The 70,596-nt window shown below is 41.0% G+C and overlaps 7 protein-coding genes across 7 annotated transcripts in view; 4 read left to right on the top strand and 3 right to left on the bottom strand.

Moving 5' to 3' along the window:
* The window catches only part of mcm6l (MCM6 minichromosome maintenance deficient 6, like), a gene marked incomplete at its 5' end in the record, with an annotated part of 15,749 nt that extends 13,033 nt beyond the window's left edge, over positions 1–2,716 (bottom strand). Inside the window, 2 exons of the mRNA XM_084056842.1 lie at positions 1,123–1,308; positions 2,700–2,716. Coding sequence (XP_083912968.1) covers positions 1,123–1,308; positions 2,700–2,716 — 203 coding nt within the window. The remainder of the gene's footprint in view (positions 1–1,122; positions 1,309–2,699) is intronic.
* Positions 2,717–5,489: 2,773 nt separating this feature from the next.
* cUnh5orf22 (chromosome Un C5orf22 homolog) lies at positions 5,490–17,105 on the top strand. The gene is made up of 10 exons (XM_084056495.1): positions 5,490–5,680; positions 6,399–6,544; positions 7,838–7,987; positions 8,558–8,691; positions 9,291–9,685; positions 9,941–10,003; positions 10,275–10,396; positions 11,161–11,227; positions 14,755–14,894; positions 15,521–17,105. The coding sequence occupies exons 1-10, from the start codon at positions 5,612–5,614 to the stop codon at positions 15,675–15,677; spliced, it is 1,443 nt and encodes a 480-aa protein (XP_083912621.1). The 5' UTR covers positions 5,490–5,611; the 3' UTR covers positions 15,678–17,105.
* On the top strand, positions 12,870–14,551 carry LOC311044733 (rab5 GDP/GTP exchange factor-like; the record flags this gene model as incomplete). The annotated part of the gene is made up of 1 exon (XM_084056494.1): positions 12,870–14,551. The coding sequence occupies one exon, from the start codon at positions 12,870–12,872 to the stop codon at positions 14,352–14,354; it is 1,485 nt and encodes a 494-aa protein (XP_083912620.1). The 3' UTR covers positions 14,355–14,551.
* A 135-nt stretch (positions 17,106–17,240) lies between the features above and the next one.
* On the bottom strand, positions 17,241–23,908 carry LOC311044735 (retinol dehydrogenase 10-B-like). Its single transcript, XM_084056496.1, has 6 exons — positions 23,531–23,908; positions 21,251–21,483; positions 20,625–20,723; positions 20,023–20,168; positions 18,448–18,579; positions 17,241–17,434 (listed from the first exon to the last, which is right to left on the bottom strand). Exons 1-6 carry the CDS (start codon positions 23,799–23,801, stop codon positions 17,311–17,313), a joined length of 1,005 nt encoding a protein of 334 aa, XP_083912622.1. The 5' UTR covers positions 23,802–23,908; the 3' UTR covers positions 17,241–17,310.
* Positions 23,909–26,755: 2,847 nt separating this feature from the next.
* Positions 26,756–46,938, top strand: LOC311046164 (cullin-1). Its single transcript, XM_084058332.1, has 23 exons — positions 26,756–26,948; positions 29,494–29,752; positions 29,975–30,024; positions 30,590–30,767; positions 31,338–31,505; positions 31,655–31,705; positions 31,909–31,999; positions 32,340–32,503; positions 32,624–32,786; positions 33,152–33,282; positions 33,383–33,490; positions 33,882–33,988; positions 34,324–34,372; positions 34,780–34,911; positions 35,159–35,276; positions 35,605–35,681; positions 36,004–36,135; positions 38,813–38,905; positions 39,340–39,387; positions 41,362–41,444; positions 42,525–42,630; positions 42,755–42,868; positions 45,482–46,938. The coding sequence occupies exons 2-23, from the start codon at positions 29,663–29,665 to the stop codon at positions 45,560–45,562; spliced, it is 2,334 nt and encodes a 777-aa protein (XP_083914458.1). The 5' UTR covers positions 26,756–26,948; positions 29,494–29,662; the 3' UTR covers positions 45,563–46,938.
* A 3,319-nt stretch (positions 46,939–50,257) lies between these two features.
* Positions 50,258–65,111, top strand: gad3 (glutamate decarboxylase 3). Its single transcript, XM_084058173.1, has 16 exons — positions 50,258–50,396; positions 50,920–51,078; positions 52,233–52,339; positions 53,620–53,755; positions 53,976–54,066; positions 54,594–54,706; positions 55,154–55,269; positions 56,491–56,570; positions 56,958–57,012; positions 57,428–57,544; positions 58,814–58,878; positions 59,762–59,840; positions 60,787–60,936; positions 61,106–61,213; positions 62,392–62,481; positions 64,055–65,111. The coding sequence occupies exons 1-16, from the start codon at positions 50,375–50,377 to the stop codon at positions 64,226–64,228; spliced, it is 1,662 nt and encodes a 553-aa protein (XP_083914299.1). The 5' UTR covers positions 50,258–50,374; the 3' UTR covers positions 64,229–65,111.
* A 149-nt stretch (positions 65,112–65,260) lies between these two features.
* On the bottom strand, positions 65,261–66,703 carry rnf152 (ring finger protein 152). The gene has a single exon (XM_084058174.1). The coding sequence runs from the start codon at positions 66,675–66,677 to the stop codon at positions 65,469–65,471; it is 1,209 nt and encodes a 402-aa protein (XP_083914300.1). The 5' UTR covers positions 66,678–66,703; the 3' UTR covers positions 65,261–65,468.
* Between the last annotated feature and the right edge of the window lie 3,893 nt (positions 66,704–70,596).

Here is a 70,596-nt window from a genome sequence, read left to right as displayed (position 1 = left end):
CATTTCCAAACTATTTATATCAATTAATTTAAGCCTAGAATCAAGCCATCCAGGGCAGGCCAGGGTCCTGGTGAATCATGACCATAAAACATTTTTTTCTGTGATTTTATTTTATATTTAATTATATGATATACTATATTTACCCTTTGTTTTGCCGTTTTCAAAAAAGTTTTCACAGAATCAAACGTTTTATGGTCATGATTCACCAGGACCCTGGATGGCTTGATTCTAGGCTTAAAATAATTGATATAAATATTTTTGGAAATGTCAATGGGAGAAATGCATTGACTATTTTGGAGTATACTATAAAAACTGGTCAAACATGGGCCAAATTGTCAAATATAAGAAAGAGGCAATTTGAAAACAGCAGATCTACAAGCTCACAAGGCCTTGTGAGCTTGTAGAGCGGTTATTTTCACTATTGGGACGAGCTCAGTTTTTTCGATTCTATAGATTAAAAATGAAAATAAATCTGTCATGACTCTGAGGCTATAGCTATAATCATGATGTTATGCAGTGGTGGAAAGTAACTAAGTACTCAAGTACAAATTGGAGGTATGTTTTTACTTTACTGGAGTATTTCCAATTTTCTATAATTTAACTTCTACTCCACTACACATCTCAAAGGCAAATATTGCACTTTTACTCCACTATACTTACATCGTAGATTTTGATTATTATTACAAAGCCACTTCAGACCTATATACTTTGGTAATTTGAAAATAGCCAATCTACAAGCTCACAACACATAGCTGCATTTTCAAAAGATTTGAATACATTTTACACATTTGAAAACTTGTGAAATGGGACCTTCTGCATGAGTACATTTTGGATACCGAACTTGCACTTGTAACAGACTATTTCTACAATAGGGTATTGATACTTTTACTTAAAGTCAAATATTTGAGTACTTCTTCCATCACTGATGTTACGTGTAGTTAACCCATTAAGACCTGGAACGCATCTATGTCACTTTAGATTTCTTTGGCTATTCAAAAATAGCAGATATATAAGCTCATAGCGCGGCACTGAGCTTGTAGATCTGCTATTTTTGAAAAAACTGTTAGGATGTTGAAAACATTTTTAAGAATCGCCTCAGGTCAAGACTGCATGTGCTCTTACTCCTCCAGGAACTCCAGGAATAGTTTCTGGCATTTCTCCGCCAGGTCGTCTTTCACTTGGACTCCTCCGGCGGCTGCATTCCCTGCGGTCAGCGCAGGCTCCATGGTCAGACAGCGGGTCAGTGAGTCAGTGGAGAAGGAGAGGGTCAGTGAGTAAGTGGAGAAGAAGGAGAAGGAGAAGAAGCTTCTGAGGGACCGTCGGACCTCATGCGCAAAGACACACAGCTGTGCAATGCCCTCTACTAATGAGCTGGAGAGGCGTTGCAGCTACACCGAAATTGGTGAATCCTGTGACACTAGTGGTCGCTGTTTTGCACAAATAAATAAATGAAGAAAAAAAACGGTACACACACACACACACACACACACACACACACACACACACACACACACACACACACACACACACACACACACACACACACACACACACACATGCGCGCGCGCGCGCGCACACACGCACACTCATTTAAAACAAGCCATTGTGCTTTTATGAGCGATCCAGTTTAGAGGTAGCCTGGTTCAGCTCCGTTCCGTGAGCAGAAATTGGACTTCCGGTTTTCGAGCTAGCAGAAATAAGGTTTCCGGCTGCCTTCAAAATAAGATTGTGAATTTTTTATGTTTTTTAAAAGACACAAATCTATTTTTAAGATACATTTATGATGTATGCCTTTTGTGTGTGTGTGTGTGTGTGTGTGTGTGTGTGTGTGTGTGTGTGTGTGTGTGTGTGTGTGTGTGTGTGTGTGTGTGTGTGTGTGTGTGTGTGTGTGTGTGTGTGTGTGTGAACTTCTCCATAACTGAGCGCCCCTAAACTTGATAGAAAATGGATACAGACCAGTACAGAATGTTGGTGAACATTTGAGAGATAATTTGTAAAAAAAGGAAAGTGGCATGCCGCCCAGTGCGGCCTGAGGTAAGAAAAGTGCCATTTTCAGACAATACTGGACACTGGACAGGAGACGGCTGTTGGCGCCAGCACTTTTGACATACGCACACGTTCAGGGAGACCCCCTCTACAACGCCACACTCTCCGCTAAGCCAGACAGGTGTATTTGGAAAAGTGGCGGGCCGTCCAGTGAGGTCAGGGGTCAGAAAAGGTCAATTTTCAGTGCATAGACTTCAAAAATTGGGCGCTGGACACGAGACAGCTATTTGCGGGGGCACGTGTGACATACGCACACGTTCAGGGAGACCCCCTCTACAACGCCACACTCTCCGCTAAGCCAGACAGGTGTATTTGGAAAAGTGGCGGGCCGTCCAGTGAGGTCAGGGGTCAGAAAAGGTCCATTTTCAGTGCATAGACTTCACAAATTGGGCGCTGGACACGAGACAGATATTTGCGGGGGCACGTGTGACATACGCACGCGTTCAGGGAGACCCCCTCTACAACGCCACACTCTCCGCTAAGCCAGACAGGTGTATTTGGAAAAGTGGCGGGCCGTCCAGTGAGGTCAGGGGTCAGAAAACAGCCATTTTCAGTGCACAGACTCCACAAATTGGACGCTGGACATGAGACAGCTATTTGCCGTGGCACTTACTATTACTTACTTACAATTATAACAATCTGTTCTTGCTTACAATTGACCGCTGATCATTCAGGCTACAGTCACAATTTAACACAAAAAAATGTAGATTAATATCACAGACTGAGGTTACCTGTTGTTGTCATGTCACTGTGACGCAGTGTTAATTTTGACAGCAAATCTTTATTTAGTTTTAGTCATAGTCTTTTGAATAACATTTAATTTAGTTTTAGTCATATTTTATTCACCTGAAATGTTTGTTTTAGTGTAGTTTTAGTCGACTAAATATAATACGATTTTAGTCGACCTCAATGTACAGTTGATTTTGTCGTCAAAAATGTATTTTGGGGCCTTGATCGCGTCGTAATGCTACATTTTACACTTGGTTGCATGCTGAAATTAGCCAATCTACTGCTGTGACTTCACTTATCAAATTAAATAAAATATCTTTTAAAAAGTTCTATTGATGTCACCTCCTTATGACTCCATAATAAATCAAACCTACTCATTGGCTTTTTGGAAGAGGATGCAAGTCCCAGGAAGTGCCACAGAATCTCATCAGGAAGTTTTAAAGCATCTTCTGTGTATACAGTACTGTTGCGTTGACCAGTTATTGATAGATATGTGTGGATACTCCCACAAAACAGACATGGCTATGGACAAGCCTTGCTTCTACTTCAGTTTCCCAGTTTGACATCAGTATAAAATTTCAATACCATTAATAAAGGCACACACCAACATCTCGTTCTGTCTCTCTCTCCGTTCCTGAGATATGACTGATGTAACATTGACTGTGACCATGAATGTGACCTTTTTTATAGGGCAGCCTAGAGATCATTTCTACCAAGTTCCATGAAAATCTGCAACTCTCTTCTACACTATTATTTTGTGTTATTGTGCTTGTCATAAATAGAAACAATTGCTGGCTGTATAGGCTATTAAACTCTGACTCAGGTAACAGTCTTGCTCACTCAGAGTCAAAGTCAAATGACGGTGATAGGTATTACTATATAAACTAATGTGAGAACTGCAGTATATTTAACACAACCCCAATTTGACTCCAGTAAACAACACTGTCATTTAACATTAAAGGGATAGTTCACCCCCAAAAGGACTTTTTTTCTATTGATTACACACCCCATGGTGACTTGAATTCATGGAGATTTTTTTAGTTTTTGTCGCATTCCTAAGCCAATATTATGATGACCGGCGGCAGCTAATGGCGTCTTCTACCATTAGCATCTTTACGCCGGTTATCAAATTGGCTTAGGAATGCAACAAAAACAAAAAAAATCTACATGAATTCAAGGCTTTATGGGGTGTGTAATTGATAGAAAATAAGTCATTTTTTGGGTGAACTATCCCTTTACAATAGTGTATACGTTTTGTAAGTGACTATAGCAGAACCCGACAATTTTTAACATTCACAATTATAAAGAATATAAATAATAACACAACCAATGTCTTTTTAAAATTATAGATAACAGAAATAAAATTAAAGTACAGATGGAATGGCATGTATGATAAACCTCTTAAAACATGTATGATAATCTGTAGCAGCAGTGCCAAATGTGCAAAAAATAGAAGACAGCAACGCATTGCAGGCTTGCAGGCATATGCAAAGGCTAAAATGTAATTAGATACCATGTTATGTAGACAGATGCCAGGCCACTGTTGACCTGGCATCCTATAGTTTGAATAGTTTCAATGTAGAGATTATAGATTTTTTGGGGGGATAGGGAGCTGTTAGACTGATGATTCTTGGTTTACATATGATCCTAGATTACTATTTCTATGCATTTGATGTATTACCTTGCTTACTGTAAATCGCTCTGGATTAAGAGCGTCTGCTAAATGCCTAAATGCCTAAATTGTAAATCACATTGTAAGCTTGTATATCGCCTATTTTAACTATTTTAAAATAGTCCCAGTCCCACACGTACAGTCCCAGTCGGCAAAGTGTCACCTGGTACTACCAGGTGACTAATTGACACTTATTTGCACAATGTGCACTGACAAGTGATTCTGACATATATATCTGCATGCAAATCGTCTATTTTCACTATTTCAAAAATGTTTTAGAGGGGGTCTGAAAATGGTTGTTTTCTGACCCCTGACCTCACTGGACGGCCCGCCGGAGAGTGTGGCGTTGTAGTGTGGCGTTGTAGAGGGGGTCTCCCCGAACGCGTGAGTATGTCACAAGTGTTGGCACACGTGTCCGTCTCCGGTCCAGTGTCCAATTTGTATAGGCTATGCACTGTAAACGGCACTTTTCTGACCTCTGACCTCACTGGACGGTCCGCCACACTTTTTTTTACACCTGTGCCGCTTAGCGGAGAGTGTGGCGTTGTAGAGGGGGTCTCCCCGAACGCGTGAATATGTCACAAGTGTTGGCACACGTGTCCGTCTCCGGTCCAGTGTCCAATTTCTATAGGCTATGCACTCCTTTGAACAGCATTTATCCATTTAGATACATTTTTTATCTTTTAAAAAACGTTTTTGTTACATAGAAACATAATATGTGTTGTATAGCTTCGTTTAAATGCTTAATTTATAGTTTTAATGTGCAAATGAACCGTTTTTCAATGGTTTTCAATGGTTTCTTTTTACTCTAGAGGGTACTCTTATTCTGAAGAGATCGTCAACCGGAAGTCTTATTTCTGCTCCGTTATTTCTGCTCACGGAACACAGCTCACACACACACACACACACACACACACACACACACACACACACACACACACACACACACACACACACACACACACACACACACACGTTTATCCCATGTATGACCGATTGGTGGCGATATGCACCTATACAGTACTAGCACACACCATTATGAAGCAGAAGAAGTGTTGTTAGCGTTAGCTGCTAAAAGCTATCTATAGCTTCAGCCTGTGTTTCATTGTATCTCTTAGTCAGTAATATATTCATTATCAACGGAACCTAACGTTTGTTCCCAAAATGAATGTCGCCCCGTTGAAGAGGGTCTACCCAGAGTTACCCGTGTGGATTGTTGAAGACCACCACGACGTGAGTGATCATATAATATTGTTATTATTATTATTTCGCTACTAGGAGGCGTGTGTGAGTGTGTGTGTGTGTGTGTGTGTGTGTGTGTATAGAGCGGTGGGAATCTGAAGTGTGCTCGCTCCATCCCCTCTTTACTCTGGTATCTCGAAGTGTTCTTGGGCAAGGCACTGAACCGCTAACTGGCTGGTGCCTAATTGTCTGTCTGACTGTCCATTGTTGTGTGAACTGTGTGTGTGTGTGTGTGTGTGTGTGTGTGTGTGTGTGTGTGTGTGTGTGAGAGAGAGAGAGAGAATGAATGAATGTAGGCAGTGATGGAAGAAGTACTTGCATGTTTACTTAAGTAAAACATATCAATACTGCAATGTGGAAATACCCAGTTACAAGTGAAGTTCCAGTATTCAAAATGTACTTGAGTAAAAGTACAAAAGTATTGGTATGAAAATATACTTAAAGTACCAAAAGCAAAAGTACTCATTTTACAGAATGTCCCATTTCACAAGTAAAAAAAAAATCTTTAGAAAATATTGAATATTGGAAATACTGAAGAACGTAAAAAATACCTCAGAATTGTACAGTACTTGAGTAAATAAATGTACTTAGTTACTTTACACCACTGAATGTAGGTGGATGTGTGGATGCACTGTCTGCAAAACTTTACTCAACATTTATGAAATGTAACATGTATATAATCATGTCTCTGGTTCTGCTACTTTATCAGGTGGTAAGTCATATCTATCGTGCCATAGCTTCCAGACATCTCCCATTGAAAAACATTACAATGGTTCATTTGGACTCCCACCCTGATCTCCTGATCCCTGTCAACATGCCAGCGGACACTGTCTTTGATAAGGACGCCTTACTCAGGTACCAATCACCATTTATTTAGTTTTTACTTTACAGTGCAGTAGAGATGGACCTTTTCTCTTTTACCCTTTAAATAACTACTATGGTTTATTATCAGCATATGAGTGGCAGGTTGGCCTTGATGAAGGGCAGCCCACCTGTGAGTTTAGGCTAAAGGCTTTAGGCTGCTTATTTGTTTCCGAGCACTGACATGCATTCCAGCTGTGAAACTGGTGACTGGTACCACATCTACGGTGCCCAGCTGCCCACCAACTCTAGAACGTGCACTGAACCCCATAAATTCCCCAGGCTGCACTGCAGCTGACCCTGTGCCCTGACCTCTCTGATGAAATTAGGGGTGTCACGTAAATTGACCAAAATCGTAAAAAAAATGATCAATCAACATGGGCAAACATCTGAATAGAGACCTTAGAATCTAAAGTCAAAGTGATATCATGAGCTTGAATGGCACCTGCAGTTTGAGGTGAAGAGTGCACACTGCAATAAAAACAGAGCATGGCAGATGTGTTCTTTATCTTTACTTTAATAGCTTGCATTTCCTCACCTGCAGAAAGTCATTTATAATTGCCTAATTTTATTTTTGTGTGATATTAAAACGTTTAAGATGAAAATAGAATTGAATGTTGACCTTAAAATTTCAAATGAATTGAATCGTGTATTTGGAGAACCGTGACATCTATAGATGAAATGCACACTGTATGTGTTTGTGATAAAAAGCATATCGTATGGGACAGTCAATTTTTAAGAGGATTTTACTGTGGATTTTACTGTGTGCAGAGCACATCATCCCAATTTTAGTCTCCCTTTATTGGTTACCTGTCAGTTTTAGAAGTAACTTATGTCAGGATTTGACTATTTAAAGCGCATCTTGATCCTTCCCCGGCCTTCGTACATCACAGACCTTTTAACCCATTATGAGCCAGAACACTACCTAAGATTCTCGGTCATGGCCCTTCTGGCCATTCCAAAGTCTAGCAGCCCTTTGCCAATGGCTTTCTAGACATGCCCATGGATAATACGCTAGCCAACTCGGTATCCTCTTTAAAACATTTTCTGATCTATTTTACTTACTTTATTATTAATACATTATTATTATTATTATCCACTTTATTACTATTTTACAGCATTTTATGTGTATTGTGTTCTTTGTTTCTGGTATTCTCTTGTTCATTTAAATCAAATTCTATTGCTTGTTTAATTATGTTGTTTATATGAAGTATTTGCAACTGTCGGGATATGTTGGATGAGATGGTCTATACTCCCTGATAGCCACTGCATTGTTTATGTTTTCAGTGAGTTGAGTATAGAGAACTGGATAATGCCCATGGTATATGCCGACCATGTATCGTCTGTAGCCTGGCTACATCCATACTGGGCCCAGCAGATAAGGGAAGGAGAGCACAGAATGGCCATAGGTAAAGACTCATCCACCAACACTCTCAGGTAACGCACACACGCACACACTTATAGACTCTTATCAAGAAGATTGCCTAGCAAGCATTACTTTTATCATCAGTAATACTTTGGAGTCATAGGCTACAAGAAAGTTCTGATGAAAGAATAAAATACAATGCTATTTGGCTATAACCCCACACTTCCCATTAATAAGCCATTCTAAATCTAAAATTAGCCGACACAAATGTAGAAATAAAAATCACACCCTGTGTGAAGGTAGCGGCGCCTTTGATACATTTTGTCATCGATATGTGTTTATAATGTGTTTATAGTCACGTGTCACGTGAAGCTTGACCAATCACTTTGTTGACGTACCTGACCAATCAGAACGTTGACGTACGCACATGGACAAAGTCAGGTATAGAGCAGGATCCGCTCCCTCTAGCGCCGCTAAAAACAAAAATAATTACAAATATGTTGTATATTTCACCATTGTTGTTGATGCAGCTGTTGCCATTGTATCCCGCTGCTTGCCATGACTGCTATTGATATTATCTTCAAGGATAATAAATAGTATTATTAGTATTAATCCTCCCCCCTCTCCCTCCGCTTCTGCAGGGTGACCAGTACAGATGACTACTTCCTCAGTGATGGTCTGTATGTTCCAGAAGAACAACTGGAGAATGCTAAACGACTCCGTCTGGATGTGGTCAAAGTCAACCCTGTGAAACCAAACCACAGGAAATACACAGGTACCTACTGTACATAGACTATAGCAGTGTTTCTCAACTAGTGGATCCGGGCCTAAGGTTTAAGGTTAAGGTTTTCTTTATTCTTTGTGAGTTGTTTTCTTTTTGTGTAATGTTTCATATAATCCCATATGGGATTATAGGCCAAAATGGTGTCATGACACGAAAATAAAAATTCATGACACGAAAATACAAATCATTCATTGATACTCGATTGCAGTTTACAAGACTGAAATACTTGAATATTTATAGTGTCCCTGAATAAAATGAAAAGAGAGAGGATATATAGCAAAACAATGATGGTTAAAAAAAAAAAATATATATATATATCTGTATCTTTTAATTGTTTAAGTGGTTCACAACAGGGTCCTGGTCAATGGACAACAACAAAGGAATACTTTTATTTTATATATTCAGCTCTGACTTGAGCACTTGGCTCTAAACCAATGAGCATGCAGTATATATATATTAATTGATGAAATGAAAGTCTGTTTTAGCGAGGCTTTTTTGTTTTTATCATGCACATAAGGCAAGTTAAAAACAACAACTGAAGCTTGTCCAGCCTAACATTTCTCTATTGTGTTGTTTTTACCTTCTTTTAGAGAGGAAGATTGACAGGGAAATGTGGAAGTGTGGATCTAAGAAACCCAGGACAGAGTTCCAGGGGACTGGGGAAGGAAGCCACCCTGAGCCCTTCTTTAGCACCATGCCCGGAGGAAGTGGAAGCAACACTTGCACAGACAGGCAAGAGCCAACAGAGGGCACTATAGCTACAGAGTCCAACAGCAACAGCCATAACACAACAGAAGTGCAAGAACAGCTTCGTAAACCAACAGACTTGGAAGGTGATGATGATGGTGAAGTTGATGATGAAGGCTCAATCAGTTATGCTGTAAACAAGTTATTGTCAATTGTCAAAGAGTCAGAGCCATACATCTTGGACATCGACTTGGATTTCTTCTCCTGTAAGAATCCCTTCAAGGAGTTATACACACAGGTACACCTCTCTATATTCTGTCTGATTTAAGCACATTTCAGGGACCTTCAAGCCACACTAAATGATTGTTCTTGCACCTCACAGCTTCAGTAAAGCACCATCCATTTCATACTAGCTCTCCTACATAGGACACAGTTTGCAGTGTACTTTATTCCTTTAACTTGGGTGGCTGTGACAATTATTATAATAATAATTATTATTATTATACTGCACATTGCATTGACTTGAGGTTTCAATGATGGTTGTGCTTTCCAGGAAGAATACACCATTCTTCAACAGCTCTACAACTTTCGAAGACCCAGCTCAAACGCTGCGGAGGTGAGAGGTTCAGTACAGTGATAAACACACATGACATTCTTCTCTGTGATTGTGAGGTGATGCAATGTATTGGAGGCATAGCCTGACCGGGCACCAAAGTGTCACAACAATCACATTAAATCATTTTAATAATTTTCTGAATGTGAATTAATGTAATCACTGGGTGTCTGCAGAAGTATACACACTTAAATCCTCAGTGTTCATTTTATTTATAAATTTGTACAATGAGGATTTCACAGTATAGTAATGCATAATTGTGTGTTTGGACCAGGAGGAGCTTAGTGAGTGTGTGTATCATCGTACACATCAGTTGGAGGACCTAGAGGCAGCGTTTGCTGATCTCATAGAGGATGATGGCGAGGAGACCATCGCACGCTGGGCCAGCAACCCTGGGTAACGTATGTGTGTAGTACTGTGTACTGGTTCTGCTAGACTAAAACAGGCAAGACTTTTGCACACTTACAAAGCGATCGGTGCGTAAGAAAATACCAAGGGCCGATCATAGTAAAAGAAAAAAATGCCCGTCAACACACGAACACTCAACTTGCCCCAAAACCTGCCACAGATTGTTGATCAGAGCTCTGGCTATTATTTAGGCTTCTTTCCCGCCTTCAATGTATTTACATATTGTACGCACACAGCAGCTTTCCTTCTTTCTGGCCGCAGCATCTTTTTTTTTAACTAGTGGTTTGGGCCGCGAAGCGGCCCAAACCACTAGTTGAGTTTTAATGGGAAACAACGTTGTTAGGTTATCTTAGATAACCTTCATCAGGTTATCTAAGATAGCCAGAACCTTTGCATTTACGCTTCTATCTTCTACGCTGGACTGGAATGAAATAGTATCACATGAAATACTGAATGAAGAACTCTACAATTAAAGAGTATGATTTATTATTTCAAAAGCCTATCTGGTAGAAGGGATCTCGATTGCAGAGTTGCACATTGTGTGTGTGTGTGTGTGTGTGTGTGTGTGTGTGTGTGTGTGTGTGTGTGTGTGTGTGTGTGTGTGTGTGTGTGTGTGTGTGTGTGTGTGTGTGTGTGTGTGTGTGTGTGTGTGTGTGTGTGTGTGTGTGTGTGTGTGTGTGTGTGTGTGTGTGTTCTTTTAGTTGTTGTAGAGAGTGTTTTTGTAGTATCTCACTATGATTTCCATATTTCAGGATGACTTCCCTGACCCACCTGGTATCAAGTCTGAAGAGGAGAAACCAATCACCTGACTATGAAATGGTAATAATATTTATTAATGAATTATAGCTTTACGGGTTCATTGGTATAGGCAACAGGCATTACACAACACCTTACTCACACCACACATTGTTATATTATTCAAACACAGAGGCACCCAACCCTTAATATTTACAACTGTACACATACATTATACAAGAAGTGCCACGTTATTAGCTTGGCTGGCATTGCCAGGCTATTTATCTTACAAATGTATCGCGAAGTGACACATCTATCAGCGCGTTAAGCTTTCGTTATGTTAAGTTTATTTATTTGATATGGACATCACAATTACATTCGACAAAACCAGATGCATTGTTTACAGTGTATATAGCATGAGTGCTAATTTTCAACACCTGTCCACAGGAAGCTTTTCTAAAATACAGTAATACCAATCTAAAACCCAATCAGGTACAAAAAAATTATAATATATATATATATACATACATATATACATACATACACATACATACATACAATACATACATACATACATACATACATACATACATACATACATACATACATACATACATACATACATACATATATACATACATACATACATACATACATCTGTGCAGTTTTACATGATAAGTCCCTTCTAATATGACAAAAACAGTTTAAGTTCGGTTTAACCTTCTTGCATATATGCTTTACCTGTCTGTCGAATTTTTAATTTTTATCCAAAATAATTCCCAAATATTTGATTTCACTCATTTGAGTAATAATTTAATTTTGGATTTGTACCTCAAAAGCATCTGTAACAGGCCTGTTACTTATTGAGATGCACATTGAGACATTTTCTTGACATTTCGTTAGGATCGCTCCTTCCCTCCCTCTCTCCATCCCTCCCACTCCCAATGCCTGTATCCCTCTCTCTCTGTCTGATTCTCTCGCTGATCAAGCTTTGGTCTGACATCACCCACAACAGAAACCGTTACCTATCAACGGCGATTTGCGCTGACGGCCTATCAGCCGTTGATTAACACCGCTGATATGCGCTGTCAGTACTGTGACGTCAGACATGTCCATATACTGTATGGCCATAATCTGTCCAGACAGACTCGCAGACAGACAGACAACTTGAACATAGTGGAATAGAGATATGAATGTGTCAGCATTTTGTCTGAGGCATTTACCGTTGATCTTTTTTTTAAGTGGAGCCACAATAGGGGTCGCCAAAAAGACTACGAAAATGAATGTTATACAGTAGGACTTTAATATTTAACTTTTTAAAACAAACATTTTACTCTGGAAGTCAATGGAGAGTCGGCTTGATCTGAAACCTTGCCTAAATATGGAGATGCCTGACGTCATAGAACTTTATGTCGTAGATAACTGCCATAGGGTTTTGTAAATATATGTTCTCCATAATGAATGCATGCACAATGTCAGTAAGCTATTAGCCAGTGATAGTTCTCCTTTGATCTATTAATATTTCTAGTTGCTACATAACTGTACAATACGGAGCCCATATTGACACTAACCCCAAATGTTATCTGGCATTAACTGGTTAGCATAAGTAACGTTAACTGCCCCGGCCCCTGAGCGGGAGAAACGGTACAGTTAGCTGACATTGTGGAGAGCCCAATGTGTGAGAAACACATTTTGCAGCACAAGTCTAGAATATCCGTAAGGTATAATGAGCCAGCTGTCAGAACGCCGTGGCTTCCATCTGGACCAGTCGGACCTATTGTGCAAGAAGGGATGCGGTTTCTTTGGCAACACAGCCTGGCATGGGCTGTGCTCAAAGTGCTGGCGAGAGGAAAATCAGCAGGACCGACAGAAACAGATTCAAGAAGACTGGACACTGGCTGAAAGATTGCAGAAGGAGGAAGAGGCCTATACCAACAGACACCAAAGAGCACAGTCAACCATTACGCCATTCAGAAATGTAGACAAAAGACAAACCAAGGAGGAGTCCAAAGTAAATGCAGTCATAAGGTTTTTTACATCTTACACAAGATCGCCACCTAAAAGAGACCCACACCCTGTGGAAGTTCAGTCCTGGCCCTCTATAGATACAGACCACGTCACTCAGGAATTCATTGACTTTCTCAAACCTCTGAAGCCAGGTAGGGAGATCTTCAAACAGTGCTTGGCCTTCACTGAGAGTATGGTCTACAAGAGGGATCTGGGTGCTGATGAGTTATCAGAATGTGTCCAGGACTTTTATCAGAACCTCTCAGAATGTCTTCAGGCGCAGTTTGATGGTCCGTCGGATCACATACAGAGCATTATGGATAAAGCAGAGAAGTATATGATGATTTGTCTGTATGAGGAAGTCTTCTGTCCTGACACTACAGATGACGAGAAGAACGACTTGACCATTCAGAAGAGAATTAGGGCCTTGAACTGGGTCACCATTGAGATGCTGTGTGTTCCTGTGGATGAGGACATCCCAGAGGTGTCAGATAGTGTAGTCGAGGCCATCATAGATGTCAATGAGATAGACTCAAAGCGTGTACCTAAGGACAAGCTAGCATGTATCACTCGCTGCAGCAAGCACATCTTGAAAGCCATCAAGTCCACCAAAAAAGAGGCAGCGTCTGCAGATGACTTCCTCCCCACGCTCATCTACATTGTGCTGAAGGCAAATCCTCCACGACTTCATTCCAACCTCCAGTACATCACCCGCTTCTGCAACCCCAGCAGGCTCCTGACTGGGGAAGATGGTTACTACTTCACAAACTTGTGCTGTGCAGTGGCCTTCATTGAGAAGATGGATGGTCAGTCTCTGAACCTGAGCTCGGAGGATTTTGAGCTCTATATAACTGGCCAGGCATCTCCACAGCGGCCACAGGCTTCAGAGACTTCCTTTGCTCCCTCAGGCAGCACAGCCCTGAGCAAGGTACATGAGCGACTAGACCTGCTGACAGAGCTGGGGGTGCGACAGGAGCAGGTCATGGAGGGGGCTCACAAGCTGGAGAGCGATCTCATTGACTGGACTGACGTAGTGGAGCACGAGGTGAAGGAACTTATGCAGAGGTTTTCGTTGGAGACGCAAGATCCTGTCACGGCACCCGGGACATCGGATGCAGGATCAGCAATTGACTCTGATGTTGCAGAGAATGTGGGAAGCGATCTCCTTCCACCACCACTTCAACCGCAGGTGTTTGCTGGGTGATGCGCGTAAGAGGAAAACCTATCTGAACACTGTACTGTACTATGACGTCAGGCATTTCCATATTTGGGCAAAGTTTCAGCCCCATTTGGAATTGTGGGCTTCTATACACCTTTTTGAAATGTTTTATACTTTTGTATAGGGAGAATGTTCATTTTCTTGCACATTTTCTACAGTCCTGCTACTTCTACATGCTTCAACTTACACACTCTATTTAAACTAGAAAATGTTCAGCTATTGTTCAACTGGATTTGACGCCAGCCAGTGTTTAGATTTAAAGTGATTTTTTTGTTAAATAGCGCTATATTCTGATGTTCAGTAACACTATAGAGCTTAAACTAACAAAAAACTCTAATAAAGAAATATAACTTACACCAACTTTAACGTTTAAATGTCTCTTAAGGTGCATCAGGCAGGTTTGACATGTGACTACTCAGAGCTGCCCCATCACATCAGCACTGACGAGGAGATAGAAAGGCTCATCTTGGCTGTCCAGCTCATCCTAAAGGCCCTGCCCAAACCTACCATGGTCACCATGTCCAGGTAACTAAAAACACACTAAGAAGTTTTTTTCTGTACGTATTACAACAAAATAAAACAACCTCATAATTAGAATTTAAAAATGGGCTTTATTATGAAATGGCTTGCTTTGCCTAGCCAGATGCTAGTTTTGTCATTATTTTCCATAATGACATACATAACACGTTTTCTCTAAATGGCCTTAGTGAAGCCAACGGTTATATATTGGTTGTCTTATGTCTCAATTAATTGAATACGTTATCCTTTTAGTATCATTGTATAACAGTACCACTGTACCTTTTGCAAACTGTTAATAAAGTATTCAATCAAACAATTAGCTATTTTTGGTGCACAACACTGTGATAGGATGGAGCATAATGTAGGTAAAAGTGAACAATGTGTGCATGTGGCTTGGTAACTACTAGGTTATTTTTATATCAAGAGGCATCTTTCAATTGTTGCTTATTTCAGATTGGAACACTGCTTTATTTGGTATAATTGTTTACACGGTCGTCGGCGGTCAGAGTTAAATGAACACTGAGGATTTTACTGTGTAGGTAGAAGTTGGAGTACTTTAGTCAACATTTCTCATATGTGTTCCTTGACCTTATCAACAGCTTATCAACTGTGTGTGTGTGTGTGGTTTTCAGGTCCAGTCTAGATGAGTACTGTCCAGCAGAGCAGGTCAACTATATCCAAGACAGAGTGTTGGCTACGCTAGAGAGCCTGTTTGGAACGCTGAACTTAAACAGAGACTACGACCACACCCCTACACAACCACATGACAGCCTACCTCAGGCCTCCTAGTCCAACTCACACTCATACATACACATCCATAAATATGGAGGTGGTGGAACGATTGGATGTGTTTGGATAGAACACACAAACATACACAAAAGCATCCTTACATGCATGGGTATGTGCAGCCCAAGTACATAAATGCACCCATTAAGTACTGCCGATTGAGATGGAATTTAATAAAACAAATGAAATTTGAAAAAGCCTCATCCTACATCTACACAGTATACTGTATTAGTGCATTAGTGGCAGTCATTGTATTAGCCCCCATGGTTGGGTTTTGTTAACACAAAAGGTTATAGTGTCAGCCAGGCTTGGGTACAAACACATTATAGTTTGCACAATATTGAAATGTATTTATGTGGTTTAAGGTATTTGTCTACAAGTTTATATTTGGTGATTGGATTGTATCAGATCAAAATAAACCACTTGTGCTCCCACTTCTGGTGGCTAGTTCCAACTGGTGGCTAGTTAGGCCCTGTATGGTTGGTATTCAGCTCCAAGGTATGCATTACAGGCTGGCTGAGAAACAAAAATAATTAAGTGATCACAATATAAACATCTTTTAAGTCTTAAAAGGTATTTTAAAACATTTTATTTAAGTTGTCAGAACAGAATACAGTAGTACTGTTGATCCCATTCTCAAGTAGGAAACACTTGAAGGACTCTTGCTTAACCACTTAACGAAAATAGCACATCACATTGTGAGCTTTAAATCTGCTATTTTCACCAAATATTCACCAATTATGACCCAGAATTGGGATGCTATAGGTCATATGGTTAACTTGCCAGTCTTTAGAAAAGAGACGTGAACGAGTATTTCATATGTAATGTCTTAAATGCAATCCTGTTTTGTCCAGGTGTGTGTGTGTGTGTGTGTGTGTGTGTGTGTGTGTGTGTGTGTGTGTGTGTGTGTGTGTGTGTGTGTGTGTGTGTGTGTGTGTGTGTGTGTGTGTGTGTGTGTGTGTGTGTGTGTGTGTGTGTGTGTGTGATCTTCAAAGCCTTTTTGTTAACACATCCTAGGAATGTTGATCTAGTAAGTGTCTAGTACAGTGTCAATAAATATAACTTCACAAGAGAGAAGGAACGTGACTCAAACATTTTTCCATTGAAAATGTGATATGTCGTATTACAGATTTTCGCCAAAGCATAAATTAGGCTTCAGAGTTCAGACACACAATCCTATCTGCAGTGTCAGCAATTATCTTTATGGAAGTTATTCAGCTAACTGAAATGATCCAGATATCCCGATATGTCACCAACCCAATGCTCTCAATGTGAAAGTCAAGTAATGTGCATTTTTTTATATAGCACATTTTCATACTAGGTAAACTCAAATGTGCTTCACATTTAAAAACAAAAACAAATCATTGTACAAAAACATAAGAATTACAGCCACTCTCCCCATCCACCCATAACAAAATGCAGCTTCCCTGACACACCAGGATGTCATGCAAACAGATTTCATTAACAAATTGACCACTTCAATAAACATTATGTACTGTACTTACGAATAGTGAAAATTGTCAATCTACAAGCTCACCACATGCCACAGTGCAAAGTATTGTGAGCACAATTTGTACCTATAATGACGTGATGCCCAACATAGAGACACCAGCCAGGTTGAAAGTCATTAAACCCGCTAGTCTTCCAGCCGGGATTCGTTGTTGTTGGTCATTTCCCCCTGGTGCTGAAGGAAAGGGTGCATGCACTTTTCTGCACCCAGGAAACGATACATGCAGACAACAGCATCAAAAGGTAAAACACTGAAACACAACCAGGAACAAAAAAGAGAATGAGATTTAGGACTGCAGAATCAACATTACTTGTAAAAAATATACTTTCTCTATGGCTACTGAATTAAAAAAAAACGATATATGAAATATATCATATGAAATGATTATATTTATGTAAGATGAAAATTGAGGGCACTTCTTTCTGTCGTGGCATATTTTCCATGGATTGTTTGAAAGCCAATTTTTCTGTTCTTGGCAGAGCACCCAATCAGATGTTACTAGGAAACACACCTGCCACATTGAGATGCCTCCTAATCTTTATGAAGCCTAATTTATCTAGCCGCTTTGTTGCTTGACGGTGTCGCTGGCCCCAAAAAACTGACGTTCGGTGAGCACTGCCGTTGTGTGACAAATTATAAATTAGGCTGAAAAAAACATATGAAGAAAAATATACACTTTTAAAAAGAAGGCAGAGAAAACAGGATGGGCAATGCCACATTGAAGAGCTGCCACAGCATCTTAAAGAGCTTTATAAACCCTATGTACTTTGTTGACCAGGGTCCCCCAGGGGTATTTGGCCCACTAATCTTTTCCATCTACACAAATCTCTTTGCCAAATATATCAGATTTACAAGCTGTTTTCGCAAATGTTCACCCCAGAATAGAGACGCTAGGATACTGTGTACAGGCATAAGCTAAACAGTTTGAAAACCCTCTCCATCTGGTAATATTGGGTTGCAAGTAAAAATGCCAAGAAATTAGCAAAACTGTATAACCGATGGCACGGTTCTTGGGGAGCTCATCTAGGTGTCATGTGCATTTTCCTAGCATGACTGAGGAACTTCTGTACCTTCAGTGCGAGAGTGGATTTAGTCATGATTGTACAGGGCGCACTGAAAATGAGTAAACCATAAGCCATGGAATTTTCATCAACTCAGCCATAATTCAAAGAGATTTAGAACTTCAATCAAGACACTGCTGTCTTACTCTTCCCAACAAGAAAATGAAAGGAAGAACCCTGGTATGTGTAGTTGTGTACTCACGCCTTCAGGAAGTTGACCATGTACATGCTCCGCGGTGTGCAAATCATGGGTTCCTCTGTCAGAATGGCCCTCATGGCTCTCTGTACACATTCCTCTGGTCTCATTGTGGCTAGCAGAGGGGATATCTCCTTCCTGAAAAAGATCATCCTTTACAAATTAGCTCGATGAGGATGATGGCATTAATAAATAGAGCTGCAAGCAGCAATTACGGCGGTCAAGCACTGAAGGGACACATATGTATAAGTACACATTCTTTATGAGAGAGACATTCTGAGAATTGATATATGATATCAATGGGTCAATCTGTGATTTCCCCATTTGGCTATATGCAAAATAGTCTCGCGTAGCCAGACCCCACAGAAAATGAAAAACAGCGACCTCTGCTTTTCTGATATTCTGTGGGGTCTGGCAGGAGTATAATGTTAGACTAGAGCGCAGGGAAACACCGGTTTCATGTCTGCCTATAGCGCATCACTTCCGGTTGGTGCGACCATGTTTTCATTCCCACTAACAATATTTCTACACGGAACACTAACACCACTTCTCCCAGAGAACATGGATGGTTTTGGTTATAAGCCCACTTGTTTCTATGATGAAAGAGTAATTTAAAATGTGAATATCTTTCCGTGGTTTTGTCCGCTCCGAGGACGCTATTGTTAAATTAGTTTCGGCTAGTTTCGAGGGGGGGAGGGTGGATCATGGTGGATGGACACGTGAATCCCGCCCACTACATTTGATTGGGTAAAGCGCGGCCCACTTCCTGATCTGAAGGCACGCCCACTTTTAGCCAATGCGCACTGGTTAGGACGAACCGCTCCGACAGATTCCACCGCAGGTCGGAATCTGTTCTTGAGAGATTATATGCAAAATGAGTATAGTCAAAATTCGAATGATGTTAGCTAAATACAAATGCTTTTGTTAAACTCGCATGCGGATGGCAGAGACATTGATTAAACAACACATCAAGTAAAGACACTAGGATAGGCACAAGAATTGTTTTTGTGTGTAACTGTGTATGTGTCAGAGACATACAGAAACATTAAATCAATAAATACATTCATACAATATCAGCATACAAGACAAGTAAAATAGCAAAGAACAACATGGGTACTGGAACAACTCAGATGTATCAAGTCATGTATAATGACCATAACATGAACCACATGGCTGTTAAGTAAGTAGTAGGTAGGAAAGCAATACACAGTGTTGCGAAACTGTCAGGTGAGCAGGTTCCAACTTATCATAAATCTACTCAGCTGTACTTTGAAACAAGAGCTGTTACTGATGATGTCATGAGTAAAGACCAGATACAGTGTAGGCCTAACTTATGACTATTACATTTATGGAGGTCAAATAGTTGGACGGGCTATTTTCCAGTCTGTACTGGCAGTGTGTGTGCTGTAAAGTTGTATGATGATGTGTACTTGAAATTATTGTAATTTTAAATACTGTTGTATGTTGTTTTGAGAGAATTGTGCCAGAAATGTTCATTACATTTAATTTACTTTTGTCTTTACTTTTTGTGCACACTAATTTAACCTTTCAATTACTTCTATTCAGTATTCACCTACCTACCTATTTTGGCATCTACTGAACATGTTTTTGTCAACCAGAGAGGGGCAAACCAGTGTCATCTTGATGCCGTCCTTCTCCGCTGCTTTCAGCTCATGACTTAGAGACTCGTGGAAGCTCACAGCTCCACATTTGCTGGCACAGTAGTCCTGCAACACACAGCAGGTTATTGATCAGATGCAGATGCTCTTTGTTTTTAAAGCATGCCTACTGTAGACACTTCAGAAAAAGTGACAACAAATTAGTAATGGTACAGAAAAGTCCAAAAGGTGAAATCAAACCCACAATGCTCAATGCTGTGAGAACATAATTATGAGCCAACGTATAGTTATATTGTTATAACACATTTCACACACATTTGTGAACTGCATTGCATGTGCCACAGACTTCATGCTCCACTTTGTACTGTGAAAATCTGGTAATTCTACAATTGTAGTCACTAAAACAATAAGCAATATAATGAATATATAAAATGTAAGCATAATTAGTTGGTAATTCCCAAAAGAAAATTATTACCCATTGAATTCACGTGCACACTTTCGAAAATGGGTTACTAATAAATAGCTACAAAGACGATTAAATTGGGAGTTGTGTGACATTCTGACCTCAATCCCTGCCATAGAGAAGAGTCCCTTTGTACTGGTCACTGTCACCATGTGTCCATGGTTCAATTCCATCATTCTGGGCAGGAATGCCTTGCACGTCTGCAGAGGCAAGAAATGAAGAATGCTTGGTTAGTATGGCATTCTGCTCAATTTAGCTGTACAAAATAATGCAATGCGAGACCACAGTACTGCTTTCAGAAGCTTTGTTCGCCAGGTACAAATAAATGTACAGAGAATCTCTTGGTTCAGTTGTCAACATGAAATTATGAATAGATAATAATATATTCAACAAAGAGGAAGCAAGAGAAAAAAGCTAAAAGCTATACAATATTCTAGAATATACCTGATTTTGTAGCAGAATTACACTTCTCATTTAGAGTACTTTGTAATAACTGACATTTATGGGGAATAATATTTGTTATTTGACAAATTGGTTACTTGTGTTGTCTTAATGACACATCCCTCTGTCCTCACTCAATTTTGAAGAACTCCTGTATTTTACCGTCTAGAAGCATGCCATGCATAGTAGGTGGGCTTGCAATGAGCTCATTTTACTCTGTAGGAAGTTAATTCTTCTACAAATACAAGAGACCCTGAAATAGCATTTCCCTTTAATCTCAACTCACCCAAAACAGAGCATGGCAGTTCACCATCAAGGTGCGCTCGATTAGATGGTCAGGGCACTCTAACAAATGGCGCCCTGACACCACCCCTGCATTATTGATGAGAATGTCCACATCTCCCACTTCACGCTGCACTTTCTTTGCCATCAGGTACACCTGCTCCCGCTTGCCCACATCACACACATAGGTGTGTACCTCCGGCTGAAACAAATGGCCATCTTCTGCACTTAGGGAATCTGCAAATAAGGACAACCGTATGCTTACAAGACAACCCATGATGTAGCCACTGATATAAAGAAATATACAAGAATAGTATTTTAATCAACTATGTTGGAAGGACCAATTTAGCCATGATGTGACACCAGTTGAATATATTGTAATTTTATTTTTGTTCACAGAGTGGTATCAAGGGTTTTGTCAACCCTCAGGCACTCAGGACCCTCTCAGGGGCCCTGATTCAGCCCCTTTTTGACTATGCTAGCTCCTCTTGGTACTCCAACACCTCAGTGTCACTGAAGACTAAGCTTCAAACCTCCCAAAACAAACTGATTCGACTACTTCTCGGACTAGGGCCCATGACCCACCTCTCTCCCACTCACTTTGCCAGCCTAGGCTGGCTCAGGGTGGAAGACAGGGTTATACAACTAAAAATGGGATTGGTCTTCAAAATTGTAAATGCAGATTTGCCCGAAATGCCCCCTATACCTGCATATCTGTATCATATCTGTACCTCGAAAAAGTTAGTGACACCCACAGTCACAAAACTAGAGGGAGCGTAAAACAACAATCTGGTAACACCCACCCATAAAACAAACATGGGCAAATTTTTGTACATACTTTTTATTTTATTTTCTAATGCTTTTTTTGTGCATATAATTTTTTTTTCTTCTCATGCCTGTCTTGTACATAATGGTATATATATTTTTTCCTCTGTATTCTTTGTTGATTTTTTAACTGTTTGGTTGCTACTATATGTCTATGAAATTAATTCAAGGACCCCAACTGAAACAAGCCCGCAAGGACTTTTTTGGCCGGACCTTTTAGACAAAAGCATTATAAATGTAACTGTGTTGTTTTACATTCTTTTGCCTAATAAAATTTTCAATCAATCAATTTCAAAAAAGGATCTACAGGACAGGAGTGGAATGCTTGATCCTTTTGGGATCTCTAGTGCCTGCCCTTTCAACCTTCACAGGTTGAAGGAGGAAAGAATCCCTTGAGTCTCTGGTGCACACAGTGTCCTCTGTAAGTTCCAAAGCAGCTACTTCACATCACACACCTTCACTAGGCCTCATTTGGTAGGTGAAGCCATACCTGACACTTTGAGTGGTGTTTGTGCTCCAATTACCGGCCAATGGCAACAGAAACCGCGATTAAGTTGATTGTGGAAAATGAAAATAGCAAAGGAGATATGACACTCACTCCATTAAAAACACACCATGGCGGCATTCATCACCTCTTGTGTTGGTTTCAGTTATCACTGATGTATTAGTGTACATGAGGTACTGTATGAAGTTGGCCAAGCTTACCATTGAGACAGGAGCATCAGCCAATATTTCAAGCCAGGAAAAGCCCTGCAATCTGCATTAACTAGAATACTTAATTTTAACTGTTTGCCAGGCATTAAGTGCCATATCTGTTTATGATCTAGCCATTGTGAATGTGATGCAGTACTGTGTGGGACTTGACTTCAGTCAGTTGTGTGTAAATGAGTTCAAATGTTATGTTGCACTAAAAGCATGATGGGATGCCTGAAGGCAATGATAAATGAATTGATGATTACCCTGAATACTGTGGTGTAGTTGACCCATATCATTTTGGGGGGTACCCAGATGATCTGACTGTGCAACATTGTTTTCTCACTCATCAGTAAACAAACCAACATACAGTATAAGCGTGTGCATGGTATATTCTGCACATTTCTAAAGTGACAATTTAATGACTTTTAAGAGCTTTTTAATACAAAACTGGCCAAATTGTCAAATATTACGCAAAAAGAGGCAAACATCGTGAAAACAGCCCTCACAATATTTATCTGACTGGAACCGAGTCAAATAAAACTAAATGTAATGCCTACAATTCCAAGTGCTTGTCAGGGTGGAGGGACTCCCCAGTTCAAATATGATTATTATTTTGGGGGGTCGCGATCAGAAAAGTTTTCGAACCCTTGCGTTATTACATTGTCATTCACACACACATGCCCAAGAGTTCAGGTCAGGAACTGAATAACATTACAAAAAAAGAAAAGAAAAAATCTTAAGTTGCTCTAATAAGGCAATTTACCTACGGGGATCAACCGGTGGATTTGTCGCACCATGTCTGCCGTTTCCTCGTTGCTTTTACTGTCTATGTCCCAGAGAACCAGCGTCGCTCCCCGACGGGAGAACTCCACGGCCAGATGCCGCCCCAGGCCGCCCCCGGCCCCGGTTACCAGACAGACCTGACCCGCTACATTCTTCTCCTTCTTTGGACCAACGAGCCACTTCACACCGGCCAACACAAAGGACCAAACTACCCTGAATGTTACGACGGCGAACTCCAAGAGAACGCCCATTGTTGTTGCGTAAAACGCTGTGGTTTATATGTGGGTTAGGTTTGTTTAATACTGTCTAAAAAACCCTACTCTGTTAACATTTTGAGCAGAACATTGAACATGAGCTGCCTGCGACCCTCGACTAATGTTGCCAGATTGTGCGAGAGAAATAAGCAACCAGGTCTAGGTAAACAAGCCCAAAAGAAGCAACCAGGCCAGATGAGGCACCCGTTTAAACTATTATGCATCGGCTATTGTAGATCTGCTATTTTCAAAAACTGTTAAAATAAAATTTTGAATATTTTTTGAAACACAACACAAATGCTCTCTGTGGCACAAAACATTTTCATGAAAATATTTGAGAACCACTGGTTTAATTATATAGCCATGGTTCGCTCGACAGTCATGTTTAAATAACAATAATAAATAAGCAAGCACACTTTAGAAACAAGCCCAAAAAACACAACCCGCAACAAACCAATATTTAAAGCAACTTTACAGAAACAGAAGCCCAAAGTCGTTTGTAATAAGCCGACATGGCAACACTGCCTTGCGACCCTCTTTTTTTTTTTTTACTTTGCGACCCTCGACCGCGGCGTAGACGTATTTCTTTGTCATACCCCTACCCAGGAAAGGGGGCGTGGCTGTAAAAAAAAGGTTCTTGTTCTCACCGTTGTTCTGACTGTGGGCGTCAGGTTACAGAGCGTGGTGGCAGAGTTTGATTGACAGCCTCTATTTGCAGGGTGCCGCCCCCTCTCATCTCTCAGGCAGAGGACACATTGTAGGAATACTTTTTAAAATCATAATAAATTATAGAGTGCTTAGGGTTAGATAAAAACTCGATTTTGTATTTGATAGGTTTTGGGACATTTTTTTCCTCCAGTCCAAAGTTTTATTTGCTCCTCTAATAAAGGAGTCTCAGGTCTGCAGCAGCAGCAGCAGCAGTCAGTCAAGCCAGATAAAACAAATAATTCATCCTCTAATTTAGTAATTTCTCATATCCTTCCTTTTCACTTCTAACATTTACTCTCCTTTATCACCTTAACTTGTTGCACATTTTCCCCATCCCTTTAACTTTGTCTGGCTAATCTCCCTTCTTGATGCCCTGTCCAACCCGTCATTTCCTATACCTATATTTCGCCACACCTTTCATCTCCTCGTCACCCTACCTCCTTTCTTCATCTCTCTGGCTGCCTTTCTTATCTCGTCCCTGAGCTCCACACAGCATTGTGTTCTTTATCTTCCACCATTTGATATTTTCTCTGTCTTCACACCTAACGTCAGCTCTCAGTAGGCCTACTCAAGGGCGTATCGTCATAGAGGCCAACGGGGCCATGGCCCGGTCTATAAAACTCTGCTCCCCCAGGGGAAAGAAAAACAAAAAAAATCAACATAACAACATTAGCACCACTCACCCTATTCTGTTGTTGCCAACCACAGAAATTCGCCTTTGTTTTCAAATCGGGCTTATTTGCATTCGGCCGAATTGTTAACGGGTGGCCATTAAAAAACGGTTTCCCCGTCAAACCGGTTCTCTTGCCATGCAGGCACCAGCGGCTGCTGGTGGGGGGCCAGTGGGGCCACAACCAGCAGCGCCCACCACAACGCCAGACCCGCCACCACCAGCAACCATCTCCGCGGCCAGCAGCACCATAAGTGCGCCCCTGCTCCCCGGATTCCAGCGGCGCAGTTGCGCCTACAGACCTCTCTGCTATTGACGAGCCAGCAACTCAACCCAAACTAAGCCGCTTCCCAACTACACTTGCAATATTGTGTTTTATTCACGTTTCTCTCGCTTGCATTAACGCTGATGGTAATTCTCAATAGACTGTCACTTATCAGCCATCGTTGCGCGAGCCCCCACCCGCCCCCCAGATTCCCAGGGGGGTTAAGAATCTGGCCCGGTCCACGTTAGAACCCACCGTACGCTGCTGGGCCTACTTAACACAGGACTCAAGCCATGCTGCTCATACACTGAGTTGGCATTGCTTGGGATTGAATTTATGACCTTGTGGTCCAAAGCAAAGGCGAGAGCTCTACCAACTGACCTCTGTCTGACCTTCTCTTCAACTCAACCTGTTGATATACTCTTCCTTTAGGATTATACCTACCCCATTTCTCCTCTCGTCCACCTCATGGTAGAACCCCCTTCAAAACTCATGGCCTTCCCATTGAGATAATAATAATCTCTCTAGAAGGGAGACCTGGGCTAGAACAAGGTAGCTGTAATGGCGAAATGTTTCCTAAAATGTGCAAGAAATATAGATATGACTTGTTGATTTGACATATTGGATTTTTTTAAAAGAAAACCTCCCCCAAAAACCTGCATAGCCTATTGCAATGAGCTGGAAAGATGGGCTTGGACGGTTTTCTGCCAAGGAGTGGTTTTGGTGCAAAACAAATGCTTGCAATGGATTCAGAATCATGAAACCCCCCTTTGACCATGCTACTCAAAGCAGAATTCAATTTAGTACATTTTTCCCATATAAGCTTAAGGAAGGGTACCCCGACTTTCAGCAGCTGTCAGAAATTCCCCTAGGGAAATTTAATTTCAATCTTTGTGAGATGTGTTACAAACACATTGGTGAAGAGATGTCTTGGTAAGGAAGTGTGTGTGTGTGTGTGTGTGTGTGTGTGTGTGTGTGTGTGTGTGTGTGTGTGTGTGTGTGTGTGTGTGTGTGTGTGTGTGTGTGTTTGTGTGTGTGTGTGTGTGTGTGTGTGTGTGTGTGTGTGCTGCGTGCGTGTGTGTGCTCTCGCAGTTCTTGCATGCGTGCGCGTGTGCGTGTGCGTGTGCGTGTGCGTGTGCGTGTGTGTGTGTGTGTGTGTGTGACTGTGTGTGTGTGCTCCTGCAGTTCGTGCTTGCATGCATGCGTGCGTGCGTGCGTGTCGGACTCGGGGAGTGTGTGAGTGACACGGAACCACAAGTTCCAGGGTGATTTCCACACGGACATATATTTTGAGAACACCAACCGGAAAGTGCACCCTTCTTTCAGCTTTGTTGTGGCAGTGAAAGTAAATGATCTCGGGGCTTAGGGTTAGTAATGGATTGTTGTGTTTTGACAGAAAAAACACGTTTTCTTGGATGACACATTGTGATTGTATATACGTTGATCCGCGTCATTAGAGCAGTTTTGTTAGGATCGCCGAGGGAACACAATCTGGACAATGGTAAGAAAGCGCTAACACCTTAAAAGGCTAAAATAGAGACTCCGTCACACGAGCCTTTCGCTCCACAAAAATGACGTATTTTCAGATTTAAAAAAACATCGTTGACACGACCCGCGTCGACGCTCTTTTCTGATTCTCTGATGTCATTGTGATGATCTACTTGTCAAGAGGGTCTTACAACGGGTCCAAGAGGTTACTATGCTAACCATTTATGTCAGTAGGCCCTGTTCTGCTTGTTTGGTGTTTTGTTTTAGCTTTTAATTTGGTATTTTTACCTTTTTTTATATTATTATTTCCTTACGTATTCACCAGTGACAATAGTGATGTGGTGAATAGAATGTCTTGTCAGTGATGGAAGGAGTACTCACATGTTTTAGTTAAAGTATGAGTATCAATACTTCAATGTAGAAATACTCTGTTGCAACTGAAAGTCCCGTATTCAAAATATACTCGAGTAAAAGTACAAAAGTATTGGCATCAAAATATACTTAAAGTACCAAAAGTAAATGTACTCATTGTGCAGAATGTCCAATTTCACAAGTTCAAAATGTATACAAATATTTTGAAAATAGCAGCTCTACAAGCTCACAATGCATCGCTTGTAGATCTGCTATTTTCAAATGGCCGAAATATATATAAGGCTGAAGTGGTTAATGTGTGTTTTGTAATAATAATCAAAATCTACAAAGTAACTAGTAACTGAAAGTAAAAGTACAATATTTTCCTCTGAGATGTTGTGGTGTAGAAGTAAAAGTATTGAAACTTGTAAATACTGAAGAAAGTAAAAATACTGAAGAAAGTGTACTTAAGTCCAGTACTTGAATACATGTACTTAGTTACTATACACCACTGTGTCTTGTTTTGTTAACTTTTATAGTGGCTGTACTACAAATACAAATGAATTGCATGCAAGCAAGATGTGTTGATGCTGATTTACTGTTAACTATAGTTCATAAGTAGGATCTCTGCAAAAATCGAGTGCAAACTCAGTAACGACAAACAATATGCCTACATACAGAGCACATCTATAATAATTCCTTTCACATCCTCCTTAACCTTCATTGAAACTATAGCAGCATGCATGCCTATTAAAGTTATTTTCAGCTGAAATTTTAGCATGTTCTCAATGTCATTGTTTTCCCCAAATCCAAAGATTACTTTAAATAAATGGCAATGTTCATGGCACCATTAATTTTGTAGTTTCATACCGATTTATTGGTTGTTGCCCTGTCCAGTTGTACAAGTCTAGCCGCAAGCAACTTCGATGCTATAATTGCTATCGGCATCTAAGTTGCAATACCCTCCATTATCGTCGTTTAATACAATCGGATAGGACTTTTCAGTTTCATGAACATACTGCTTATTATAGGCTTGGAAGGGTTTGTTTCCATTTGACTTCTAACAAGGAGGATGTCATTCATTCCCCTACATCATCATTCCTTCAATTGACAGCTTTGTTGGAGTTGGGGATTCACAATATCATTCATCATATCGGTATTGGACGATATTTACTTAAAAGTGCAATATCGTTATCTAACCATTATCAAAACAATCCAGATATCTTCGGCCAATGTTTTATTGTATTATATTTATGTTTGAATGTGAAGCTGGAAAAAAGGAAAACGACATGCCCAGCCCCAACCCGAATTTGGGCAGGTGCTGAGCGATGAACAGTAAGCAAGGACAAATAAATAAATGCTCGCACACTGAGGGCTCCAGTCAGTGTGCAAGCCAAAACAAAAGGCGTGACGTTTCGAACTCACATCTTCCTGTCTGAGGATGAGCTTTTAGCTCGAAACGTCACTGCTTTTTTTGTGGTGCAATAAAGCATCTGTCGCATTGGAGCCCTCAGAGTGCGAGCGTTTATTTATTCGGCCTTGCTGTATGTGAAGCTGGAAAGGGCTTTTGTGATATTGAGGGCAGCATATGCAAACAATGTTTTTTTGGGAAAGCTTTCAAAGAAGGGATCTAACTGTAGAACAAATAAAATCAAAGAGTTGGAAAAAGGTTGTGTTAAAATAATTGTTACCGTACATCTTTAATATATTTAAGTGTTTTGAACTAATATGTGCTCATCTCCTTCAGTAGTGAAAGCAAGCAGACACTTGGTAAGAGATTGTAGTGTTCTAGTTGTTGTAAGCCTAATAAATCAGGTAATAAGAATCATGCTCAGTAGATATGTTTTAAAGAAGTCTGCATCTGCACCCAGAATCACAGTATAACAAGTCTTATGTAAACCCTGCTAGAAACTGGTATTACAATATTGGTATCAGGATGGTATTGATCGAGTTGTTAACCGGATGTAGATATCCCCCATCTCAGAAGTTCAATATCTTTCATCCCTAGTTGGAGGTAATTCACAGAATATACATACCTACTTTTGCCATTTGAGGTCGGCACATTATGTGGAAACCCATTTTAGGTTTATGTTAAAGGAGTTCAGGGCACCTTCCAACACTGACATTTTTTATGCTTGTAAGTTGGAACACCCCCAGAAGTATTAAGAAGTGGTGATGTAACTGTGATATGTTCCATTATCTACTAGTTCTCTAGGCTGAGCGGGCCCCTGATAGCCACTTAGCAACGTCAGGGGTTATTCCAAGAAGACCTGTCCTTTCACCTCTCCCCCATTGGCTCCCTATGGAGGACTAAGGAGACACCGCTTCACTCCCAAGACTTCAGAAAGTGGACTCAGTGGAGAGGAGGAAGCTGTCATGTCATCCAACAGAAACCAGAACCCACATGGTCTGAAACAGATCGGCCTGGACCAGATCTGGGATGACCTGAGGGCAGGAATACAGCAGGTCTGTCGTCGTCATTCTGTTTCTCTCTGTAGTTTAGTAAGGGCTGCCTGCTTAACATCTTGGTTTGGTTCCTACCAGCCCTCCTACCCTAGTTTGGATTCTAATTGACATCTTTCTCTTTAAAATTCATAAATACATGATAAAATCTATGTAATGGATAATAATCTGTCGGAATTTCAATATTTTTTAAATTGTTATTCAGTGTTGTGTTTTTTTAACTAGGTCTACACCAGACAAAGCATGGCCAAGTCACGATACATGGAACTGTACACGTATCCTTTATCCACACCTGACAAGAAAAGACAAAGTGAGAGAGTCTGTGTTTTAGACACACTGTGTTTATTGTGTTGTTTGTGCGGCCTCAATGTAATGCGTGTTAAAGCCAACAAAGGTGCTGGAAAAACTCTTGACAGCCTATGTAAAAGGCACTGTTTCACTCAACAGAGTTTTTGCAGCACCTAGTGAGTGAGCTCACAGAATGCACTGGGGAGGTCTTGTGTCAGATGTACTCAACAATAGAACAAAAATGATTCAGGTTAAAAACATGCAAAGTCACCCTTTAAATTGTATTCGTTCTCACAACCCTATGAAGCACCTAAATGCTGAACACTGAACAGTTGGTGATTATGGCAAATAATGTAGGACGGTATTGGTAATCAGAAATATTGCAGAGAAATCGACCTTTCAAATTGATTACAGATGGACTAAAAGAGAAAGAAAGGTTGTTTGGTTAGAAAAGTTTTTTTGACTTTATCATTGTTATCTTTGCTGATTGTTTTAATCCTTATTGCCATAATTGATTTTTGGTTGTTCTGCCTTGACGGTATCCTCCCCTAGACATGTATATAACTATTGTACGAGTGTTCACCAGTCAAACCAGGCACGTGGGGCAGGACCCCCAACTTCCAAGCCTTCTAAAAAATCACCCACTCCTGGAGGAGCCCAGTTTGTTGGCTTGGAGCTCTACAAGAGGCTCAAGGAGTTTCTCAAGACCTACCTTATCAACCTCCTCAAGGTAAAAATAGGGATTGCTTCCTTAATCCAGCATTGTTATGTTGGGTCATCCTAGGTGGAGCTACAATTGCACTGAAACATTTTATGTTTAAAAGATTGTTATGGATGCACACTGACAAAAGTTCTTTCTCATATGCCCTGGGTAATGTGGTACTAGTTGCCCATTAAATGTGTGTGATTAACCATATGTATTTTTTATTTGATATTTTATTTCAATATTTTTCAAAAGCAAACTTTCTCTATAATGTGTATATCATAATAATTTGTATAATCGCAAGCAACTCCTACAAGCATGCAGCATTTTGAATCTGCAATATGGTCTGTTGTGTAGGCTAATTTAGACTATGTGCCACATTGTTTGGATATCCTCCTATAACATAGGCTACTTCTCTTTTTCACTTATACATTTACATCTTTTTTTTTTACTGATTCCAACCTATTCCATCTCTCCTCCCCTCTACTACTGTATGTCCATCTCAACATCTCTTTACTTCTCTCAATCCTTCCTCTATTGCTGCTTATCACTCATCTTCTCCAAAAAATGACTCTTCCCCCCCTCCTCTCTGGTCAGGATGGGGAGGACTTGATGGATGAGGGGGTGTTGAAATTCTACACACAGCAGTGGGAGGACTACCGTTTCTCCAGTAAGGTGCTGAATGGGATCTGTGCCTACCTCAACCGCCACTGGGTTCGACGAGAGTGTGATGAAGGCCGCAAGGGCATCTATGAAATTTACTCAGTGAGATTCATTTCTGACATTTCATTTAAAGACTATTATTATAGACTATTTCTGCATTGTTGAATGCTGAAATTATACATACAAAGACAGAGATAGTGGACAATCCAGCATTTTGCTGTGGTCTTGACAACTGATTTCTCTCATGGCAGCTTGCTCTTGTGACGTGGAGAGAATGTCTTTTTAGACCTTTGAATAAACAGGTAAGACCATTAGCCACATCACACACTGTATTGGCTGTTGATGCTTACACAGAGAAACTATATTGTTATTATAACGGATTTGACTGACTTAGTTATTTTCTGTTTTATGTGCTGATGTCCAGTTTGTGTTATTTTGTGTGCAGCTTATTTGTTGCTTTAATACAGTTTGCAATACATTTTATTTTCTTACATTTTGCATTCAGGTAACCAACGCTGTTCTGAACCTGATCGAGAAAGAACGTAATGGAGAGCCCATCAACACCAGACTAATCAGTGGAGTGGTTCAGTCTTATGGTAGGTTATTAGCTATACTTTAATTTAATAATTTAGTCTCCACTCTTCTGGGGGTATTTCTTCTCTCTACATTTGCACATTTGTGAGAATTGTCCTCTGCATTTATCCATTTTAACTATTGGGAGCAGTGGGCGCTATTGATACAGCACCTGGGGAGCAGTTAGGGGTTACGTGTCTTGCTCAGGGACACATTGACTGGGCGGGCCAGGGGAGCGCCCTTTCTCAAAGTGGGCTGGCTTAGAACGAGTGCTTTGGATTAATTAATTATCTATATTTATGATGCGGTCTGTAATTATATTGCATTTTTGGTGTACCAACGCTGTCTCTCTCATGTATCCAGTGGAGTTGGGTCTAAATGAGGACGATGCATTTGCCAAAGGCCCTACACTGTCGGTGTACAAGGAGTTCTTTGAGATACAGTTCCTCGCAGACACAGAGCGCTTCTACACCAGAGAGAGCACAGAATTCCTCCTGCAAAACCCTGTTACTGAGTACATGAAGAAGGTGGGTGATGATGATAGCACTGTGTGGTCTTGCTTGGGCAGACCTTTTCCTGCACTCAGAGTTCACATCAGATGCATCTTGATCAGTGCATCCCCTCTCCCTCTCCTCTTCTTCTACCAGGCGGAAGGCCGTCTCCTAGAAGAGCAGCGGCGTGTTCAGGTCTACCTCCATGAGTCCACCCAGGATGAACTGGCCAGGAAATGTGAGCAGGTCCTCATAGAGAAACACCTAGAGATCTTCCATACCGAGTTCCAGAATTTACTTGACGCCGACAAGAATGAAGGTAGGTAGGGGATGGAGGAATGGATGAATAATAACATACATAAAGTAAACAATATAGTGCGATGTGGAGATGTAGGATGAAACAGCTTTGGGGAAAACCTTTTTCATTTGTTTGTCGTGTCAATTGGTACTGTAACACACCCAATTTGAGTCTAGATTTAAGTTTACAAGTGATAAAAAACTAAAGTGTACCCTTTTTATAGTGCAAAATGGTGCACTGGTGGTACTATCAAATGTGAAGGTTGGTACCACAAGTGCAAAGTTTCCAAGTAACTGAAAAGTGAATTAAGAACGGAAAGACTTTTGCTCACTCTCTCCTTCCCTTATCTTTTCTCTTTCTTTCTCTGCTTTCCAACCCTCCTTCAGACCTGGGCCGCATGTATAACTTGGTTTCTCGGATCACCGATGGTCTTGGGGAATTGAAGAAGCTGCTAGAGACGCATATCTACAATCAGGGTCTGGCTGCAATCGAGAAGTGTGGTGACTCGGCTCTCAATGTAAGGACAACTAAGTGTATCTGATTAATTTGCTTCTCCCATTAGTGATTGGACCCTTTCTCTCATGTCTTCATCTTTGGAATCATGTCTTCTCCTTCAGGACCCTAAGATGTACGTCCAGACTATCCTCGATGTCCACAAGAAATACAACGCCTTAGTCATGTCAGCATTTAACAACGATGCTGGCTTTGTAGCTGCTCTGGATAAGGTTAGACTGCTCATGGTTGCTCTTTGTTGCTCTCTCAGTAGTGAAATAAGTGATGTCGTATGACACCTTTATAGTCTCCAGTAATCATCAGATCCGATGAAGGCCAACTTAGCCAAAACGTCATGAGTTTATATTAAAGATAATGTATGTCAAATGGAGCGAGTATCACACCTTTTCTTTGCTATTTTCTGGATACGTTCAAGTGGAGGCTGTGCCTCAACTATAAAATATATATTTTTATGTGAGTGGATATTTTATCACCCCAAATAGTAGTGAATGCCTTTTATCATGAAACACAATTCTTTCAGACTATCCATATAGCTGCATTACCAATGTTGATAGACTGTTCAATATGATGTCCATTTTAATATACCCTCTGTCTGTGACTCAGGCCTGCGGTCGTTTCATCAACAATAATGCTGTGACCAAGATGGTTTCATCATCCAGTAAATCACCTGAGCTGCTGGCTAGATACTGTGATTCCCTGCTCAAGAAGAGGTTGGTCTTAATACATCTATGCTGCATTGTGGATACTCTGCACAAACACCCTATGGGCTTTCTTTTGTTCATGTAACCCTACTTCCAAGTGTCCCTGTGTGCTTTATTGAAAACAGCCTTTAGAGGGCAACATAGTCAGGGCATATATTGCGCTTTGAGCTTCAGGCGATACCAATTGTCATCCAGTAGAGTTCCTACCTACACACAGGGTCTAATTTATCGTTAGAAGAGTATGGATACCACCTCCCACTACTGTGGAGTCAGTTATATTATTGTGTTAACATACTCTACTGTACAGATTGGTCAAAATGTCATTTTATGTATTGTCTTCTCAGCTCTAAAAACCCAGAAGAGGCTGAACTAGAAGACACACTCAACCAAGTGGTGAGTTCTAGGGTACCCATGGATTAAAGTTCTCTGTCGCCACGAGTGATTTCAGTCATTTGGATTCTATAGAAGCCAGCCTGTACTTCCATGAAAGCATTTTGTGTGCCGAAAATAGCCTATCTACAAGCTCACAACACGTCGCACTGCGACACGTTGTGTAGATCAGCTGTTTTTGGTTATTGGTCAAGATAAGATGAAAGAGTATTTGAAGTGGTCAAACTGGCAATAGAATCCATGTTTAGAAGCATCTTCCATAAACATGAATGGACTTACGATATTTCGTAAAAGGTTAAAGCCTCAATTTGTGATTTCTTCAACTGGTTGGAACAGCAGCAACAATTAGGTTTAGAATAATAATACTACCTAAATCATCTTCATTGTTCTGATCTCTATCCCATGGACAGATGGTGGTGTTCAAGTACATAGAAGACAAAGATGTATTCCAGAAGTTCTATGCTAAAATGCTCGCCAAGAGGCTAGTTCACCAGAACAGCGCTAGTGATGATGCAGAGGCTAGTATGATCTCTAAACTGAAGGTACATACTCTCATTTGTCTTGTTTTTGTGAACCTATGTGTACAGTTCAGGAGTTACTGTGTGTGTGTGTGTGTGTGTGTGTGTGTGTGTGTGTGTGTGTGTGTGTGTGTGTGTGTGTGTGTGTGTGTGTGTGTGTGTGTGTGTGTGTGTGTGTGTGTGTGTGTGTGTGTGTGTGTGTGTTGCCCAAACATTGTCACTATATCAGTAGCTACAATTAATGCTTTCTTGTCCTTTATCTGTCCCACAGCAAGCATGTGGCTTTGAGTACACGTCTAAACTGCAGCGCATGTTCCAGGACATAGGAGTCAGCAAAGACCTCAATGAACAATTCAAGAAGCATCTTGTCAACTCGGAGCCCTTGGACTGTAAGCAGCCCTGCTTCTCATCATTCTGTATCAGTTAAATTATACGCAGATAGTCCCAGCATTGCTAAAAGGGCAAAAGTAAATTTTATTTGTGTCGCACATTTAATTTAGAACCAACCATGTTGCACGTCGCAGGGAAGAAAATAAAAACAAAGCAAGTTATAGGACAGCACACAGAAAACTTGCTCGCTTCAACATGCACACTGTAAATTTGCATTGATATGGATATGTGGGGGGAGGGGGCAACTGCACATTGGATGTGAACACAAGAAACATTCTTTAGCCTTTCTTCATATCCTTTTTTTTTCTCTTTACATGGGTGATCTAGTGGACTTCAGTATCCAGGTGTTGAGCTCAGGTTCGTGGCCGTTCCAGCAGTCCTGTACGTTCGCTCTCCCCTCTGAGGTATGGCTGAGATATAGTCAAACATAATTATTATTAGTTAGTTATTATTAGTTATTAGTTGGTTAGTATTATTATTTAAAGATTTGGTTTCATTTGTACACTGTCAAGAGTTAAATCAACACTCATGATTTTACGGTGTACTATGAAGAATTTGCTGTGCATAAAACTTATGGGTTATATGCACTGCAAAATGTCTTCATAGACTTCCAACTTAACATGGTAGAGAAGGGGGCATACAGTATATGCACCCCTTTACCTTTTTGACCCCTCCTTTGCTATTCCTTTCTTGCACCAAACACTTCATCTCTCTTTCTGCCATCAGTTGGAACGAAGCTACCAGCGTTTCACAGCCTTTTATGCCAGTAGACACAGTGGCCGCAAACTAACCTGGCTTTATCACCTCTCCAAAGGAGAGTTGGTCACCAACTGCTTCAAGAACAGATACACACTGCAGGTATTGCACATAAACCTACACACACCTCCACAACCAGTGAGTGCATGTTGTTGCGCAAACGTACACCCATCGGTAGGGTTGGGTATCGAAATTCGGTTCCTTGTAGGAACCAAATAAGAAATGGCGGGTACCTGGTACCCTTAAAAATAATTTCATTTCGGTTCTGCATATCGGGTCCTAGACGCGCTAATAACTGTTCAAGCAAAGGCTTCATGATGACAAGTTGACTATCTGTCAGGACCTGTCTAACTTACGTGACTATGTCACACATTCACGCTGCACTGCTCGCCCCCATTATTTTTCCGCCGACCGCACGCTGGGGCGGTTCTTGTATTCTTGTATTTGTTTTCCTGAGGATGAGGTTAGAAATACGTTTAGGGTTAGGCATAGTTTTACTGAGGTAAAGTTTAGGAATGGGGTTAGGGTTTGGTACCGTTTTACTGAGGTTAAGGTTAGGAATAAGGTTAGGTTTAGGCATAGTTTTATCGGATTTGCGCCCGGGGCGACAGTGTTTTGGGGCGAGCGTTTTTTATTCCTCCGACCAATACGCCCATGTCTCAGACACACGCTGCACTGGGGCTCGCCAGTCAACAACAGCAACACCAGCAAGTTCTACTACTAGCAGCATTAGTACCTCACCAGCAGCCCCAGTAGAGCCCCTAACTCTGGTAGAGCCCGGCACAGAGAGACATTGGCGAAAAAGAAGCTGACAAAAGAAAAAACGGAGTAGTGTCACCGAATGGTCACGATGGTTGTTGTCAAAATAGGGAACCGTTAGGAACCGGAAATCGGACTCATAAAATTCCTAACGATACCCCTACCCATCGGCTACACTAAATTCCTACTCATAGTACAGTCACTTGTGCTTGGGAATCCCCTTATTTCTTTATATCATATCATTATATCACTGCTGTTAGTGAAAATCTCTGAGAAAGAATTCCACTAACATTTTGACAAAATATGTAGTGTGTGCCTTAAACAATGGTGCTGCCTGGTTGGCTGGTTTGCTCAAGTGGGTTGCCACTAGGGATGTCCGATATTATCGGCCTCCCGATATTATCGGCCGATATTAGCATAAAAATTGATATCGGGAAAATATCGGTATCGGTTTTTGGAAAGAAAAACATTTTTTATTTTTTTTTGCTTTATAAATAAGTTACAGGAGTTCTTACTGTATATGGTGTGTGTGATATGAAATTTGAGCTTACCCTAATCACAATAATCCCCGCATATATCGGTATCGGTTGATATCGGTATCGGTAATTAAGAGTTGGACAATATCGGTATATCGGTTATCGGTAAAAAAGCCAATATCGGACAACCCTAGTTGCCACACTTAAATAAATGTTCCTGCAATTAATTGTAATGTAATATTCTTCAATTCATTGTTTTAACACTATTTGTTGTTACTGCTTTGATAATGCTGGTGGGCAAGATATTGGCTTTATATCTTTGGTATTTGACTAAGGGCCTCTACACACTGCCTGACATTTGAAATGGTCGGCGAGTGAACAGATCGTTAAGCATTTCACATTGCACGAGTTTCTCTCTTGAAATCGGGCTAAATATATCGTTGTGATTCTCGCACGATTGATTGGTCGGCGACAGGGGTTCACTGATTGCAAGATATTTTACCACGATGTGATCCCGACCCAATACATACATTTGTTTGTATTCCAAACGTCTCACGAAAACGTGAAAGGCTCCCGTGATATATGCGCGAGACCGAGACAGGACGCTAATGATTGACATTAAAAAAATCTCAATTTCTCTGTATTTCTCTCTCTCTCCCTCTCTGAAACAAATGTTTCAAAAGTCAACCAGGGTGCAATTCAGATCAGAAGCAGTGTTGCCGTGTCTGCTTATTATAAGCGAGTTGCTTGTAAAAAATATTGGTGGTTGCGTTTCTTTTTAGCTTATTTACAAAGTGTAGTTGCTTATTTGGCTTTATTTCTTAATATTGTTTTTTTTCTTTGAAAATAGCTGCGACGCGTTGTGAGCTTGTAGATCGGCCATTTTAGTTGTATATAGGTTTAAAGTGCTCATCAGCCTTTGCCAGCCTATTGTCGCTTTTGTTGGGCTTGTCTTCATAGACCGGGTTGCTTATTTCTCTCGCAAAACCTGGCAATACTGTTCAGAGATACATATGTGCGTCACACACACACACACACACACACACACACACACACACCCACACTGTGTGTGTGTGTCTCTGTCTGCAAGCCCTATTCCTCTCTAATATTAAACAGCCCCATCGTCGAGCAGGCTCGCTCACTCTATCAATCTGTTTTATCATGTTTAACTTAATACAAGACTGGACTGTCTGGACGGTAATATTGCGGTTCTATGCGGGAGGACTAGCCACGGTGCGTGGCTGTAATGTGCTCTCATTGGCTGTAGCGTGCACTAGATCGGGGCCGATAGCCCCAAATATCCAACAAGTTTGAATTCTAAAAGTTGTCGGGAACACCTCGCCGACCGTACTTTATCGGGGTGTTTCTTCTCGGAGTACCTTACACACTGCGCGATCAACACCTCGCCGAGGAACGCCCGATCTTGACTCATATTGGTGGTTTTGTCGGCGGTCACCAAAAAAGCTCTCCGACAGACAAATCAGGTCAAATATCGTACAGTGTGTAGGGGTCTTAACTTGTCCCGTGTGTCTTGTCCCTTTTAGGCATCTACATTCCAGATGGCCATCTTACTACAGTACAACAGTGAGGATGTCTACACCGTCCAACAGCTCACAGACAGTACGCAGATCAAAATTGTAAGTATCCGTGTGTGTGTGTGCGCACACACACACACACACACACACACACACACACACACACACACACACACACACACACCACATACAGTAGGTTAAACCAAAATAAGGAGTTGTTTTAGTCGTTTACACTGTAATCAGTTATTGTTAATAATACAGCAGGTTTTGACCACACAAATGAAGAACAGAAGTCCAATAATGGAAGAGACCTTGAGGCTGAGAGAAATATTTATCAATGTAATCAAATACTCATGTAAAGGATAAATTGACATAGCAACACCTAATTTAGTATTGCCTTTCATTCACCTTCGGATAAAACGTTTTGAATAAAACATGATCAGTACCTTAAGACCTTTAAGGCATCATCACCTCAAATTCTTTGCACATTGGTGCTTTTTGGAAGTACATATTGATGTGTTTTGTTATGCTTTCAGGACATCTTGGTGCAAGTCTTACAAATCCTGTTGAAGTCTAAATTACTGGTAAGTTCACAGCCAGTTGATAAAGGCTGTTTCTCATCTTTTTTTTAAGAAGACCTATTTCATAATTCAGTTTTCAGCTTCCAACCAGCTGAATGCTGTTCACAGTGGAGCGTGGGGGTGTTAAGTGTCTTGCTCAGGGACACCTCGACACATTGCCAGGGCCGGGATTAAAACCTGGGACCTTTTGCTTCCCAGGCAGGCTCTGTACCCTTTCAGCTATGGCCTTTTTAATGGACTTCTGTATGGCTTTGGTAATTCTTGGATATGTTTTTATTAGAGGTGGGCATAGATTAATTGTTTTAATCTAGATTAATCTATCTGCAATCCTGGAGTTAATCTAGATTAATCTAGATTAAAATGGCTCATTTGAAGTCTGCCGAAGGCATTCAAAATATGTGTGTTCTACCCAAATAATGACCAGAAGTAAGTCCTTGCTTTTTCTTTCCTCCTTAGGTTTCTCGATATTGCGATATCGATACGATATACTATATTACCGTTAAAATGTCATATTCTATATTTTAAGTGTTGCAACGTCAAATTATTTAAAAAAAAAACTGTCAATATCACTATTTAAGTGCTATTGGGTTCCCACACTTGTTATTTGATATTCTAAGTGTAGTAACATAGTAACATAACATTGAAAACTAAGCATTCTTCATCTATAACAAGTCAGTATCACTCATCACTCTTAACTTTAAGTATCCTATTTTTTTGGTTCACACTTTTTATTTGATATTCTAAGTGTAGCAACAATGAAAACTGAGCATTCTTCTTCTTTAAAAAAAAGAAGCAAGTCAGTATACTCTTATTTTGAATTTCTCTGACCTAAAGTAAAACGGGACATAAGCTCTTATTTTGAAGGCCAACCGTCCGGAATCAAATGTTACTGTCGTTTGACTTGACGGACATTTGATTCTAAGTGAAAGACAAGTCGCGGAAAATCACTGAGTTCAATAAAACAAACGTCAATCCGACGAATGGACATAAACAGTCAAGCTTTTCATACAGAAGGCTTTAGGCAGCTTGTTACATTAAGGACATTCATTTTCAATGGGAGGCGAGCGAGTGCAGCTCCTCTAACTCTAAGCAGCAGGTAGGAGCAGTGGCGTACCCACCATAGAGGCAGGGCAGGCGGCCGCCTGCCCAACTAAAATCTATCCTCCCCTAGAAAATAAAGTAAAAGACTGAAAAACAGGCAGTGAAAAAAATCCAAAGAGAATAGTGGCCGTCGGACCTCGTCCATTCACGCGGGCAGGCAGGCAGCTAATCACTACCGTATCCAAACAGCAGAGCGACGTCGCCTATACTATGCAAATGTTTGCCTTTATCTTCATGGGGTGCCAGGAGTGCCAGGTGTGGGGGTCTCTGGGCCATCACCTGTACTCACCAGGCATAAAAGGGGCTCTGAGTATGAGAGCAGCTTGAACCATTAAACTACTACATGAAGAGACCACTGCTGAATAATTGATTGATTGATTATACTTGCATATTGTTTTTATTAACGTTTTTCAGTTTTGTAGTCAGTGTTGCGTTGTTAACTTGTTTCCGCCGAGATTTTTTCCCCGAGTACCCCCCCCCCCCGCCCCTTCGGAGGGGGGGGGGGGTAGTCTGACACACGCATGTATGCTCGTCACACAAACACATCGCTCGCGCGCGCGCAGACCCACACCCACTTTCAACAAGTTGAAATCAACGCTACATGCAAAGTCCCCCCCCCTTTTTTTTATCGCGCGATAAGAGTCCGCCGTTAACTTAGCCCGGTAACGGCGTTAACGGCCCGGCCTTAGTTTTTATGTTCAGTGGTCATTTTAGGTGAATAAACATTATTTAGGCAAAGCACAAAGTAGATAATGTCTCGAAAGTTTGAACATATTGCATCATTATTATAAACCTTGATTATATGACTTCATGCAACTGAACATCCTTAAATTCAGAAGTATTTTGGAGGTTAACTTTTTCACATGTTTTGTACAGGTGCTTGAGGATGAAAATGCCAACATAGATGAGGCAGAGTTCAAACCAGACACTCTCATCAAACTGTTCCTGGGTTACAAGAAGTAAGTTGTTTTCAATATTAGGACATGAGGTTGACAGTAGGGCTTAATGTTTTATTGGAAACAACCATACTAGCACCATTAGCTTTTGGTACTCAAATGTTTATAAATAAATACAGTATATAATAGAAAATAAATGTCTGGGTTAAAATAAGTCTAGCATATTAGGCATGTCACAAGCTGATATCCAAGATTGGAATTGGACCCAATCATTGTTTAATTTGATGTATCGGCTCTATGTCATCTGAGGGTGAGGGCTATTTTAATGAATACGATTATATTTTAATCAGTCTGTATGGTATACTATGTTACTACAATATAACTGCATATACATGTAACTGTAGTGGTTGGAGGTGGTCTCCCTACTCTTCCAATGAGAAATATTACCTACTAGTTGACCATGTTAAATAACTTTTTTGAAGCTTACGATCATGTCTGCAGTCTGGAAGTTCTTTGAAGTGCCCAACAGCCCATGATACACAACACTACACAACACCTCTACACTATCACACACTTAAAGCTGCACTATATAACGTTCCTCTTCTACCCAGGATTTGAACCCGGTTTCCTGCACAAATGTGGACATTTTTACCATTGTGCTAATAGAGCACAAAGTCTGCTTGCTCAGGGGATAAACTGAAACTAGACCATCAGGTCAAAATTTGTGTCAGATCCTGTGTCTAGGTGAGACATGACCTAAATGTCTCAATAGAAGAGCAGGGAGACAAAATACAACCACCCCAATTGTATAAGTTATATTGTATAAACATACTCTACCATACAGATTGGACAACATTTTATTCATCAAAAAAAGTTACATAGTGCCGCTTTAAGGAATATTCAAAAATGTCACAACACCTTTGAAAAATAAAACTATGAACCTATTTGAATAATGAATCATTATATTTCACCCATAATGTCATGCCCAAAATAGGGATGCCAGAAGGAAAGTGGTTGATAAACATTTCTCATACTGTTTGTGAATTGTGTCAGATCAGGTCCCTTAACCAGCAGAATCTCAATGTCCCTGTTGACATGACATCACTACTCAAAGACATACTCTCTGCACTGTTTCTTTCCCAGTAAGAAACTGCGGGTGAACATCAATGTGCCAATGAAGACGGAGCAAAAACAGGAACAGGAAACAACTCATAAGAACATTGAGGAGGACAGGAAGTTGCTAATACAGGTATCGTCTTGCCACCTTAGTTCTGTGAACAGTATTTTCCAACCACTAAGCCTATACTGAGTGGTTGGTACATTTAGGATGAAGTACTTTGCTATCTCTAATCTCTTTTCCTCCCTCCATCTAGGCGGCCATTGTTCGGATTATGAAGATGAGGAAAGTCTTGAAACATCAACAGCTTCTGGCAGAGGTCCTCAACCAGCTCTCCTCAAGATTTAAACCCAGAGTCCCTGTTATAAAGGTGAGGACCTTCCGTTACCTAAAACATCAATAATTAGTTCAGCCTCTACTATCTGCTCCACAGTGATGGGCATTGTGACGCTCCAATACAATAACTATAACAAACTAATACAACCACCTAATACCCTTTTCATACAGGATTAATATTATCTGGGGACCTCTGGTAATTTGTATCTTAGAGATTGAGAGGATGCCTGAGGAATGGAGGAGAAGGTACAGGAGAGGTGTGCTGGTGCCAATTTTTAAGAACAAGGGTGACGTGCAGAGTTGTGGCAACTAGAGAGGAATACAGCTGATGAGCCATACAATGAAGTTATGGGAAAGAGTAGTGGAAGCTAGACTAAGGGCAGAAGTGAGCATTTCTGAGCAGCAGTATGGTTTCATGCCAAGGAAGAGTACTACAGATACAATATTTTCTTTGAGGATGTTGACTGAGAAGGTCAGATGGAACTGCTTTGTAGATCTAGAGAAAGCATATGATAGTGTGCCGAGAGAGGAATTGGTATTGTATGAAGAAGTCTGGAGTGACAGAAGTATGTTAGAGTGGTGAAGGACATGTATGGAAGTTGTAAGACCGTGGTGAGGTGTGCTATGGGTGTGACAGAGTAGTTCAAGATGGAAGTGGGTCTGCATCAAGGATCAGCACAGAGCCCCTTCTTGTTCGCTATAGTGATGAACAGGCTGACGGAGAAGTTTAGACAGGAATCCCCATGGACCATGATGTTTGCAGATGACATTGTGATATGTGGTGAGAGCAAAAAAAATAAAAAATCTAGAGAGGTGGAGTTATGCCCTGGAAAGGAGAGGAATGAAGGTTAGCCACAGCAAGACAGAATACATGTGTGTGAATGAGAGGAACCCAAGTGGAACAGTGAGGTTACAGGGAGTAGAGGTAAAGAAGGTGGAGGGTTTTAAGTACTTAGGGTCAACATTCCAGAGAGATGGAGAATGTGGAAAAGAGGTGAAGTTACGAGTGCAAGCAGGTTGGAATGGGTGGAGAAAAGTTTCAGGTGTGATGTGTGATAGGAAAGTATCAGCAAGAATGAAAGGGAAGGTGTACAAGACCAGCTATGTTGTATGGTTTAGAGACAGTCGCAATGAGGAAAAGACAGGAAGCAGAGCTGGAGGTAGCAGAGACTAAAATGTTGAGGTTCTCTCTAGGAGTAACAAGGATGGATAGGATCATGAATGAGTACATCAGAGGGACAGCGCATGTTAGATGTTTTGGAGATAAGGCCAGACTGAGATGCTTTGGACATTTACAGAGGAGGGATAGTGATGCTGAGGTTGGAACTGTCAGGCAGGAGGCCAGACAGTAGTGAAAGAGGACATGAAGTTAGTTGGTGTGAAAGAAGAGGAGGCAGAGGACAGGGTGAGATGGAGGCAGATGATTTCCTGTGGCGACCCCTGAAGGGAACAGCCGAAAGGAAAAGAAGAATAGGAATGATAACTCGGTCAGAATAGAAATGCCTCATGTAGCCTAACACCTCAATTGGAAGAGACTGGTTTAATCTGATCTGATCAGATCGGCTTGAGGGTGGTTTAATTAATTGAACAGGAAAATATTACCCCCTAATTACTACTCAAATTCTATCTTAAAAAAAAGTTTATACTGGCTTTGATCAGGCTCTACAATTTAGCCTCTGCTTTTTCAGCCTCAACACAGTAGTGACATAGTAGGCTACATGGGAGTCTATGATGTAAGCATTGTAGTTTGAAAATCAGCAATCAAGAACCAGAACTCATCCAGTGTTCGCTCAGCAAATGTGTTGTGCAGTGTCTGGTCACTAGATTCATATGTAGTCCAAAAAATGTAATGGTATCGACAGGGGTGCACATAACTTTTTAGGTCTAGTACTCGGAAGAGCACCTGGAGATGTGAGTTGGTGCGCACAAAATAAATGCCGTTTTGTCAAGGGGGGGGGGGGGGGGGGATTCAGCACGGTGCCCACGGGACAATTTTGTCAAAGGGGGGGGGGGGGGGGGGGTGTGCTGCTCGAGAAAAAAGGACGGTCTGCTTCCAAATTCCGCCGATTTTGGCCGTTTTTTTTTTCTCACGCCGTTTGGTGAAGCCCCCAAGGTTGGTGCCCTGTGCTGCGCTGCTTTTATCCGCCAGATTTGGACGTTCACGGCATATTTTGCACCATTACGGTACGTAAAATTGTATCAGTGACGAGTGCCTCTAACAGCCGCTGCTGGCTGCGTGCAGCAGGCGATACGAGACACTCACACAATCACATGCAGCTGGCTGCGTGCACGCAGCCAGGCAATGCGAGGCGATGCGAGACACTGACACAATCACCGTCACGTGCAGCATGTGTCCTCGTTCTCCAGGCTTTTATTTTTTATTTTTGCTAAAAAATAAAAGCTTGGAAATTCCTGTCCCAGCTGTTGGTACGCAAAAGCGCCTCGCGTCGTCTGATGTGGTGCGCATTATTTATTTTGGGTGCGCATGCGCACCTGCGCACCAGTTATGTGCACCCCTGGGTATCGACCTTGGTTTCACATGTTTTTATGACATATCTGCATCATTAATTGAGGATTGTTAGTAATTCATTTGGTTTTGACCAGTTTTAGTTCATTCCTTTTTTTCTGGTGACTTGTTTTATGGCAGAAATGTATCGACATCCTGATCGAGAAGGAATACCTAGAACGAGTCGACGGGGAAAAGGACACCTACAGCTACCTGGCTTAGTCCAGCCACTCCTCTTCATCTTTCCATCACACTGCCCCTCCCTCTCTGTTCTGTTTTTATTTGCTTTTTCCAGAAGTCGTCTCCCGAAGAAGTTTGCAAACATGATTCCTTTGGACATTTTAGCTGATGATGTCGGGAATGCAAGCACGTAAAATTGTATCAGAAATTTTAAAAAGACACCCACACTTGAAGAGGGCAAATTTACAGGACCGTTCTGATTTCTTTTTGGGGTTGTACAACCTGCCCTCCCTTGAGAGAACTCAGTGACGGGATTGGCCTCGTTGACTGTCAGTCATATCTCATTAGAACCACTCAGGATCATCTCTAGATCTCAACATGTTTCAAAAATCTGTAAATAGTACAGACAAAGACATTACCCCTCTATCTTTACCTTGCAAGTCAACATAAAAGAAAAATTATCAATCCTGCAAATCAAAAATAACTTCCGTATTTTTTATCCTGAGTCTACGGGGTTTGCATGCTACTGCCTACCTACATTTGAAGCAAGACGTCAATGATTCACTTTATCTCTGCAATGCCTTGGGTTTAGTTGAATTAATGGCTGTTTTATACTTAAATGCACACCAGTGTCTTGCACCTAAAATAGCCGATCTACAAGCTCACAAAGCTTCGCAGCGCGACATGAGCTTGTAGATCAGCTATTTTCGGTGCAATACACAATGCAAAACAAAGTATAACTCAGGCTTAAGCGTGTGTGGAAGTGACCGATGAGAAGTGAAAGCCATGTAAAGGGTATAATCATGCGCATCATTGGGTTTAATGGAGGAGAGTACTGTTGTATTGAAGCAGCATTGCCAGAGATTAGTGAGGAAGAAACTGAATTGAACCATGGGTTGAAGCAAAAAGACAACAAAGCATCTGTAAATAAATACTGTGACTCTGATAAACAGTATTTGTAATTCATTCGATTACTTTCCAGGGATCTGTTTAACTTCTTGCACACTGGAACCAAACTGGATTGTCTTTAAAAAAGAAAAGAAAGAAAGATCCAAACTCCACCAGACTGACGTCCCGAGAAGGCAGCATTTCAAAGCATCCTGGTCTGTTAGATCTCATAATACCTAGGGAGTGAGATGGTAAAAGACAGAATTGTCACAGCCACAACACATTTGAGTGTACAACAATGCAGTCAGATTGGTGTTAAGCAGTCAACCTGTCACAAACCTGAACAGTGAAATGTCCATCCTCCAATATCATGTCTGAGTGACTCTGACACTACAGTCCTCTACTGCATCTACCTCCTAGTGTAAAAGAGGGAAAAGTGTGTCTGCTCCGCTACCTGCTAGCAGACAAACATTTGTATAGTGTGATTCACTTTTTTAATGTGTGCAAAATAAAAAGTAAAGGTTTCTGTATGTGCCCTTTTCTTGAATTTCTTTTTGTCTCCGCAGGCCGAAAGGCATGGCGAGAGAGCAGTGGCGTCAGTTCAGCAAAAGCTAGGGTATGGCAGCATGCACGCGACCTCATGCACGCACGCGCAGCACGCGTGCGTGAGGTCACCCCCGCGCGCGCGCGAAATTTTTGTGCAGTTCTGGGCGGGTTGAGTTCGTTTTTTTCCAGTTTTTGGTTACTTTATTTCGGTTTTAGGGTTAGGATTCGGGTTAGGTTAGGGTTATGTTATTTAATTCTTATTTTTGCCTGATTTTCCCGATTTATTGTCAAAAAAAGTACTCTTTTTTTTTTTTTCTCCCCTGGAGCCAGGGTATGGCAGCTGCAATAGCCTGCCATACCCAATTGACGCCCCTGCGAGAGAGTATGTTTTGCCCCTGTCCGTCCGTCCGTCTGTGACCAGCTAATCTCCGCCACTGTTGGCCTGGTCGCTGTGAAACTACGCGCACACACTCCCTGGATGCCACGGCAGAACCTCTACCCCACATTTTTTAGATCAACCTGTCATAGCGCCACCATGAGGCCGACTTTTGCAAAACACATTTTTTTTAATATTACTCCTACAGATTTTGTCCAAAAAACACACAAATCCGGTACACAGTATCTCCACAGCCATGTGATCAACACTGATCTGTCCGATTTTCCATATTCCATCCTGATTGCCTAAGATTGGCTTCCTTTGCAGGATTGGTTCATTTTGAACAAAATGCCTCAAATCATGAATGCAGCATGCCATTTTTGTGACATTTTCCACGTAGATTCCCACTTGGCCCAGGAAGAAATGCCACTTGAAAACTTTCAAATCAGCCTCATGGTGGTGCTATAACAGGCCGATTCACGTTTTTAGCTATAACTGCACGATGTGTGTGAAACTTTGCACGCACACTCCCTAGAGGCCAAGGAAACGCCTTTGCCCTGCATTTTTCACATATGCCTTTTAGGGCGCTCTAAAAGGCATATGTGAAAAATGCAGGGAGGCCAGGAGGCTGATTTTTGTAAAAAAAAAATTGCTCTTACTCCTTCAGATTCTGTCCAAAAATCATGCAAATCGGTACACAGTATCTCTATAGTCATGTGTTGGATGGATGTGTCCGATATATCCTATTCCATCCTACTTGGCTAACATTGGCTTCCAAAGTTTGCAGGATAGGTCCGTTTTGAACACAATTCCTCAAATCATGAAACTCCTCAAATCCGTGAAAATGTGCACGCACATTCCCACTAGGCCGAGGAAGAAATGCCACCCTTTTCACATTGGTCTGTTATAGCGCCACCAGCAGGTCTAATTTAGCAAACCACATTTTTGGAACAAAATGCCTCAAATCATGGATGCAGTGTCCAATTGCTGTCTGAAAGGCCTAAGAAGAAATGGCACGCTTTTCACATTGACCTATTATAGCGCCACCAGGAGGCCATAATAACCTACCTGACTTGGTGGAGAGTTGTGCTCCGAGGAGCACTTTTTCTAGTTTTCCCTGTTTTTTAAAATCATAGGCTCTTATCAAGAGGCGGGATTGTCAACAAACCATACATTTAGCTTATTTGAATGAAAACAACTTCTCAAGGAGCATACCAGCGTTTATGAGGTGTGTCCTTTGTCACTCAATACTTTTCTTCCTGTGATTGAGAAATATGGGCCCATTCATTATTGTTATTGAAGTCTGATCTTCAAATCTCTCAAAATATGTCTTAAACGCCTCAAAATCTAACAAAACGTATAACACTTTCAGAATCCTATTCTGATGGTGTTCTCACTTAGATGTAGAAATGTAGGTTCCACGCTTAAAAGAGACCTTTAAGTGACCATATACTGCAGCCCAAAACTGGGGATCTCGGAGCCACTGCAATGTACTGTACCTGAAATCGCTTTTTACAGGGTGGGTAGTTTGAATTAGCCTGGCATTGCCAGGCTGATCAATGGGATCACTCACAAGTTCCTCCATGGTATGAGGAACTTGTGAGTGATCCCACGCGATCAGTCTGCAATGCCAGGCTAAGTTTTAATATGGATAATGATATTTCTATTGAGTGACACAACAAAAATTGTTTCATTAATGGGGAAAAGCAACACATGACTTACACAGCTTACTGCTGTACAAAGAAGTACTAGTGGCAGGAGTGAATTTGCTAACTGCAAAAAGAAAATGTGTTAGCCGCATAATTGCCAAAGTCATATTTTAAGGTTTTCAGAAAAGAAGGGACTTAGGCAATTATGAGGAAAAAACTAATTTTGCCAATGTCATATTTATTTGGCTTTATTTATATCTGTCTAACTCTACTCTCCTAACACAACTGATTCAAGCTGCCTTGCTTGTTAAATTCCAAAATCATATCTCCCTAAGTCATCTCTTTGACTTAGGCGGTCACAATTTGGCCAAAATATGACTGCTATGAGGCTTACAGCATGAGTTTCCTTCATCTGCCAGGTAAGACAGTATCACTCACACACGCACACACTCACTCTTTCTCTAAGACACTATCAAAGTGTAAGTATTAGCAGTGTTAAAGTATTAGTAGTGTCAAAGGTGTTGATAATGTTAATTATTAGTGTTAACATTTTTTGGGGCGGTGTAACCGCCCCCTCTAAGTGAGGTTTGGACACTGACCAATCCTGCACCGTGATTGGCCAATAGTCTACAACCCAGTCTACAACGCTAACCCTTCCACAGTCAATGCAAATCTATACTTTTGCAAAGGCAGCCAATCACATTACAGCTAGTGTCATCACCACTAGCTGTAATGTGATTGGCTGACTTTGCAAATTCAGGACTGTGATTGGCTAGCGAAACACATGACACATGTGCAGCCCTATGAATAGCAGTATGGACTTAAAAAAAACACTTATGTTTTTTTTTAGTGAGTCATGTTGTGATGACCACACACCGCCCACTTCACACTGGGTGTGATTTTTTATTATGTGTTAAAGGGCAAGAGGTTTGGGTTGTGTATACCTTGCAAGGAACAAACAAAGATGATTCAGACAATATAGAACACCAGTGCTGTTTTAAAAACTACCTGTTGATTTTGCTATTTTTATTAGGAAAAAGATCCGGACTGGATTGTGTCCTCGCCACGTAGCCCATAATAAAGAACATGCTCCCCCCCCCTCTTTCTCTCTTTCTCTCTCTCTCTCTCTCTCTCTCTCTCTCTCTCTCTCTCTCTCTCTCTCTCTCTCCCCTGTCTCTGTCTGTCTGTCTCTCCCTCCCTCCCTCCCTCCCTCCCTCCCTCCTAACCAAACAGTACACCCTTCCTCACCTCCGCACTATTTAAATGCACAAAGCTTTCCAGAGGATCTTTTCTATAGGCTAGAAGGCACTGGTATAATTTAACTTGCACAGAGTATTATCTACACAAATAGTGAATAGATGTGATAGTTTTTATTTTGTAAAACGTTTATTTATCATGGATTTCCTTCAGCTGCCAGGTAAGACAGTTATATAGTAATTGTATTTTGTAATTGTCACTATAGTTTTATGTATATCATTTATATTAAATAACATTCAAATATTGTATTACAAGATTGTCCAATTACCAGTGTACATGCTTTGCTTTTTGTGAGCAATCCCCCAATATGATATGAGTCATTGAGACAAATAAATCAAGGAGAGACTAATTATCTTTATTTTTGACATTTCTATTAGTATTTTTCATTAAATTATACACACTTATTCTATTGTTATTAGCCACATACATTAAAGCTGCAGTCCAGAACCTTTTTTAAATTAATCAAATGTTATTTTAACCAGCTATGTTAATACAGTAGGCCTATAAGCATATCCTTGTTTCTCTTGTGTTGAATTGTTGCTATAATGTTAGAATTTACCACTTTTGTAACTTCTGTTTTGGTGATCTATAAATAAAGTTGATTATATTACTACTACTACTATATTATTATTCTAAGAGTCTGTTTTTTATTTAGTTTTTTACCCCCCCCCCCCTCTCTCCAGAAAGAATCATAGACAATAGCTCCACTAATGAAACTGGCAGTCGAAAACAGGATGGAGATGCTCGCTACTTTTCCCACAAAGCTGGCCAGCAAAAACTGGCATCACTGGCCGGCAAAAACACCCAGAGACCTACGGATTTCAGCAACATCTACAGCAAAGGTGTGTGTGTGTGTGTGTGTGTGTGTGTGTGTGTGTGTGTGTGTGGCTTTGTTAAGGATTTCTGCCGTGATGTTGAGACAAACAGTCAGTCACTTTGACCTTTCTAAGTTACTAGTTGCAGTTACCGTTAGGGTTAGGAGCCAGTCTGGAGCCGTGTGGAACTCCATACACGTCAGTCGAGGGCAATACCTCTTGTCAGATTATTTGGAGGCCAGTCTATGACATTAGTCCTGCCCAATGCCCAGTGTTGCCAGGGTTATTGTGCTGACAACGATCAGTGTTATCATATCATATTTTTGTGTGGGTGAAATCGGCTTTCTGCCACTCTTTCTAGGCACATCATTCAAGAGTGAAGATTTTTCGCTTTACAACGTGATTACATGCAAAGGATAACATTTGATTAAATACACAGGTGGACAGACAGGGAAAGAAAGAGACAAGAAAGAAAGAAAGAAGACTAGCTGCGTTACCCAGCGTTGCTTGGGTGAAATAGGCACAGATGCCTACTTTGAGGCCAGTCTATGACATCAGTCATCTACTGTATGACATCAGCACTGTGACCTCAGGCATGTCCAGACAAGCAGGCAAACTGACAACTTCAACTTTATTAAATAGATATGGTTATTGCATAAGTTCACGGGAGAAGTATCACAAGGCAAGAAGTTCTCTCTCAAAAGGGGATAGACAACCTTTTTTACATATACAAACAGATAAAAGACTTGATGACAGTACACGCTGTCATTGCTTTAGGTGCCTTGGCACACATCCCTCAGGACATGGTTGAATAACACCCTTATATGAACATTATTTACATGATGGCTCCTACAGTATCTAGCAACACAAACTCCACTCCTGTTTGCTGTAGGCTTGGGGAAGAGAATATTAACATAATGTGAATCGCACTTGGCTTGGCACCAAAGATCACTTTGTTAATGTTGGACTTTAATGTGGTCAGTCTATGATGTTAGTCACCTACTGTGTGTGTGTGTGTGTGTGTGTGTGTGTGTGTGTGTGTGTGTGTGTATGTGTATGTGTATGTGTGTGTGTGTGTGTGTGTGTGTGTGTGTGTGTGTGTGTGTGTGTGTGTGTGTGTGTGTGTGTGTGTGTGTGTGTGTGTGTGTGTGTGCGTGTGCGTGTGTGCATGCGCACGCCAGACCTGCTCCCAGCAATAGGAGGTGAAGAAGCGACCAGATGTTTCTTCCAGGAGCTGGTGAATATCCTACTGGGTTATGTTTGCAAATCCAGTCAGAGGAGTTCCAAGGTACTGGGTATACACTTTTAATCATACTGCGCATCATAGGCCTGTCCTTCAAGGTTCAAGATGTTTATTGTTGCATACAATTACAATACAGCATGACAGCAATGCCAGAGTTAAATTCTTGTCCACAAAGGCCAATTTACTTGAGATTGCCTGCCTTAATATGCTACTGGTGGTCTAGTTCAGCTGTACTTTGATGGCCTGGCCAGCATGGCTGGTGACTCTATCAGATAGTCATTCAGGAAAAAGCTGCACATTTCTCAGAATAAACTGGTTAGGGATGAATCCTCAGGACTATGAACCTGGGGTGACAGGGCCTTCTCTGCGGCTGCCCCCAAACTGTGGAACTCACTCCCAGCTCACATCAGAGCTGCCCCCCTACATAAAACCACAACCCCTGCCCCTCCTTTTGTTTTGTACTTTCTTTTAGAGTTTTAATCCTTTTTAACTAGTCGATTCAAATAAAGTTGTTTTTATTCTGTCCTGTAAAGCGACTTTGAGTATTTAGAAAAGCGCTATATGAATTGTATGTATTATTGTCTCCGCCAGGAGACTATGTTTTCACTTTCCGTCCCCCCCCCTCGGCCAAGCTAACATTGGTCAAGCCTCACGTGACACGTGACAATACGTTGAAAGAGTGTGCTCTGATTAGTGAGGCTAGTGAGACGCATGACGTATAGCGGCCTATAAATAGATGTGTCACTTTGAAAGAGCCTTGGTCTCTTTCAAAGTGAGGTAAGACAGGAATAATCACGAAATGGCTGAGAAATGGCGGAGTAACACTTAAGACAGGATTAATCAAGTAACACTTAAGACAGGATTAATCAGGAACAGTACTGGCGGAGACCTGTGCTCCGAGGAGCACATTTTCTAGTTATTATTATTACTATGTAGGGAGGAGCAAATTGGCTACCAGTAGAGGCATGGTATGGTGTCCCATAACTGTCCCATCTAGGGACTTTGAACGGCCTTAGACTCTCAATGGTTCATAGGGGGCCCCCAATTACTTCAGTTATTACTTCCCCAGAGTAGGAGCCACAGACAGAACCAGAGCAAGCCATGGCAATTTACTCACTGAAGTTGCTGTTTAATATAGGACCTTAAGAATTGAATGAGTTGCCATTAGTTATCAAGCAGGTGTAACATAAATAAATAATAAAATACAGACGTTTTCTATCACCTCTGCGAGATGATAGGATGTGTCCTTCCAAATGAGAAAAGGCCTGTGGGATCTTGATAGCATTTATTTGACAGGCTTATTTTGGTGCTTCCCTGTGTGTCAGGTGCTGGACTTTCATCAACCCCACCAATTGAAAGAAGGTCTGGAGGGCTTCAGCCTGGACCTGCCTGACCAGCCAGAGGCCCTGGAGCAGATACTGGTCGACTGTAGGGACACACTCAAGTACGGTGTCAAAACAGGTGTGTACGGAAATGGGATTTCTATGATCCTCACAGCAAATTTCCAGGTGTTGTCAGTTATTCCCTCCTCATCTCCCACAAAAAATACTTTCACGCTGCTGGTTCACTTGGTTGTGTTGCTGCCCATTAGCGAACACAAACTGAAGCTGTAGTGATGGGAATGGGTTTATTGTTCTTTTCACTCAATAGAAGGCAGATTTCTGACCTTTGATTTCTACAGGACATCCCCGCTTCTTCAACCAGCTGTCATCAGGTCTGGATATGATTGGCCTAGCTGGCGAGTGGCTGACCTCTACAGCCAACACTAACATGTAAGATACAGACACCTCACTCTTCCTGTTAAGATAAAGAAGTTAGTGATATGAGCTACAGATAAGAGACACACGATTAAACTATATTTATGCCTGTGAAGAAATTTGGTGTAGATAAATCTACAATGGCGGTAAGAATTAAAAACGAGACAAAGTACATATAGGTCAAGTCTTAACAAAATCTGAAAGAAAACTACCTTAAAACTGGGCAGAAGCGCAGAAAGTGTGTACTGTGATAGAGTGCAATCTTACTACCTATAAACATCTGTTTTTTGATTGATGGAATACTTTATTAGCAGGTTTGTTAAAAGTGCAGGTAGTACAAGGTTATGCTAAAAGGATAACACAAAAAGCCCCAGGGGCTTGTTTCCATTGTGCTGTAAATGCAGCAATGATATAAGCTTCATATGAATGTCCAGTACTTGTGAGCAACAAAGATATATTCTACATGACACCAGTGCTCCTATATTTTTCTTTGGAAACATTTGGAAGCCTTTATTTATTCATAATGAAAGCCATTCTACCAGGTTTACATATGAAGTCTCTCCAGTCTTCATCCTCATGGAGGAAGTTCTACTGAAGAAGATGCAAAGCATTGTGGGATGGGCTGAGGATGAGGGAGATGGCATCTTCTGCCCGGGTAAAACATGGACCGATGGATGGATGAGTGGGTGAATTAATTATGTGATGAATGGATGACATGAATCGGTTAATACATTATTTATTTATTATTCTTAAATAAAGGAAATGTGAGGGTACACCTTAAAAAACATTTCTTACTGAAGATCTACATGAAATCTGCAAATAAATTGTTTACTTGGTAAAGGTTACTTTTGAATCCTGATACCAAATTTGACATGAATTCTAAATTATATACTTAACATACATATTATTGATTTTCATAGTCATTAATAATTAATACCTGTTGTAATAATAACTGGCTTTGGATGTCTATGCACTGTTTTACCTTTTATTATCTATTACTGATCTAAATTCAATGGCAGTTATCAGTAATAACAAAACAATTATTTCAACACTGCTATTCCTGTGAAATCATATATAAACAGTTAATTGTATTTTCCCAAAGGAGGAACAATATCTAACCTGTACAGCATCCTGGTAGCCAGGTACCATTTCTACCCAGAGGTGAAGACCAGTGGGATGAGGGCACTGCCTCGCCTGGCCCTTTTCACCTCAGAACATGTAATCAAACACACAACATGTCGTGGTAACAAGTATTGTGTTTAATTTATCTTTAGGTATAGCTTGCCGTACATTGAAAGTGTTGTGTCGACTCTTTTCTCCAGAGTACAGCCAGAGCCATATAGTATATACTTTGGTGTACGATGACTAGTGACAATAGTTGATCTACAAGGTCACAATGCATCGCATCGTGACGTGACGCATTGTGAGCTTGTAGTGCAGGGGCCAAGGCAGATTTTGGTACCACCTAAGGTGGCCGTACATTTTTGGTATTTTTGTATTCCTACATGTCTCTAGTTTATATTTTGGTATGATACATCTTCCAATTCAGTAGCTTAATGACAGTAATCACTGTAAACCGGCTAATGTATCCGGTAGGAGACACAAAGTAGAACCTTTGTGTCTCCTACCGGAAATACACCCGGGCATCAAATTATTGCGACAAAAAAAACAAAATATATCCTTGTATTCAAGGCTTCATGGGGTGTGCAATTGACAGAAAATAATATTTTTTTTGGGTGAACTCCTCCTTTAAGTTTCCCAGGGGGACTATCTACCCATTCAGCTATGACCACCCTAGACCGAAGGAGGGTCAACTTTTACAAGCTTATGGAAAGCAGTCTTTTTGCATACACCAAAAATCTGAGAAGTTATCAATTGCACACCCATGAAGCCTTGAATACATGGATATATTTTGTTTTTTGTCGCAATAATTTGATGCCCGGGTGTATTTCCGGTAGGAGACACAAATATTCTACTTTGTGTCTCCTACCGGATACATTAGCCGGTAGGTAGTGATAACTGCCATTAAGCTACTGAATTGGAAAATGTATCATACCAAAATATAAACTAGAGACATGTAGGAATACAAAAATACAAAAACTTTACGGCCACCTCAGGTGGTACCAATTTGTGAAAATATCAGTGTTGGCCCCTGGACTATTGTAGGTCTGCTATTTTTGAAAATGTGGAAATGTTTTGAAAATGTGTCATGACATGGCCAAAACAGGGATGGTAGGTTTAAAGTGGTTAACATAATAGCACATAATAATTCAACCATTTTCCTTTGCATGAGAACCAACCAAGACTTTTGAAAGTTTAAGATCAAAGTAAAGTGCCTATTGTTTGTTCCAAGATTAGCATTGATATTATTTGCCCCACAGGGCTAGTGGAACAAATGACGATGATCATTCGTATTTTCTCTCCCTTATACTGTTGTAGAGTCATTATTCTGTGAAGAAAGCAGCTGCAGCACTGGGGCTGGGCAGTGAGAATGTGGTGGTGGTGACATGTGATGAAAGGTGAGTGGAGAGAGCATAGTCTTGTGGTGAATATTATCGAACAAAAGAAATGTTTGCACACCTGTTGGAGGAAACTGTAATGGGAGTGTGTGTTTGTGTGTGTCTTTGTTACCTACCTGTCTATTCATGTGTTTATTTCCATGTATATGGAATTGGGGGGTAAACAGAACAAACCATCCTTTTTCCCCCTTTAGAAATTCCCATACCTAACTAGCTGTGTACACTGTAGATGGTCTTCAATGTACACTGATAGAGGGTAGGATAGACCTTATTGATGATCATAAGAAAAACATAAAAAACAGCTAATAAGACAACAACAGATAAGAAAAAAGTTAGCCTGGTAAGATTTCTTAAAGTTGTAATAAACCTTTGTCATGTGTTGTTAAGAGGGAAGATGATTCCTGCTGAGCTAGAGGCTTCCATACTGACAGCTAAAGACAAGGTAGGTAGAGGATAGAGACTTTTCACTTTTCTATTTCATAAATACCTGCCATCAACCAACAATAAACTAAAATGTAGTCCAAAGCGCTCTTCATAAAGTTAAAAAGCTTTTGGCCGTTTTTGTTTTTTGTCAAGGGGTTTTCCCCTTTTTGAGCCAATGAGCACCTTCTCTATTTTACCTTCCATTTACCATTGTACTGTTGCACAATGTCATCTTGTTGCACTGTAATGTTTGTGTTATGTTAAACCTGATTCATTCTTCATCACACGGTGGCATCGTGCAACGAAAATAGCCGATCTACGTCTATTTTCCGCGTGTGATGCTGTGCGACAGAGCATAAGTTAGGCAGTACTGTGCACCTCTGTAAGCTTAATGAATAATACATGTGTGTTAAAAAACTCCCCTCTGGCTTCAGGGTTGGGATCCATTCTATGTCAACGCCACAGCGGGCACCACTGTGTATGGAGCCTTCGATCCTCTCCACGCCATCGCAGACATCTGCCAACAGCATTCACTGTGGCTGCATGTTGATGTACTGTACAGACACACAAACACACACAAACACACACACACACACACACACACACACACACACACACACACACACACACACACACACACACACACACACACACACACACACACACACACACACACACACACACACACACACACACACACACATACATTTTAAACCTCTGGGGACAAGCTGATTTCAATGCCTGAATTACTTACAACTAAAAAGTGATCCTGCTGACAGATCTTCATTGCAAATAAAAAATCTGTCTTGAGAGATTAGACCAGAGCTAACACGCAAGCACGCATAATTTCACATGCCAAACATATACGTTGTCGTTGTTTTCCTGTGTGTAGGCTTGTATGCCTTTTGCACCAGAAAACTTCACAAACCACGACCCCATCCTCTCCATAAAGACCATGCTTTGAAGTACAATTCCGTCTTTCCCACTCTGATTCATAGGAGACATGGATTTTGTGAGCCACACTGCACATGTATAACAACATAAAGATAATAACTAAGTGAGCCCTGCCGTGCTCTGATTTGTTTCCATACACTATGGATCAGTTTCAGATCTGGTTCTCAGAACCTCATTTGGGCCCTGCTCAGGAGGTAGTACTAACCCTGAGTTATGAGATCCCAGAACTTCAAAAATAGCTGATCTTCAAGCTCACACGCTGTCAGCTTCTTCTTTTTTTCACAGCATCAATATGTGAAACTGAAATCACACTGAAATCAGTTTCTTTGCAGGATTGATGTTGTATTACTCCAGTCTCTCTATAAGATATAGAGCAGAGCAATAAGTCTGATTGACAGTCTTTTAAATTCTGACAGCCCAGTTCATGAAAGGTGTTAACGAGTGGACAAGAGCACCACCTAGTGGATCTTCTGACTGAAAACCACACCCTACTTCAACTCAAACAGAACACTGTTCTGTTGTTCTAAACATGTACCTATTACAACATATGCTATTTGTATGTACACATCTTTTTGATTATTTGACCTGTTTCTAGCCTGTGTTTTTATCTTGCTCTTACTATATCTCTATTCCTCGTCCCTTCTCACAAAACAAAAACACGCACAAAAGAAGAAAAAAAAGAATTCACTCACTTACACCTGTAAACCTGTAAATGTGACAATATAGTTGATTCTGATACAGTCCGTACACGCGCATGCCATACACTAATAAGGATTGTAACAATACTTTAACAAATCAGTATACAGAAAGTCAAATCATCCTCATTATCACCTTTCTCTCATTTGCTCTCCTCTCTGTCCCTCTAGGCAGCTTGGGGCGGAGGCTTGCTGATGTCAAAGAGACACCAGGTTAAACTCGAGGGCATTGAACGGTAATCACACCTGCATCACCTTTCACCTAAAATACTTTCAGTTCTCTTAGCCTGCAGCAGATAGATCACAGTTAGCTGGCTGATCAGTGCAATATTCCTTATCGATATTCATTGAAATTCTGGTGAAAGGATGCTATGTAAACATTTTTGCTATCCAATAACAATCTATTTACCCACGATGCTTGTTAACACCAGTATCAAATGGAGGTCATAGTTGTACAGTATGTAAAGTGTAAGATGGAGACACATTTAGAGTTCATTACTGTTGTGTACAATTGTGTCTCTGACTACCTTTGGACAGTCCCTCTGACAATCAATTTGCATCCTTGCGATTACAAGGAGTAAAGAAAATTCAACAAAGTGCCGCAATGACTGCAGGAAATGGAGAGAGGCCTTGTGATTTCAGGCAGACAACTCGAGTCATGCTGCTAGACAGACACATGATACAATTGTCACTCCAGCAAACATCCCGCTCAGTCTCTCACTCCACTATGCTGCTGCTCCATTGCTCAGATTGCCACCACCATCCTCTTATACAGTTATTGTTGCTGGCCGTTTCTGCATTTCATCACCACACCACCAGCCCAGCATCCACCTGATTCTAAGTTTCCCCTGGGAGAAGTTCTACTATTGTCACTCCATGCTCTCTCATTCAGTCCCCCCTTGCTAACCTTTAGGGTGTATGCTTGCAGGAAGTGACACGTTCAAAGCCTAATCGTTGCTATTGATGTTTATATGAGTTGTCTGAAAATGTGCAGTTTTGTACCACCGCTACAATTTGTCTGCATAAAATGATCCAAACTAGAGCCATTTTTTATTAAACCATGTCCTGTGAAATCCTACTTTAACAATGTCCTTTCTTTTTTTTAATGCTTCTCCACAGAGCCTGGTCTGTAACATGGAACCCCCACAAAATGATGGGTGTCCCCCTGCAATGTTCCGCCATTCTGGTCAAGAAGAGAGTGAGAAATAATCATTATGTCAATTATTTTATTTTGCTATGTTCACTATTTATGTGTGTGTAGAGTTTCAGGAAGGGACACACTGTATTCCTTTCTGCATTTTTTTCATTGGCAGCTTTGCTTTCACAGACTCCATCCATTGATCAGCAATGGATCAATATTTTCAATAGATATATATTGGTTTTACATTAGAATTCAACAGGGCTGGAATCCCATATCAGGGCAACAACATTTATTTTAGAGAACTATTGTGCTTTTATGAGCTCCAGTATGGTGGTGTGCGATTTTCAGCAACTGAATCTCAAAGAGATCCCCAATGCGTTGGCAGTTCATCATGATCTATTGCTGGCATGGTAGATCTTCACCTTTGATGCCATCATCCCCCGGGTCCCAGATGTAGCGATGGATTCGTGTGGGTTTCCCACTACTGTTTCCAAGCCGCCACCAGCCATGCGTTAATAGACAGGTCCTCAGGGATAGAACAGAGCATCTCTTGTGCCACATTACTGTAGTGTAGGTATGGCGGTAGGCTACTTTAGTCTGCTTGGAGGCGCCGCTGTTGTTGTGGTGTCATGCAGGACGTGCTAGGCATGTTTCTGGGCTTTCCTTGCCAAAGCGAGAGTAGCAGCCTTGTGTCGGAGGCCGGCCGGGGCGATCCCCGCTAGGACTGGCAGGTGGAACACAGGGGTGGGCTTCAGGCAACCAGCTATATTCCGGAGGGCGCTGTTAATGGCGACATCAACCTTTTTGACCTGTTCAGCATGCTAACTTTCCAGGAAGACAAAGACTGTAGTTTTCCATTAGCTTTGAATCCCCACTGATGATGTCATTGGTAGACAGTTTTCTTAAAGTGAATAGACAAAGAAAAAGCAATGGGCTGTACTTGGTTCACCCTTTTTGTGTGAAATGTATAGACCCTGACCCTGTCCCTGTCTGCCGCCTCTAGGGACTGCTACAGGAGTGTAACCAGATTGGAGCTGAGTACCTTTTTCAGACAGACAAACACTATGACGCCTCCTATGACACTGGAGATAAGACCATCCAGTGTGGCCGACACGTAGATGCCTTCAAACTCTGGCTCATGTGGAAAGCAAAGGTGATAAAGTGTTATCTCTATTAGCTATAACATGTACTCCTTTCATATATACTCTATTGCTCTTTATTCTTGTCTCTGTTTGTCTTTTAGAGTATTTTGTGTCCATGTATAAATCAGGAATTTTGGTTTTCCTGTCTCACTCTCTACCTCTGTCCCCCGTCTCTGCCAGGGCACTGAGGGTTTTGGATCCCAGGTCAACAAGTGTCTGGAGAATGCTGAGTATCTTTATGATCAACTCCAGAGGAGGGACGACTTTGAACTGGTGTTCAAAAGCAAAGTAAGACCTCGTTCATTACCATACAAAAAAGAAAAAAAGACTGAAACTGTTTGTATGACCAAGTCCTAATGTGCGATTTCAGTGTGAAAGGAGCCTCCCACACTAGTGCTGATTCCTAAACAATTAACACAATATGTAAAATTACTAGAAGTTCGGGCCGCTATGCGGCCCGAACGTCTAGCGTGACGCGTCGTTCACTTTGCAGTGCCACCTTACAGGCACCTCACAGTGTGAGAGAGAGTTTTGTGCTCTCCTAAATCCACGGCAGGCTTTGAAAGTACCCACTTCAGAAAGAGGTGACGTGCATCACCTCTCCAATGACCAAAACCCACTATGGAAGCCGTCGAACTGGTGCGATCTGACGGCATCCTAGAATTTATAGGTAGGATGTGATGTCATGCGTGATGTCATGCTGTTTGTGTCCATATTCGGGACGACCGTCTCATCGTGATGTCAGATTACGTCACACTGGCGTGATGTCAGATTACGTCACACTGGCCACATACAACGTTCGTACATACTGACAACCGACATGGCGCAGGATTCAAATTGTATATATAGATGATCTTTTAGTAGTATTGTTCCTGCTCTACATGCTGCCAACCAGGTGAAGAAATCACAGATTGAGGCTTTATAACCTTTGCTTTTATACAAAAGTATGAAATATCCGAGACTATTAAGATTTTATGGAAAATGCTTCTGAACATATTGCTAGTTTGATCACTACAAATCGCTTAAAATAATAACCGAAAACAGCTTCTATACGCTGCACAACATGCTTCCATAGAAGGACATGCTGGCTTCTATGGAATCCAAATGACTGAAATCAGTTGTGGCGACTGAGAACTTTCATCCATGACCATATCAAGCACATATTCTGTATGTTGGCTGCATTGAGTTGAGGCTGAACACAAAGGGCTACCACTGACCAGACTCCTAGATCTGGAACAACCTGCCTGAGGAGCACATGCAGGCTTGATAAATCAGTGTCTTCATTTAAATCCTGTTTTAAAAATAACTTTTATCAAAAGTATTTTCCATATTTAAAAAAATGAAATGCCTCTCAGCCATAATGGATGCTGTAATGGATGTTTATGTCAATATCTTGCCTGACTTTCACATCACCCTCTCTCGACCTATCCCTTGTTCCTCTACCTCTCCTTTTCTTCATTTTCTAGCCAGAGCACAGTAATGTGTGTTTTTGGTACATTCCACCCAGTCTGAAGAAGCTGCCACCTGGCCCTGACAGGAGCAAAAGACTACACAAGGTCAGTACAGGGCTCACTACTGTAGTTTATCAATGTGTGATGTCATGGATACATTTTTAAAATGTAACTAAAGTTTGTTATTTGACACATGTGACCTGCTGTACTAAAATCACCCAAGCGTCACAAAACATTTGAGTCATGTGAGCTCTCAGAAAGAGGATTATTAGATTGAATAGCCATGTCTAAACTCATGTTGAAAACTCATGAATGAAAATGGCCTTAAAGTGTTGCCACTTTGATGTAAAGTAACACAGTAGTCATGCATGAGGTGTTCTGAATTAAATTTTAATCTTAATCTTAGAATTAAGTATAACATGCTGAGTAATATATTATCCTCATGCCAATCTATTGGTTGCCTTTATGCAGAAATCTCATGAACCTATTCAAATGTTTTGCTGACCACAGCAATCTTCAGAGGGAAAGGGGGGTAAAAAGGAATACTACAACTAGAAAAGGGTGCTCCGTAGAGTGCATATCTCCGCCAGGCTGGGTTGCCTCGGCAACTTGCCTTGCCACAGCTGTGTAAGTTGTGGGTTGCATCCATGAAGACGTGAGGAAGCTGGGGATGAATATCATTTCTATGACATACGGTGCAACTTTTCACATTTATTGTGCTCCCCTATGGTCAGAAGTGAAATTGATTTGGGATGTTTTGTTTGTACAAAACCAAGGACTAAAATAAGTAAATAAGTTACTGACTTTATTGTGTTTCATCCTTTCTGTGAGAAGCATTTACCTTGTGTTTTTCTTTTAAACATAACGTCAAATAAATCAAATGAAGTCAGAGGCCCCTCAACCATTGTTCATTTTGCCAGCAAATTCGGATTTAGTCTTAGTCACGCCATTTAGTTTTAGTCCTATTTTAGTCATTTGAAATTGTTTTGTCTTAGTCGACTAAATATCAAAATCTTAGTCTTTTAGTCTTAGTCAACAAAATTAAATTCACACCGACAGTGTTAATTTTGACAGTAAATTCTGATTTAGTCTTAGTGTTCGTCTTTTGAATAACACACCCTCTAGTTTTAGTCCTATTTTAGTCATCTGAAATTGTTTAGTCTTAGTCTAGTCTTAGTCGACTAAATATCAAAATCTTAGTCTTTTAGTCTTAGTCAACAAAATGTAACACTGCCCTCAACATGCAATTATAATTTGTGGTTGATTGGATTTTGTGTTCATGATTTTATTTTAGATTTATTGGTAAGTAATAGGCCACTCCCACTAATGGCGTAATAGTGGAATAGGTGTACTTGTATTGTTTTAAAAGAGGCCGCACAAGGATCACTTTATTGAATGAGTTGACAACGTTTCCATCCTCGCAGGATCGAAACGTTGTCAACTCATTCAATAAAGTGATCCTTTGCCTTGAAGCCGGTGTGCGGGTTCTATCTTTTTAAAATGTTACTTTTTTGACCTGGCACCCACTGTCGTTGTGCATGAAATTAGGTGTATTTGTAATGCTGCTAAATAATATCGGGACATACAGTAATGCAGCCCTGAGACTGCTACAGTAGTTGTGCAGTACTGCTATACAGTAGTAAATGGGGCCACAGATTAACATTACACATGTCTTCAGGTGGCTCCTCACATTAAAGCCATGATGATGGAACAGGGGACGGTTATGATTGGATACCAGCCTTTTGGATCCACAGTCAATTTCTTCAGGTGTGTGTTCTCCAACCCAGCTACTCAGCCTGAGGACATCGACTTCCTCTTGGATGAAATCGTACGCTTAGGCCACCAGTTCTGACCTCTACATTCTAGCCTTGCACTCACTGCTGCTTTCAATTAGACTTTTTTTTACTCACTTCCTGATGCTTGCTATGGTCCAACACTATCATCTAATGGTGGATTTAAAGTAGTGGAGATTTCGCAATACTAGAGCAAAAGGTATAATATAGTGGGATGTAGTGGGATATAACAGAACATAGCTTTAATTAGGTGGAACATTTGAGAACAGGCAGAAGGTTTACAAACAGACAATGCTACAGTAACATACACCACCAACATAACTTCAAGGATATATTCTACTGTAGTTAAAAACAAAATAGAACTAGAAAAATTGCTCCTCGGAGCACAGGCAGATTTGTTCCAGGGAGTGTGTGTGTACAGTTTCGAGATTAGCCGTACACAGACAGAATGACACACGGACACAAGGACGGACGGACAGACGGACGGACAGGGGGGGTAAAACATACTCTATAAAAGAGTAAAAGATCCTGTACAGTATATATGTTCTTTAATATTAAAGAAGTAGGGACCAGTAGGTCATGTCTTATCATACCACTATTCCATTTTTAAGGTTAATGACAAACATCTTAACATGTAATGTTGCCCCACATCCCAGTATCTGTACATAATCCTATAACTATACTTAATCACTCTTGAGCTGTGTAAGCATACGTATAGACATGCATTTCTGATGCCATGTGCTCTCCTTTATCAAGATAATGTAGAATGTCACTGTGTACATCTGCTTGTTAGAACATGTTTGCTATCTATTCCTATTCATATCCTATCTTGCCTACTTCTGCATCAGCCATTACATGTCTTACAGCCACATAATGTGGCTTGTGCAAATGTACTGTATATTGTATATATTCTCTGTGTGCTTAATAAACTTTCCTGTGACACTGCTTGGTTGTCATTTTTGTTCTCAGAGCTGGCACTTGCTGGCAGAAGGGTAATTCCGAGTGCCCTCAGGATAATGACAGAGGACTCTAGTCTACGGTATATCATAACGCGTGCAATAGGAATTATTAAGGATAACTTTGACAACAGACTGCCTGAACTGTCAGTCTCTCGCTCTCTCTCTCTTCTATGTTAGCTTTCCTTACCTCAAACATTGATTTTTTTCAATGAAATGAAATTGACTGAATTTACAGACTTTACAGGATATTGCACATATAGGTGTAAACAGTAGAGGGGATAGGGGATGAACTGCACCCTACAGAGAGGGAGGCAGAGGGAGAGACCACCATCATAGCTTATCATCTGCAGCTTATCATGGTGAATGGCTTTGGTGAACAGGTCACGCTATGCAGGACAATGTAAATCAGCATGAAAATACCCAGGCCCACAGTAATCACAGCGCACAAGCTGGTCCAGATCTTACGGGTCTTTGTCTCTTCGTCAGTCCTTTCATTCTGTCTTTCCTCGTCCAACCTCAGTCCTCCTCTGTAGACTTCCATCTCTCTCTCTGTCCAGCTTCCATTTCTGCTCGCATGCCACATCGTGGAGTACCCTTCTCCTGGCAGGGACGTCAATCTGTATCCCCCTGGAAGAAACTGCACAGCTCGGCCAGGCTCGACGCGAGCTCCCCCCAGGACTCTGCCTTGGTGGAAATGCATTGTTCCCATCACAGTGTCTCTCGTAAGACCTGGAGGAAGCTGGTTGAAGCCGGCCATTGTACCGGAGTTTGTAACCTGGTCTCTGTCACTGCCCACCGAAAGGGAGGAGCTGGTGCTGGGTAACACTCTTATAAATACAGTGGTGAACTCTGGTGCCAACAGGTGTGCCAGGGACGTCATGGGAACAGCATCCATTATGTCATCATCGTCAGGGAGGCGGTCAACGGATGCACCTTCAGAAAGCACCGTGACACCACGACACCAGGGGCAGGCGATGACTATTTGAGTGATTTGATTTCCGGTTGGACGTCGTAGCCATATCTCGCTCAAACGCGGCCTCTCCCTGTTTTGATCCGTCGTTAGGTCAGTGCCATTGAAGTTCGTCACACCTTGATCAATGATCATTTGGTCATTGCTGGTGGAAGTCTGGACGTCTGGCCTTGTCATGTTGGTTGTCTGCGCTGTCCCCAAACTGTCCACAGCCACCTCCGCAGACCTGTTTCTGACTGGACCATCTGTGCGCTGGGTGCTGCTCTCAGACTCGTTCCGTCGCATCATCTCATCTTGCCATCTGTTCTCCGCACCGCCATTCCTGCTCCCGTGGGACTCCGTGCTCTCTGAATAACGGTGAATAATCTGTGTGTGGTGAGCGTTCTCCATGTGACTGAGTCCATACGTTACAGCTGCGCCTCTCTGGTCTCCCTTCACCTCAACGTGTGTGACGGTGACCATGCGGCTCAAGCAGGCTGAGCAGCAGGTGTGCTGACAGGCCAGCCGCTTGGCCCGCCGATGCTGACTGTATTCATTCAGACAGATCTGACACTCCCATTTACAGGGGCCACCTTCCATGGTCAATTACTTCGTCCTTCTGATAGTATTGCTCTGGGAGTGTGTGTCTGTGTGTGGGGTCGAGGGGGGGGGGGGGGGCACAGTTGGTGTAGGAAATGTACTTAGAACTGTCCTGAAATGTCCTTGATTAGGTGCTATTCAATGCATGGCTCTGTGCATCAACATGGAGCGTGGCCAGCATAGAGACTATTTCCCAACGAGGATAAACAAATCAAAGAAAGTTGTGTCATCTGTCCGTATCAAACGACTGTCAGAACAGTAAGTCAGGCTCTCCTTGTGTCTCATGGTTTCCTAATTCAAAATGCAGCAGAGAAGTGAAGTGAACCATTTCAAATTGATGTTGTATAAAAGAATATGTCTGGCTCCACTGTGCTCTGCAAAAGAGAAGAGATATCCATTATTCAGTGCAGTGCAGTGGTGTAGCCTAATCCCATGTTTATTCTCTTTCCTGTAAACAGTGTGGATGAGACAAGTGTAGTTTTTTCCAACACACTGTCAAAGGTAACATCAGCCAGCACTATAAGACAAAGAGCAGGCATCTGACCTAAGACCCTTTTTTTGGCTTCATCTTCAAGATGAATATTTTCTGACACACAAAGTAACAGGATATCCATGCACAGTACAGACAGATGTTTGAACAATAAAAAAAAGCACAATCAAGAGACCGTATGATGCATTGTTTTGTATGCTGAAAATCATGGTTGATGACAATGTGTTAGGAGTTTATCATCTGGTTTGGTTGAGTAAGAGTTAAGGCCTTAGGGTCATGATGTTCCCAGAAGACTTAACAGTGAATGGCATCCCAGAACTCCCCTCCTCTTAATACTGATCAAACTTAACTTCAACTACATTTAATTATACCTACAGTTATGTAATAGTCTAATTGATGAGTGATTACAGCATTTGGAGACAATGTATTGTGTGTGTGCACGCGCCGTGGTATTGTAGACAATTTTCTTCAAATTCAATAACATATTTTACAAGTTTTGCAAAAAGACAACAAATTGTGTGCAATTTATAAATTAAATTGAAATTGTACGAATACATGATTTATTGCTGGGACAGCCTTTTAAACTTTTCCTTTATACAAATGGAAACCCAAATAAGAAAGTTACTTTCTGATTAAATTATATTTGAATTACCATGAACTCTAATGCTTTCAGTATTGGGTCATGCCCTCCTGCATATGCTAATTACTAGTAGCCTACTGTAATAACTTAGGTGGTCCTATGATAAGTCCACAGAGACATTATGTGCAATGTCAATAAAACTCGTTAGGCTTTTTGCATGCACTTACCAACCAAACCAGTTTGTCAAGAGCCCTAAACACATTGTGAAAATAGATGGGCTGTTGTCTCTGTACTGCTTAAGGCTCACATGAGCTCCACTTTTAACTTCATTAAGTGAATGTTTTGTGAACCCTGGAAACTATTAAACTTCTTACACACTAGGCTACTAACAAAATACTCCACTGAACATAATCTGAATTCTGTAATGACCAGAGACTCCAATGTAGTAACTGTACTTTAGCTGCTTTCTATTCATAATCTTTTCATGAGATGTTAATCTGCTCATTTAGAACAGAAGCAGATGCATCTATTCAAGTACTGTACTTAAAGTACAATTTTGAGTTTTTTTTTTACTTTACTTGAGTATATCCAATTTTCAGTACTTTTACTCCCACTACATTTCAGAGGCAAATATTATACTTTTACTCCACTACAATTATTTGACAACTTTAGGTACTAGTTACTTTGTAGATTTTGATTATTATTACAAAACATGCATTACGAGTAAAACAAAGCCTGGTATTCAAAATGTAGGCTACTTGAGTAAAAGTACAAATGTATCGGCATCAAAATATACTTAAAAGTGTCAAAAGTAAAAGTACTCATTATGCAGAATGTCACATTTCACAAGTTCAAAATGTATTATACAAATATTTTGAAAATAGCCTTTCTATAAGCTCACAATTCGTCGCATTGTGAGCTTGTAAATCTGCTATTTTCAAATGGCCGAAATACATATGGCTTAAGTGGTTTTGTAATAATAATCTTTGGTAATAATAATCAAAATCTACAAAGTAACTTAACAAAAGTTTTAATTGGTAAAAGTACAGTATTTTCCTCGTAGAGGAGTAGTAAAAGTACTGCCATTTGTAAATACTGAAGAAAGTAATAGAAATACCTCAAAATTGTACTTGTAGGCCTACTTTCCACCGTTGACAGTATGGTGTTTTGTAATCTGCATGTATGCAACCTCTGATCAACATTAGCCGGTCCTGCAGTAGCCTATAATAACCTCTACTGACTCACAGTATTCACAATATTATGTTTCAAAAGTAGCAGTTCCAGGCTGCGACAATCTCGCAAACTTACCTCGTCTTTCAACACCATGCAAAACGACAAGATGAGCCTTGTAAAAACAAAAAGAATCGCGTTGTTTTGAGAGTGAGTTTTTACTGTAGTGTGTGTGTGTGTGTGTGTGTGTGTGTGTGTGTGTGTGTGTGTGTGTGTGTGTGAGATAGAGAGACACGCTACTGTGACTGTGACTCTGTGTGTGTGTGTGTGTGTGTGTGTGTGTGTGTGTGTGTGTGTGTGTGTGTGTGTGTGTGTGTGTGTGTGTGTGTGTGTGTGTGTGTGTGTGTGTGTGTGTGTGTGTGAGAGAGAGTTTGGCGCACCTCAAATAAGCTGTTCAGACCAGTAGTGCGCTTCAGTGTTTGGGGGCGTTTCCTTAGGTACGTAATAGCACTATGCTTGTTTTTAAACACATTCCTAACAACAACAATAATATTGTACCTGCCAACTCTCCTGCATCCTCAAGGAGACTCCTTTTATTTGACCATTCCTCCTTGACGGCCATTTCTCCTTTTTGGGGGATTTCAGCCGTTTTGCATGCCAATCCGTTTCAGAGGCAACTAGTTCCTTGGCTTTTTGATATGCAAATCACCATGCCAGTATTTGATTTTTGTTTTGGTTGTTGAAGGTGTGACGGTGTGAATAGTCTGTCTCTCTCTCTCTCTCTCTCTATGCATGCCACTTTGATTCTGGCACGCCCCCCCCCCCCAAAAAAAACCTCTCTCATCAACGAGAGAGTGAATGTTATTATTTTACTGTCGCTTTATGTAGGCTAATCTAAGTGATATATTGTAATTGAATGCAGTTATAAAGAGATCGTCACTTTCAAGTAATTAGTGGTTATTACATACAAAGATGGCTCTTTTATTGCTTCAGTTATCAAATCAATTCATTTCTGTAGGCCTACTTATAGCTTTTTAATGTCTCCATGTTAGTAAAGCCTATAAAAGTATCAAACTCCTAAAATGCACCTTCTTCTCAACTCTGTTAAACAAAAGGGGGGATTTTATTTGGGGGAGGGGCGTGGTCAGTGACCCCCCCCCCTCACCACAGAAAAAAACTCCTTGAATCAATATTACAGTCTGAGGTTGGCAGGTATGCATATATTTTGTATAAGCTTAAGAGCCTGCACATGAATAAACTGTAGATAAATACTAATCAAACAGTAAAAGCTACAGTGTGACCCAAAAAGAAACAAACTTAAAATATTGAAAATAGTTTATTACACAATTTATTGAAAACAAATTAGAAATTACGTTTTAGGGTTAAAATTCATACATTAAAAATGTTGCCATGATGTCAAGTCAGTGGTCAGTTATCTTTGTTTCGGTCCATTATTGCCACCTGTAATAAGAAACGATTGATTAGAATTTGCCAAAACAGACTTGAAAATAGCATGTCCACAGTCCAACTATTTGACCTCCATAAAAGTAATGGTCACTAAAAAGTTAGGCTACATGGTAGTCTCTACTCATGAGTCATGACATAGTCAGCAACAGCCCTTGTTTCAAAGTACATGCAAGTGGATTTATGATAAGTTGGAACCTGCTGACGGTTTCGCA

Source organism: Gymnoscopelus microlampas, assembly GCF_963454915.1.
Source record: "Gymnoscopelus microlampas genome assembly, chromosome: 5".
Lineage (NCBI taxonomy): Eukaryota > Metazoa > Chordata > Actinopteri > Myctophiformes > Myctophidae > Gymnoscopelus > Gymnoscopelus microlampas.
The sequence above is the reverse complement of the archived record's forward strand: the minus strand, read 5'-3'. Positions and strand labels throughout refer to the sequence as shown.

Bases quoted from the DNA above. Each gene is read 5' to 3' on its own strand.
- cUnh5orf22 (XM_084056495.1), top strand. From the start codon at position 5,612: ATGAATGTCGCCCCGTTGAAGAGGGTCTACCCAGAGTTACCCGTGTGG. The intron at 5,681-6,398 runs GTGAGTGATCAT...CTACTTTATCAG, and splicing joins TTGTTGAAGACCACCACGAC to GTGGTAAGTCATATCTATCG. The intron at 10,397-11,160 runs GTAACGTATGTG...TCCATATTTCAG, and splicing joins CGCTGGGCCAGCAACCCTGG to GATGACTTCCCTGACCCACC.
- LOC311044735 (XM_084056496.1), bottom strand. From the start codon at position 23,801: ATGGGCGTTCTCTTGGAGTTCGCCGTCGTAACATTCAGGGTAGTTTGG. The intron at 21,484-23,530 runs GTAAATTGCCTT...CCTTATTTGCAG, and splicing joins CCACCGGTTGATCCCCGTAG to ATTCCCTAAGTGCAGAAGAT. The intron at 20,169-20,624 runs GTCAGAATGTCA...TGTGTGTTGCAG, and splicing joins TCTCTATGGCAGGGATTGAG to GACTACTGTGCCAGCAAATG.
- LOC311046164 (XM_084058332.1), top strand. From the start codon at position 29,663: ATGTCATCCAACAGAAACCAGAACCCACATGGTCTGAAACAGATCGGC. The intron at 29,753-29,974 runs GTCTGTCGTCGT...TTTTTTAACTAG, and splicing joins TGAGGGCAGGAATACAGCAG to GTCTACACCAGACAAAGCAT. The intron at 32,787-33,151 runs GTAGGTAGGGGA...ACCCTCCTTCAG, and splicing joins TGACGCCGACAAGAATGAAG to ACCTGGGCCGCATGTATAAC.
- gad3 (XM_084058173.1), top strand. From the start codon at position 50,375: ATGGATTTCCTTCAGCTGCCAG. The intron at 56,571-56,957 runs GTGAGTGGAGAG...TGTGTTGTTAAG, and splicing joins GTGGTGACATGTGATGAAAG to AGGGAAGATGATTCCTGCTG. The intron at 60,937-61,105 runs GTGATAAAGTGT...CGTCTCTGCCAG, and splicing joins GGCTCATGTGGAAAGCAAAG to GGCACTGAGGGTTTTGGATC.
- rnf152 (XM_084058174.1), bottom strand. From the start codon at position 66,677: ATGGAAGGTGGCCCCTGTAAATGGGAGTGTCAGATCTGTCTGAATGAA.